We start from the raw sequence: 72,089 nt of genomic DNA on the forward strand, positions 1-72,089 counted from the left end.
TCAAATATTTTTAACTCTTGTGGTCCGTGTGTATAGTACACCGGACCCCGTACAAATAATGTCGCCATATCTTGAGGGAAAACACCACTGCCCTCAGTTCCAAATCATGGGTGGGATACCTCGCCTCATGAGGCTTCATCTGCCTTGATGCATATGTTATCACATGACCCCTCTGCAACAATACTACACCCAACCCAGATATAGATGCATCGTAGTACACCATGAAATCCCCCATCCCCTCAGGAAGGGCAAACACTCGGGCTTCGCACAATCTCTGGCGTAGAGTCTCGAACAAGGTCTGATGCTCTGGACCCCACACAATCGCCACGCCCTTCCGGGTCAGTCTGGTAAGAGGAACAACAATCTTGGAGAAATCCCAAATAAATCTCATATAGTAACCGGCCAACCCCAGAAAACTTCTGATCTCGGTGTGGGATCTCGGCACCTCCCAACTCATAACAGCCTCAATCTTGGCCGGATCAACCAATATCCCATTTTGGTTAACGAGGTGTCCTAAGAACTGGATATCTCGTAACTAGAAATCACACTTTGAGAATTTGGCATAAAGCCTCTCCGATATTAGTACTCCAAGAAGCTCTCTCAGATCCTCCTCGTGCTGCTCCCTGGACCTTGAATACACGAGAATATCGTCGATGAACATAATCACCAAACAATCCAACATCGGCCTGCACACCCTGTTCATAAGGTCCATGAACACCTCCGGTGCATTGGTGAGCCCGAAAGGCATCACCACGAACTCGTAATGACCATAACAAGTTCTAAAAGCTATCTTCTGGATATCCTCCTCTCGCACCCTCATCTGATGATATCCAGACCTCAAGTCGATCTTGGAAAACCACGACATGCCTTGCTACTAATCGAATAGATCATCGATCCTCGGTAGTGGATAAAGGTTATTGACCATCAACTTGTTCAACTCCCGGTAATCGATGCACATCCGGTGTGTACCATCCTTTTTCTTCACAAAAAGGATCGGGGCTCCCCATGGCGAGCTACTCGATCTGATAAATCCCTTCTCTAGCAGCTCCTGAAGCTGAGAGGATAACTCCTGCATCTGTGGCGGTTCAAGGCGATAGGGTGCCTTGGCTATCGGTGCCACACCCGATATTAGATCAATTCGAAACTCCACTCACCTCTCTAGAGGCACACCCTTCAATTCCTTAGGAAAAACATCTACGAACTCACACACTATCGGCACCTCTAAAATGGAACTTGGTCTATCACCATCAATCCGCATATCCATGACATACGCCAAGAAACCCATACAACCCTGCTGTAAACTTTGCCTCGCTCGAGCGGCAGAACAGAAAGTTGATCCGGTCCTAGTACCATGTCCGTACACAGTGAGCACTTCCCAACTAGGGTCTCGTATAGTCACCAACTAACACTCGCAATCTATAACAGCTCCAAATCGACTCAACCAATCCATGCCCACAATAACACAAACATCTCCCATCGCAATCGGTACTAGATCTATCGGGAACTCAACACCGAAGATCTTGAGTACACCTCCTCGAATCACATAAGTCGTATATACCGCTCGCTCATTGGCTATAGAAACTCGTAGAGGTCGACTCAACGCCTCTCGTCAGATACTGATGTGCTGACTAAACGCTAATGATACGAAAGATCGACTCGCACCCGAGTCAAATAACACCAGAGAAGGTATAGAATTCACAAGAAAAAGTACCTAAGCATACCACAATATAAGTACAAATTCTAAAACTCAGAAAAAATAAAAGAATACATACCAGCCACGACGTCGGGTGCTATGCGGACCTCCTTCGCTGTCAACTAGAAGGCTCTCCCACGCGCCTTTGGTGCCTCCGCCTTCGCTGGTCGAATCTCGGTAACTTGTACGGCAGCAGGGGCGGATCCCTACGGTGCTCCCTGCACCGACCCCCGCAGCTGTGGATACTCGGCCTTCTGATGGCCGGTCTGGTTGCAGTGGAAGCAAAATGCAAATCCCTTGGGGAAATCCTTAGCCATGTGCCCCTCCTTGCCACATTTGTAGCAAGACCCTGCTCGACAAATCCCCTCATGACTCTTGCCACACTTACCACACGTACGGCCCCTCTGGTTCCCTGGTCTCGAATCGGCGGGCTTTGCCCGCTTGGCTGCCGGGTGGGACTGAGTCGGTTGCCGCTCCCTCCCTTGAGACTCCGATCTCCCTCTTCCAAGCATTCTCCTGGAGCTCGTCGAATGTCCGGTATGTCGAGTTCGCCACAAACTCGCGAATATCCCTCCTCAGTATGCTCGGATATCGACTCATGCGTGCCTGCTCAGAAGACACATGCTCAAGGCAGAACATCTCCCTCTCGTGAAACATCCTGGTAATCATAGTAACAGATACATTACCCTACTTGAGGGTCAAGAACTCCTGGGCCGACCGTTCCCTTTCCACCGGGGGAACATACTCATCACGAAACATAGCGGTGAACCTCTCCCAAGTCACCACGGTAAGCTCTACAGTAGTGAAATCCGTCATCACTAACTTCCACCAGTCCTTCGCTCCCAAGCGAAGCTGGTTTAGCGCGAACCATACCCTTAGATGCTCCGGACCAAGGTTGTAAAAAAAAAGCTTGACGTTAGCTAGTCGGTGGGCTGGGGTTAAGCAATTAATCAGCTAGGCGGAGATTAATACCACTAATATCATAACAAAATAAGCTAATATGATTAATACAATGCTAATCATGCCTCAAATAGTACCAATTGAGAAAAAACTTCTTCAAAATGTTAAAATTTCATCGTTTTATATTGTTTCACTCATTATGTATGTAGGGATTAATCGCTAGGCGCCCTCTAATCGGTCAAGTGGCGCCTAGGGATTAATCGGAGATTAATCGGGACCTAGTCGGGATTTTTACAACAGTGTTCCGAACATGAACACGTGTAAAAGCATCCCTCAATGTCAGAGATCCATCTCATCGTAGATATCAGATCCTGAGTCCCATCAAACTCTGGTAGCTTCGTATTGCTGAACTCTCGGTATAGCAACGAGTCACCTCCCTGTAGCCTGGCAGCAGCGACGGTTGTGGTGGCCGTAGAAATAGTAGCATCAATACGAGCAGTGTACCGCTCATCAAAATTCTCGATCAACATGGTATTGAGAGACCCAAACATCTCCGGTATCTCAACTCGGATGGTCGCAGCCACCTCCTCATGAATCATCATGCGGATCATCTCATCGCTGACACCACTGCTCTCTGGAGTGTGGCACGTACTCACCATGATGTCTCTAAAACACAACACAAAAAAAATCAGAGACTTGCTCGAGTATACTCACACTCGATACTCCACCCTACTTGTTGTTGGGATTTGAGTATTCTAACATTCCTAAGTGTACATGCAACCCTAACTACCTTGGATCTATGTTTTCTCTATTATACATGCAAATATTAATATTCCAAGGTATTACCCTAACTAGCATACAATCTTATGTACTAGAATAACAAAAACTAGATAGAATACATACCTTGTTGTTGTAACTTGTCTTCATGAAGCTTGAGTGCCTAGTGCCCTAAGTGTGACACCTCAAATGGTTCACACAACACCATGAACACTTGGAATAACCTTGAGAATAAGGATACTTGGTTCTCTCTAGTGAAATCGACTAGCCCTCTTAGTGTACTCACACTTGTGTCAATTTCACCAATCAAGGACATCTTTATATAGTGTGAAGATTAGGGTTAAACCCTAATACCCATGACCTTTCATTTCTTATGATCCATGGGTTAAACACTCCATGGATTATCCATGAAAGCTTAGCCCAACCTAAATGAACTTGGCCCATCACACATATATATCTAAGAGTCCATATTTAATTATTTCCTTTTGATCACTTAATTAATTCCAAATTAATTCTAGATCAATACTAACTAAATAATATGATTATATATTAATATATTAGAACTTATAATATATTAATATAAATCACTAGTATCCTTTTTCCACATCTTGTCTATCCAATTGTCCCGATGCCATGCAACACAAATGGACCATGCCCGGTCGGGTCAAGTCTTACCAATTATAGTTATCGACTTAGACATTAATCCAACAGTCTCCCATTTGGATAAGTCTAAAACTATTGTTACAAGTATGACTTCATAACCCGACTATCAATCGTAGCTCTCAAAAGCTTATGTCGAACTCTAACCTTGCCAATGATCTCTAACCTTTGTCAATGATTTGTCCATTAGGTAAGGGATCATATATTCCTCCATTCTAGATATCATATGGACTGAGACATGGATTATAAATAATTCTCTCTGTCCATTTGTTGTTTCCTGATTTCCGATTTATGATGACTGACTGATTAAACAGATCAAATCAGTCCTTGCTTGGCCAAGCACTCACATGTATCATCATTAAATCATCAAAGGGCCCAAAAATATCGCTTTTATCCCGAAGGTAAAAGGAATGGATAAACTTCGACTCATATGGCTTGTTCTACTACTTGTTGAATCATACACAAGGGCACATTTTATGACATCGAGTTACCAATGCGGTTTCGTGCAATCAATGTATAACCAACTCATAGTAACAACTTATATCTCTAGGTTTGAAGAATATAAAATATTATCGTCTCATGATCACTCGTGATAAAATCCATGAAGTGATTCTAATGAGCGCGGGTTGAATCCAATACTCAGAACTTATGAGCACTCATGAGTGTTGTAGCACCATTTTGTCCAACATCTTAGACCTCTACAAGCCAACCCAAAACAGTCTTGATTCATATCTACTTCCAACATATGACAGACTGTTGATGGTTTGAATAACTTAGTCATTTGGATGAATGACCTAGTTTATTCTGAAAGTCAAAACATGCAAAATGAAACACAAGAATAATTGAATCTGATATGGTATCAAAACCTATGAACATAAATAAAACACTTTTTATTTATCACCATACTGATTACACATTATTCATTGTTTCAGTTTTATCAACTTTATACTTGAATTAAAAACACTAGTTGTACCATGCTCCACGCATGTACACTATGTTTTTCTAAACAATAGCTTTGCCATACACCAAGTATGCACTCTATGTTTGTCTATGATCCTTACTTTGTGAAATAAACCAATTGATCATAATTTCAATGATTCTAATTTCACACTCCCAAATCCTTATCGAAAATGTAAGAATTCCAAATTCCTATCATTTATCGAAATCTGTTAGATTTTAAACTTATATGAACAGATCCTCTTGTAATGAGTACGTACAAAGTCACAAAGACGTGTCAAAAGACATTACATAGTATTCCAATGCAGATTAATTCCATGCGAAACATCATTCTTGCGTTAAGTTTTTCTAATCTTACATAGATTTAATAACTTCCACCTATGAAACATTCCCATTTTGACTATCATTTCTGAACAAGAGTTGCCTTTTTTCAGAATATGTCAATATGGTCCTTCCAAAAATTAACATTATACTTCCAACTATCCCTGAGCAACCAATCTTTGGTAAACCTTAGATTGTCCTCGACAATTGCTTAATCATTTTAGTCATATCTTATTCTAGACCTTTTCCCTCTTAATGCCCCAAGCATTTGGAAAATTTAGAAAGGATGAATATTATAGCACATGCAATCGATCCAATATCCGAAGCATATGGGACACAATTCATGATGTCTCACATAAAGACATGATACTAGACCAGTCGTTTTGCTACAATATTTCTATTTGCCAAGTTCTCATAATTCAGATTATGAAAAGGGATGGCATAATCATAATCGAATTTTAGAAGGCAAATAATAGACCCATATATAGAATTTCCTTATGTTGAGCCATTCCAACACAAAATTCATATATATCCTTGACTAAAGATGATTAAAACCTCAATCTAAGCTTTTAGACTTGAAATGAAGTATAATTTCCTCTCCCTTAATTATAGGAAAACAACTTTTTCAACTGCTGCAACCTCATGAATTGAAACTTTTGTTTTCTATAATTAACATTGCTAACTTGCAAAATACTTATCATAATTATCATGCTCCCACTAACATGATGATTATTAGCATAACACTTATGCTCCCGCTAGCTTTGACATGTACTCGGAAATCAGTTGGACTTCTAGAAGTCAATACTTTACTAACTTTATTACCAAAGTTCAGATTTCTGAGACGAGATTGCCTTGATAACACTTTATCAAAATCATACACCTTATCTTAGACAGCTCACAAGTGTGTCTAAACAATTTTAGAACTATGAAAAGGCATGTCATAATCATAGTCTCAATTGTTTAGATCTTTGCTATCTGCTTCAAATCTACTTGGTGGAAGTGTTTCCTCACCATCATTTTCATGAATCGGAGAGAAACCTTATGACCCTTAGATTTTATGGTGTATGTGTTCTTATCCATGTTAATTTGTCAAAACTATAATCGCAAGACACGGTTAATGACAAATCCAAACTCATATGGACTGAACTCAATCTTAATTTCTTGCCACTTGGCAGATCAAGGGCCTGCCATTGCTTCCAAGTTGTTATACAACCAATTGAGAACTCTAAGAACTCATATGCAAAGCCAACTTTAACTGGAATGGGCACAGAAATAGAAATATGTCAACACGATAGGTTATAAACCTCACTTCGTGTGCTAGTGTTAAACTACATGTTTTTATTCTTGATCAGATCTTGGAATTTTTTTCAGGATATTTAGGACTCCTACTGTCCTCTTGACATATAAGACTATCTTGCCAAATATTCAAGAGATAGTTTGGATTCTTCAGCAAGACAAACACTTCACACAATTGGTCTTAGTTGGTCTTTGTTTTATCGAAAACATCACAACTTACCGATTACAAATGTACAAGAGTAGGATACTTTTACTCTTACATTTGACTACTGTTAATAAACCTTTCTGTAAGATATGTCACTCAAGTTACAATCTTGGAGTATGACTCTAAGAATTGTTTTCTGGAACGAGGTATGAATCATCTTCTTGATTTGACCACCTCAAGAATTCATAGCTCCTCTTCTTAGCTATCAGAATGCACTTAGAGAATGAATTGTGATAAGGTCTCTTAATCATTAAGATGATCATATAACATGATACTAAAGTACTCTCCCATCTTTTCAGATTTGAGAAACTTTTATCCTTCTGCCTAATTTGATTCTTCTCATTCGTTCTGCCATACAACGAAAATTTTCCAGTGTATCAGAATTACACTAAACTTGTAAGTGTAACCATATTTACTAAACTTTAGTAAATCATGACGAATAGTATTATCAATCTTTTGTGGTGGACTTGATCAGTGCACACGAATGTGTACTCGATCCCTTAGTCCTTCACTTGACTCACATATAAACGTGAACAAGGAACTAGTCTTAATTTTCCAAAGCTGAAGGTTCTCATTCATCATACTGTACAACTTGTATGATTCCAAGTTTCTATCCAACTAAAAACTTGAATGACGAGAAGCTTTCCTTATTAGGTAAATTTAGACACTACCACAAATGATAGAATCAAATTCATATTTTCATTATTGCTAGAAACATACAAACATCAAGTTTTCATAAATTCCATTGCAAGGAGTTATAAAATAAAGTAAAACAAACTTTTATTTATTTATAAAATGAGGAAAAAAAACTTTTCCTTACAATGCAACTTTAAATGAAAACTATGCTATTACAAATGATAGAATCAAATTCATATTTTCAATATTGCTAGAAACATACAAACATCAAGTTTTCATAAATTCCATTGCAAGGAGTTATAAAATAAAGTAAAACAAACTTTTATTTATTTATAAAATGAGGAAAAAAACTTTTCCTTACAATGCAACTTTAAATGAAAACTATGCTATTACATGTTTCCTAGCAATCTATCATAATTCCTAAGAGTAGCTCAAGAATCCTATCTTCAATCAAGCAATAGAAATCCATCTTCGCAATCAGATTCAGCATACTCTTTCTTTAAGTTTTCTTCACTTTTTCCTTTGATTCTTAAAACATCAACATGTGACCCAGTCACATCATGTAATAAGAATCTCAAAATAGAAACTTAATCGAGTTAGATAGTGGACTTTACCTGAAGTAGAGTCAAACTTATTGACTTTACCAGCCTTATGATCTTTCAGGTAAATTTGGTAGCTCCGCAACCAATGCCCTTTCCTTTTGGCAATAGAACAATAAGGACCCTTTGGGAATGGTACATGGGACAATCTCAGTCTTAGCCTTTCTCTTTACCATTTGGTCAACCAAGTTGACTATGGCCAATCTATTTCCATTGGGAAGAGAAGGCTTTTACTGGGTATCCAATGCAACCATTGTCAATGTCCATTGAAGGTTTGGAAAGTTAATCTACTAATCAAATTTGTTTTACCAAAGCTCTAAATCATTGCTGATTCAGCAGTACCAAGCAAATAGATAAGTTCATTAAGGGTCATGTGATATTCTATTTCATAGTATTCCCAAAGGTAACTCTCTATGTGACTTAGAAAGTGATTGAGCATCCAACTTTCTTAAGACTTTGACACCCAACTCTCACGGTTTGTCAATATGCGACTTCATCTCCAAGATACTATCACACATAGAGCTTGCTTGCCAATAGGGCTTGAGTGACCTTGAACTTGTGGGTTAGGGAGAATAATTGGATGAGATGGAGGAAGTGAAGTTCCAAGAGATTTGGGAAGATCATAGATGTCTGAATTAGACATCTTTTGGGAGATATTCAAGATACTTGATTTAAAGTCCTTAATATAACACTCAATATGAAATATTAAGGCTATAACCCAACACAATATTTTTATAACTTGGAAGAGGGATGCAGTAATCCGAGCTATAGAATATTTGAAGGTAGGTGAATGACGATTCACTAATTTCCACCACGAAAACGAAATAATTTATTAGGTTTTTTAATTGGATTTGAAACTCCTAGATCTTAAAGATTCATTGAATTGTTCAATGGCATGTTTCAATATCGAGTGTGCCCTTCAGGTTTTGTGACTGGGATGCCGAGGATCACAAAACAAGGTGTGAAATAACCATGCAAATTACTTGGTACCCTTAAGTGTTTACCCCTCAATCGACGTGTCGGTTAACTACACACGCTCTACCGATACTATGATAAACATTAAGTTACCCTTTGCCTACCTTGTTAAATACGAGTTAGTGTGCCGGTTAACCACACACACTCCACTAACCGGCTTAAACAAAGTGCAAAGTGTAATTTCATGGATTAGCACCAAATTCACATTTTCCTAAGTAACTAAGATTGGGTATTACTAAGAGTTTAGTTACTTAGTATTTATCAGTAATACTTTTGATGAAGGGAGAATTATAGTCTTTGTCCTACCCATTCGGCTAACGACCCTCCACCAATCAAGGAAGCGGTGGGTGAGAGTGGACACCCATTAAACTGCCATTTTATAGGCAGTAACCTTATACCCCCCCCCCCCCCTTATAGACCGGCTTCGTGAATGAGGCCTACTAATGGTAAGAGTGACTTTACTCTTATACATATAAATGAATATTATTAACTTATAATATTATAAAGTATAAGGGTTGAATTTTAACATTTAAAATTGTAAGGGCTTAACTTGGAACTAAAGTATTCATGGGAAAAATTTTACAAATTCCAAAACTTGAGGGAAAGTTTTGAAACTATTCAAAACTCTTGTATTTTCATAACTTATGAATTTAATTAAAGTTTTAAAAACTTTAATGAAGAGACTCTTGAACATCCATAACTTGAGGACAAGTTATGGAGTCATAAAACAATTTAATGAGGAAAAAGACTCTTCATTTTGTAACCTATGGCAACTTTTATGAGTTTTAAGATTCATAAATGTGACTTTTAAGTTACAAAAACACATTTTATGAACTTCTTTTATATCAATTTGGATTAAAACCAACTATCACATAATTTTTTTCATTAATCTAAATTCACTCATAAAACAAGGTAACACAAAAAAAAACTTTTTGTGATCCATAACTTATGGAGTTAAATGCTTGTTTTATGATGAAACTTTTCATGTTCCATAACTTAAGAATAAGTTATGGAATTCTTTAAAACATTAACACCAAATTTTGTAACTCCATAAAAAAAACTTTGAATTAATTTTTTTTAAAACCTTTTCATATCCATAACTTATGGAGGTTAAAAAAACACTCTTTAGATCAAACGGTTAAAACTAATAAAATAATCATATCATTTTATCTTTTACTAAATTTGACATAATTCAAATCATATAGAAAATCATTCAAATTTTAAAAATAATTACTTTTTCACAAAAACAAGTAATTATCTTAAAATTTGACAAACGTCATGTTTTTTCCCTTTTTTTCAACTTTGAAAATAAAACATTTGCATCAATATAACAGAAAACAACCTGGCTCTGATACCACTGTTGGGTTTTGAGCATTCTAACACTCCTAAGTGTAAATGCAACCCTAAATACCTTGGATCTATGTTTTCTCTATTATACATGCAAATATGAATATTCCAAGATATTACCCTAACTAGCATACAATCTTATGTACTAGGATAACAAAAACTAGATAGAATACATACCTTGTTGTTGTAACTTGTCTTCATGAAGCTTGAGTTCCAAGTGCCCCAAGTGTGACACCTCAAATGGTTCACACAACACCATGAATACTTGGAATAACCTTGAGAATAAGGATACTTGGTTCTCACAAGTGAAATCGACTAGCCCTCTTAGTGTACCCACACTTGTGTCAATTTCACCAACCAAGGACATCTTTATATAGTGTGGAGATTAAGGTTAAACCCTAATACCCATGACCTTTCATTTCTTATGATCCATAGGTTAAACACTCCATGGACTATCCATGAAAGCTTAGCCCAACCTAAATGAACTTGGCCCATCACACATATATATCTAAGAGTCCATATTTAATTAGTTCCTTTTGATCACTTAATTAATTCCAAATTAATTCTTGATCAATACTAATTAAATAATATGATTATATATTAATATATTAGAACTTATAATATATTAATATAAATCACTAGTATCCTTTTTCCACATCTTGTCTATCCAATTGTCCCGATGCCATGCAACCCAAATGGACCATGTCAGGTCGGGTCAAGTCTTACCAATTATAGTTATGGACTTGTACATTAATCCAACACTTGTTCCTTAGTATCCTAAGGATTTTTACTTGGACTAATCACCGATCCAGTGTTTCCAGTAGTACGGGCCCTATACTACCTTCCACAACGCATTGATATTCACCCCAAGTCCTCCTATGATCCTAAATCACAAGTACTCTATTCACAAGAGTAAGACCATAATTTGTTCCATGAATTGACTTGATGATATTGAGAGGGAACAATTGTTGTGATCTTTGATTCTATTGAGTTGCATTAGGGAGTGGCTAAAGTCTTATTTCTATTGTTATATAATTTGTGACGATGAGAATTTCCAAAACAATTTTTCATTTTTCAAATAACATAAAACTCATTCAAAATTATCAAATCTCATGTTTAAAAAAATGTCATCATGATAAAGACATATCCCAAGATCATAAAAATATTTCCTCTACCAGTGTGTACGGATCATGACGGCGCCTTCCCGCGATCCTCGTTAGTACCTGAAACACATAACACATAACACTGTAAGCATAAATGCTTTGTGAGTTCCCCAAAGTACCACATACAACACATATTAGCCACTCGAGGCTATAACTCTGTGTAACCCTTAGGTCAAGGTGTCTCTCTGGGACCCTCCGGCCCATAACTCTGTGGGCCCTATGGCCCTAACTCTGTGGACCCTCTAACCTTAACTCTGTGGACCTCCCGGCCCTAACTATGTAAGCTCTGAATCATACATGGCATATATCACATAGAATAATACAGTGTATCACATCATAGAAATAGCATATAAATTACTCTATCACACAACTCTAATTACCACTCTAGGTAAGTATAGTGAAAAGACTCACCTCAGGAAATCTCAAACAGTCTCGAACTCAGAATACTGATCTAGCCTCCGCCTAATCACATAAATAAATTACTCTAAATCAATAACGACTCTCAAAGGCTAAATAAAGTCTCTTACTATAACCTCTAAAAGGGTAAAAGACCATTCCACCCCTCTACTGGTCCAAAGGTCCACTGGTTGACTAAACCTTAAAAGTCAACTGAAGTCAACATTCCATACTGACCAGACTCGTCGAGTTAATGCGACTACTCGGCGAGTCCATGCGCATACTTATATTCCTCCTAAGGTCTCACTCGACTCACTGAGTCAACCCTCAAACTCATCAGGTCACCACTGGTGTCGATTCGCGGGGCAACCCGACCCGACTCGCCGAGTCTTCTCATGGACTCGGCGAGTTTCCTCCATGGTTATGCTCATTCGACCTTCTGAGGTCAGGTCTACTTCTCTAACTAATATATCTAACATTCTAGCACTCAAAATTCACGTAAAGGTTCAAACTTTACGTTCATGCAACACACATAAAGCCATAAATGGAGAAATAACCCTCAAAATGGTAACATACTCTCAAAACTCTCATGAAACAGCATAAAGCTGGGAGGTTAGGACTCTTTGGACCTTTCATGGTCCAGATCTAACATCTACACCACCTTGGGACATCACATGCTTCATAATCCAACCCAAAATGATGCAAAGAAACCCTAGATTCAAGCAATCTATCAAATACACGGAATAGGAAAGGATTTGTACCTCCAGAAGCTAATCTTAGTATGAATAACATAGATCCAAGCTCCATAATCGATCTAGCTTGGACTTTCCCACTCCTTCTTTCAAGAACACACCAAAAGGATCATGAATTAGCCTTTCCTTTGCTCTCTAATCTCTCTTCACTCTCTAGGGTTTCTCAGGGGTGTAAGTGGCCGCAAATGAAGGCCATAAGGACCTTTAAATAGGTCCTAAACTCGAGACATTAGGGTTTTCCCCGTCAGCACCGACTCGTCGAGTTAGATACCCGACTCGTCGAGTCCAATCGCTAAAACGCGTCAAAAATCACGAACCTACTCGATGAGTTGAGGTACCAACTCGTCAAGTCCCTCCAAAAATTAAATGACTAAATAATTAACATAACATACCCACAAATTTCGGATGTTACATAATTTGAGACTAAAGCCACGACAGGTACATTCTCAACTATGGTACAAAAACAGGGTTGATTTGGTTGGATTCTTTTTCATGTTTTTTTTTATTTCTTTCATTAAGTTTCGAAAAGTTTTGACTTTGATTTTATTTTCTTCTCCTTTATTTTATTTTATCGTGTTTATATTTTTCTTGTTCTTTCTTGAGGACAAGAAAGGTTCAAGATTGGGGAGATTTGTAAGGTGCATTTCATGCATCCATTTTTGTAGTCTTACTCCATAAAAGTGCATTGCATTTAGGTTTAAACTCATGCATGCTGCATATTTTTCAAGATTTTTCATGATGCAATTCCATTCAAACACTTTTCTGATATTTCAGGGACTTTGGAGGTACGATCTTAGTTGAGGTGATGAATAAGAGATATGGATGAAGTTTTAGGACTTGTGGAGCGTCGAGGAGGAAGATATCAAGAAAATGAAGATTTTAGCTTTACAAAGATTTACACTGCCGTGTAAATGCAAGCCTTGTGTTTACACGGGCTGTGTAAACGCATTCTATCAAGCATCGAACTTTGAAGGCCTGGCCAAATTGAGCATTCTACTTTTTGTACTTACACGGCCGTGTAAATGGTAGGGTTAGTTTACACGGGCTGTGTAAACGAGGTTGTCAGTTTAAAATAGTTTAATTCCTTTCTAAAAAGAAGCAACCGGTTCCAGAAGAAAGGGGTGGTCGATTTTGTGAGTTCTGGAGGCGATTTGGAGGAGTATTTTGAAGGTAATTGCTGCTTGAAAACACTTGGATTTCATTTGGATTTTAATTTGTAAGACTTTAATTTCAACTTCTAGGTTTGTTCTTTGTTATAGTCATGAGAGGCTAGAAACTTAACTCTCCAACTTCATGTATTGACAATTATGTGTTTGAATTCAATCATTTGACTTGGTGTTTGTTTTAAATGATATGTAGTGAATTTGATTTTGTTTTAATTGAAGCTTTGATTTCAATTCTAGTTCTTTTTGGCCAATTGAGTTAGGGTTGATATATTCAAGTTATCTAATATGCAAAAATATGTAATTGTTTTGTCATATAGAACAAGTAAAGAATACTAGGTTGAACTTTCTTAAAATTATTCTGGTGTAAATCAAATTCATACATTCTTACACTTTCAAGCTTATGAGAAGTATTGAATGTTGTTGGTAAATTTCACACTTTCATAATGCAATCTTTCCACCTATTCTAAGAACTTGTTTAGATTAGGTTAGTTAGATTAGAATTAATTAAAGGACTTATTTTAATTAATTAAAATGGTGAATGTGAATTGCTAGAGCTTATTAGCATTTCTAATACCAACTTAGATAGAATTAAACAAATATGATTTCATATTTTGAATCACATTGTTAATTAGTCTTGCATAGATTTGGAGTACTTACAAATCTTGAGTTTATTTTACTTAATCAATTGCTTACTTATTACTTCAGTTCTTTATTTAAATCATTGCATCTACCCCCCCCCCCCCCCCCCTCGTTTTTGTGATCTCATTTGTAACTTGTGCAAAAGGGTATAAGCATTTATCTCATGTCTCTGTGGATCGATCCTACTTACCTTGTATTACATTTTTAGTACAAAGTAGTAGTGTTTAAGGAGTTATTTTACCCCTTTATTTGTTAGTTTTGACACGCTTAACATTCAACTTTTGATCATGTGAGTTTTCTCACTATATTGTAGGACATTGGGTGTCATGTTATGTTTGTTTCCTTTGTAACTATTGCTTTTATGCCGTTATATGTTTGTTGGGTTGGGGCCACTTATATGTCTATTGGGATTGGCCCATTATTGATGATGTTTGAACTTATGGTTATTTTACTCTATTAAGAATAAAATTAGTATGTTTTGTTATATATAAAATGAAATTTTTACTCTATAAATTTGGGATGTTACACTTGGACACATTTATTATTGATGTTAAAAAAAAAAAAGTATAACTCTATACTACTAATTACATTAAATTCAAAGAAATATACAAGAAAATGGAATTATACTAGTTTCTATCAAACCATGTCTAGTTGCTTATGTGGCACAACCTCGTATGACTTGGATGCTTATGTGGCATAACAACATTATACTACCTTCCTGACATAAGTTGAACCAAACCTTGATTTTCATAGAAAGAACCAACGTCCCAATCCTCGGTTGAAGATGACAATGTCATTAGTGCAACCACAATCGACCGCATGCTCGGCCTCAATTGAGGGTTTTCGTGTGTACATGCTTTAGCAAGCTGGGCTATCTACAAATTTGATTTTAGCGAGTTAAACTTATAGCTTTCTAGTTCCAGCTTGTAAAAATCACAAGTAACAATGTACCTAACTCTCACTTCCAATATGGGCGATGCACTTTATTTTTTAGCAATAATTAGAATGTATTTATATTTTTTTTCTCATAATATCATTGTACCAACATTTTTTACAAATAATAATAGCTTACATACATTTTTCACCAATAATACCAACAATAACATTGTACTTATGTTTTACTACCAATATGGGTAATGTATTTTATTTGTTACATATTGTTATCATCCGTACGCAAAATGTTATTATTTATCAATATAGAGATGTAAGCAGGTTACTAGTATGAGTTATATATTCCTATAATTAGTAATAAAAAAAATCTTTGAATGGATAAAATAAATTTAAATACATTATTATTGTCCTTCAAAAAATTATACATTTCCTACGTTGATAGAGATAAATAAATATGTCACAATGTCATACAATTTATCCCTTTCATATTCCACACATATTTCTTATTTATTTATCTTGAAGTTATTCAATTCCACCACTTATTACTACCAAATGTATCGAAATAAATACAACATTTTCTTGTTGTATAAAATAAAATATGAATTTTCTTTTTGTACACGTGACATCATTACCTAAAATTAATACATAAGATTCTTCAATTTTGTTTGTATTTGAAATCTTTTTGAAATTTAAAATCACGATAACCAAAAGTAACGATTTTGTGAATAGGTAAACAGAATTGCGATTATTTTGTTTACTTACCTTGCAGATAGAGTCGATAGGGTAATCAGCTCCAAGCCTCGGATCTATTAGTTTGCATAGAGCTTCATTTGGATTAGACAAACTTAAGACCTCCTCAAACTACACAAACAAAGTTATAAAAATAATGTCACTGAAAAATGTTAATATTGAATTAATGTCAAGAATAAACAAAGTATGTGGAAAAAAAATTAAGAACTAACCAAACCGACAAGTCCTTTAGACTCACTAGACAATTCATTTGCCTTGACAATGGCTTCTTTAGCTGATATTAGTTCAAATAAAACAACCCCAAAAGCATATACATCAACCTTTGGAGAAACCTCACCATATTGAGCATATCTGCACCAAAAGTTTTCCATTTAATCAGACCACAGTCCACATAGGGTCAATAAGTATGTTTTCTTGAGCAATAAAAAAAATGTATAATGATTTAATTAGTACAAGTTGCTAATTAAACTAATAAAATGGTGAAAATACGTTGTGCTTTATGTATTTTCGCATTATATCTTTAGGGAAAAATTAGTGTACAAATTTACTCAAAACTTACTCTGGAGGCATGTATCCAAATGTTCCGACTAAACGGGTTTGTAAGGAACCGCTCCCAACTTCTGTAAGTTTTGCTAGCCCAAAATCAGCAACCTACGTGTTTTTAGTATTAAAAAACTAATAATATGTGACATTCTCACTTGAATTTTGTAAAATGGTAAATGCAAGAAATTGTAACATACTTTCATTTATTTGTTTATCATAACATCATAGTTTCATGTATATCTATTACAACATTATACTGTTTCACTTTTTATTTATTTATTTTGAAAAATATACCCAATAATAGCATTAGTTTTGTATTTGGATGGCATTTGTAATAGGAGGAAATTAAAATAGAATACTATAATAGTTGATAAACAAATAAATGTGAACAACATTGCTATTTCTTGCATTTTTGGTGACTTGAAGCCAATAATATCTTGGTCAAGGAGTTGTTTCAAGGTTTCAAAGTATAATGTTGTAATAGGAATGTAAACCTTTGCACGATAGTTTTGATCGATTAAAATGTTAGGAGACTTGATATCACGATGAATATACACAGGAACTGTGTGCTCATGTATGTATTCAAGCCCTCTAGCCGAATCAAGGGCAATTTGTACCCTTGTAGCCCATGGAATTGGCTGCCTCCCTACAAAGGTTACAATTTTGTGGTTAAAAACATGATAAGTACAAGTATATATGTATATGTATATGTATATGTATATGTATATGTATATGTATAGTTGTATTGTACGTGTACTTTTTAAAAACATGGAACTATATAAGTTTTTTTTTTTTTTTCGTAACTCCCTTACCTAATGAACCACGCAAATGTTGACTCAAATTGCCATTTTCAATAAACTCATACACCAAAAACAACGATCCTTCTACACAATATCCTATCAAACGTACCTGCAAAGTTCAAAATGGTCGTAAATACATATTTCAAATTGCACATGACAAAATAGGACAAATTTATACGGCATTTATATGTTTTACAAAAAAAATACCTCCGAATTTAAGACAAATTTCCATTCATTGACTTTGAAATTCAAGATTGAAATTGAAAGGCATAATGATCATTTAAACATTTTTAGCATAATTTTGGCAGGATTTGGTGTAAATCACACAGATTACAAAGTTGGATGACCTTTTCTGCACTTTTTATGGATATGGATATGGGTAGGGTCGTTTTAGTTGCTTTATGTATTTTACACTAAACAACCCTACCCATGCCCTAAACCAAGGAGTGACAATATTCATGGTCAACAATGCAAGAACATCGTTAAAGCATTCGACAATCGGTTTTGAAACCATTACGTTTCTATATAATTTCTCAACAGGCACAAAAAGAATAATAAAATGTGCACAAGTTTTGAGATATTACCAGGTTCAAGTGATGAACATGTGTTAAGACCTTCAACTCAGCAAGAAATTCTTTTGATGCTTGCATATCCATCTTCTTTATTGCTGCTTTCTGTACTTGTCCAACACCAAAACAATATCAACTTCCCAAAGCAAAAATATAAACATGTTGTTTTTCTTTTGGCTGATGGATTTAATAAGGATATGACTTATATGGGTGTGTCCTTTCACTTTATATAGAAAAATGACTTAATACATAAAGTCATGGAAATGGTACATTAATTCCTAAATTTTTACAAAGTTGGCCAATTTGTTTTTTCATCTCATTACCTTGTCATTTTCTCAAATGCTTTTTAAACAAGGTTTTCCATCTTTGTATTATGTCACTTTTTCGATATGGTACAAATGTTCACTTGATGCTTTTGTGGTCCGATAAATCCTTTTAATCCCTAAAATTTAGGAGAAATGATACCGACTATTAACTTGGACAACTCAAGGAGGAAAAGGGTTTAAAAAAATTGATTTAGGGACCCAAAAAGAAAAAAATAAAACTTTTATACCATATCCTAAAAAAACAACACAACAAAAGGATAGAAACTTGTAATTTACACTTTATCCAAATGGTAAAATATAAAAACATGGGAGAATTTCATAGATGCCCCTCTTAAACTTCAAAATATCATATTTCTCCAGCTTAATTTCTCAATATCATATTTACCCTTCATAAACTTTCAAACTATCATATTTACCCAAATCATTTTTTATAATATTTATAATATTTTATAATCATTTTTATACCTTAGAGTTATTATAATAATTAAGAAATTTAACCATATTATCCTTACGTCTATGATAATGAAATGTGAACTTCTAAATTGTTGGAATGCCAGCCTCTTGACAGACAAAACGATTCATCTTCAACCCTTTCTATGGAATGCATATTTTGTTTGTTTAGTTTTTGTTGTTGTTGATTATTATTATATTGTAGATGGATGTTTTATTAGATATTACCATTGATATTTTGATATTTAAAAAGTTCATATACAATATTTTAATATTTAAAAAGGACATTTATGATATTTTGATGTTTAAAAATAACATATATGATATTTTGAAATTTTATGAAGGGTAAATATGATATTTAGAAATTTTATAAAGGGTAAATATGATATTTAGAAATTAAATTGGGTAAATATGATATTTTGATGTTTAAGAAGGGCATATATGAAATTCTCCCTAAAAAGAAAATAATAATAATAAACACAAACCTCGCCACGAAGCTCTCCATAATAAACAGCTCCAAAACCACCTTGGCCAATCTTATTAGCCATGCTAAACTCATCAGTAGCCTTGGATAGCTCCTCGTATGTGAACTCCACCGACTTATCCACGGTTATACCGGTGACACCTGGTGGTGCACCACCAATAAGATGACCTGACTCCACCCTTCTTCCCAAATTACTATCCGAAGCTAAATCCATAAAAACAAAAAAACGAAACTTACATTTTTTGTATTATTCATTATTCTTTCAATTAGAGTAAAATATAAAGAAGTTTAATTTTTTTTTTTTCTTTTAATTTAATCCCTTTTTTGTCTGTGACTTTAATGTTGTTTAGAATTTAAAAATGAGCATTAAGTCCATGCGACACTTCACTAATGTTATCCTACCCTTTTTATGTTGATATGGAAACGAGTCAAGGGTTTGACTCGTTGGTAGGTGAAATGTGACTGAAATGCTAAGATGACCAAATAAAATATTGGTAATTCTAAATGTATCCCTAAAATTTTGTTGTGTATCCCTTTGTGAATATGTACCTTATAATTTGATAATTTTTGTGAGTGAAAGGATATATATATATATATATAATAGCATCCATAAAATATTTCTGCTATATGTATCCTCTTTACTAATTGAACTACTCAAAATCCTTAATTACCCTCTAATTACTTTAATATTGATCAAATCAAAAAGGATTTTGGCCATTTTTTTATCCTTTTGTTGTTTTCTTTAGAATATATATATATATATATATATATATATATATATATATATATATATATATATATATATATATATATATATATATATATGGAAAAGTGAGTATACTCTTAAGGGTATATAAGCTTAGGTACCCAAACACACCATAATACATCGTTTTGTATGATATATTCATTATAATGTTCTTAAACTTCAACCCCTAAGTTGATTTAATTTCAAGATTTTTGAAATTTCACTATTATATTTCTCTTATGTCACATCTTTTTGTCGAATACATATTAGGTTATATTTATTGTAGTTGAAAATGAAAATTAAGTAAGATGAAGATAAATGTGTAATTTATAAAAATCATGGAAGTAAATCAATTTAAAAGTTAAATTATAAGAATATTGGAGAATTATAATGTATTATATGATACAAAACGACGTAGTATTGTGAGTTTGGGTACCTAAGCTTATATACCCTTAAGGGTATATTCACTTTTCCCATATATATATATATATATATATATATATATATATATATATATATATATATATATATATATATATATATATATATATATATATATATATATATATATATATATATATATATATATATATATATATATATATATAGATTAAAGATATTCAAAATAAGGAATAGTAAATTTGAATGGTTTTGGCCATCATTCTTTAACCATTTTGATATTTTTGGTCTTTACAATCAAAATTTTTACACTTTTTAGGAACCTATTAATATTTAAAGTTTGGCCACAAAACTTTAACGGTTTGACAACTTTGATCCCTTTTCTAAAAACTTGTTAATTTCTACATCTTTAATTCTTTATTCATTTTGACACTTTAGGTCATTACAATCAAAACTTTTACATTTTTTCATTTAAAAAACAAACGTTCTAGGGCAAGGCCCGGGTTTTTCACTTTTGCACTTTCTACGCCTACCATTTTCTTCTTTTGCTATAATTTTTCTATATGGTTCATCATATTTAATTTTTTTGGTTTTTCCTACCCTCACCAAAGTCAACTAAAACAGACAACAACAACATCTATTAATTTACAAACAAAAACGACATTCAAATCAGGCGCACACGGCTCATGCGGAGTTTGGCCACAAAGCTTTAACGATTTAACAACTTTGATCCATTTTCTAAAAACTTGTTAATTCCTACCCCTTTAATTCTTTAGCCATTTTGACATTTTTCGTCTTTGAAGTCAAAACTTTTATATTTTTTCATTAAACCAAAAAAAAAAAAAAAAAGAACTGTACAAGGAAAAACCTAGGTTTTTCACTCTCTACGTCAGTCATTTGCTTCTTTTGCTATAATTTTTCTATATTGGTCATCATATTTAATTTTTTTGAATTTTCCTACCTTCACCAAAGTCAACAACAACGTCTATTAATCTATAAACAAAAACGACATTCAAATCAGACGCACACGGCCTATGCAGAGCATGGACAATATATATATAGTTATTAATATTATTATTATTATTATTATTATTATTATTATTATTATCCTATCTTTATTTGTGTTGTACAAAGAGTGGTTCAAATTTATATATATACATAAAATCGTTTGAATAATTGACAGGCGTTCGAATAATTGACTATCATTGTGTTATTTTTTTTTTGTTTGGACCATTTGTGTGTTATTTTTTTCGATCGAATTATCCATATGTTGTTTTTTTGTATGGACTATTTATGTGTTATTTTTCTGTTCGGACTATCTCTGTGTTAATTTTTTTTATTTGAGCTATCAATGTGTTATTTTTCCTTTCGGACATAATAACATTGGGATAATCCGACCAAAAAAAATAGCACGGTCATAGTTCAAAAGGAAAAAATAATTCAAGGATAGTTCGACCGAAAAATAACATACGAATGGTCCAAAAGAAAAAAAAATAACATAGCAGTAATTGGAAAAATAACATATGAATAGTCTGAACTGTAGGGAAACCTTGTATAGTGTTCGAAGCTTATGTTACGCATAATACCTATAATGCACCACACAATTATAATAATCAATTTATCAATACATCCGATGATAAATAAAAACAAGCTTTGTTTCATTATTAATAATAATAATAATAATAATAATAAATCAAATAAATTAGATAATCTTAATAAAAAAAGACAATAAAAAACTAAATAAACTAAAAAAAATGAACAACAAAAAAACAAAATATTTTTAGAGTGGTACAATTAGTAAAAAGGATGCATATAGATTTACACAATATTTCTCTTTTCATTTATGTTCCTAGAAACAACTAACAAGATGAAATATTCACTTTGACACATAGTTGTACTATGTTGTCACAAATAATATTTAAGTATGAGTAAGATTTTTGAATATTGGTAAAATTTTGTTTTGAAAAATTGATTATTCAGGTAAATTTGAAATCACATAGTGTCATGCTTTTGAGTTTTGATTAACTAGTTATTTGAATGTGGTTATGAATATGCTTAGTCAAGTACCAACAATCCCTTAAACTAGCTCTTGTGGTGCCACATGTGGAGAATTTTTCCCTGGAAATCCCTATGGGGGCTGGGTTTGCCTGTAAAGGAGCTCGAACCCGGGGTGCTCGTTGAAATATTGTGAGTAGGCTCCACTTAATTCGTTTGCCGTTTCCAAAAAAAGTACCAACAATCAATTTTATTTAATGTAAAGCTTTATTTATTTTAATAAATTACATCGTTAAAAATCTAGTATTACCTTCAAAATAATTTAAATACTTTACTTTTTTTGTATCTTTCATCATATCAAATATTTTTTTGACTTTGTTTTTAAATGAAAATTTATGTCCCTAAACGCTTAAATCCGAAATGAGGTCTGAAGATACTTTTAGATCAATATGAAATTTAATAGAAGCACCGAAAAATAGAACAAAAAAAAGACTTAATAGAATTAGTAGAATACCAAGATGAAGTTCGTTTGCATTTTCTTCGAGAAATGATCCTTCCGCAACCCTCTTCCTTCTGTAAAATCCAAAGTAGATGCAAATCCCCAACAAAAGAACCCCGACAACTGCTCCAACAGATGCTCCGACAGTGGCACTTCCCGATAAACCTGCTCCAACCATCACTACCACATGATTAACTTAAATATACCATCTACAATTGGTTCATTTGACTTAGAAGTTGAACTTAATTAAAGATATATATATATATATATATATATATATATATATATATATATATATATATATATATATATATATATATATATTTCATTGAGTGAATAGGCAAAGAAGACAACCCTTTGTGCTGCAAAAACAAAACACCAAAATCAGATATAAAAATAGAGGAAACGCCCCTAAATAGAACAAAGTCAAGGTTTATAGTTTACCTTGTCTTCAAAGGCGGAAAAGTTCCATTTTGATCTGTAATTACATAAAAACGGGAGAAAGTTAAGTGCTAGTTATAAACATGTAAATTACGCAACTAATCTTCCGGGGTAACATTGTTGTGAAATGCACTTTAAATTATTTGTATAATGTAACACTATATTTATACTTTTTTGTTATTAAACATTGTATTTTCAATATTAAACATTTTAATTTAAAAAAACAACTTAATTATAGCATTTGTATTTTAGTTTTTTATCTTGTAAGAACATTATATTTATCAATTATTATCTAATTTTTGCAATCTAAATTGTTTTGTATTTGGATTTTGATAACATTGTTGTAAGCTGATACAATCTATGTTATGGTGAAATGAAAATAAGATGCTATAGTTAAAAAAAATATATGAAAATTTGATTAATTTTTGCATTTATACTAAGATGTTGTTTGTTTTTTCTAAAAAACCACTTCTGACCACTTATTATTGCGTCACGTAGCTCACGCGCAACACTTGACCATTCGTAGCTATTTGTTTTTCAGAAAACTTCTAACTTAAAAACTGATGTGTGTATGTTGCGTGACGCAGCACTAGATCATCTGCTTCAAACTTCTTCACACATTACTTTAACTTATTGCAGCACTCTGCAGACGTTAAAAAACAAACAAACTTTTTATTACATGTTGCAGTCATTTGATCCACCTCTTCTGTTACAGAGTGTTGCAGAGGTGGTCTGCGGACTTCAAACACTTTCGTTTCGAAAAAACAAACACCACCTAAGATTAATCATCTGTTCTTAGGCTATGCAGAGCAGGGCTTGACATTGCAACGATAGAAAGACAGGGTGTTGTTAAACACACCCAAAAATTGGGTCAAAAAACCATCGTACATAAAACCCAAATTGAGATGATGTTTTAGCCAAGAAGTGATATTTACACTTAACATTATCTCACGACATTCTTTATATATTTTATTTTATAATATATTATCAAAGATTAAAAGTTATTTAACACTTTTACATGTTTACTCCTTACAATTAAAATATATTTTCAGTTTATACCTTTCTCTATTTAAAAAAAATTAATTTCATTCCTTATTAATATATTATTAATATATTGATATTTCAACTTTTTCATGCACAAATATACACACGAGTAGTCGTGGTTTGGGGTAATTTACGAGTTTGGTCCCTAACTTTTTTTCCTTAACTCGGACGGTCTCTATTACATCTTTTTGATGTGCGGTTAGTCCGACCTAAACAGACTGTTATGCTATTATTAATTATTTTAATTAATTTTTATTTACAAATTATTCATAAAATTAAAAAATAATAACACTCTATACCCCTTCCACTTATCCTCATCACTGTGAAATTGACCTAACCATTTCATTGCAAAAGTAATAACTATATTTATATTTATGATCCCTTAAATTACCCTACATTTACAATAAATATCATATCTTTATTTTAGTGAATTTAAATTAATATCACTACGATCAAATCAAAATAATATAACTATATTTAAATTTAAGTCTTTTAACTTATCATGCATTTATAATAGACAGTAGATATCTATCTTTATTTTAGTGTGGTGTAAATGAATACAACTACAATCAAATCAAAATAATATAACTATATTTATATTTATGGTCATTTAACTTACTTTATATTTACAAAAAATACTCTATCTTTATTTTGATGCGGTGTAAATGAATACTAGTATAATGGTAAATGAAAATGATAATTTTATTTATTATAATTTTGAAAAATATCATATTATGTTTTTTTCTTGTTCGCTTAATTGTTCGTGATCGTTATTTATCGTTTAAGGTTAGATGAACTAATATGAATAAATCTATATTCATGTTCGTTAGGTTTGTTGCCCGGTTGATATTGATGATATTAAAACTTAAAGAAAATTTTAAAGTTATAAATATTATATTAAAATCCATATAATAAAATTGAGATATTATACAAAATAAATTGACTATGTAATGATAAAAAATAAATTGAATTACGTAAGTATACAAAATAAAATTGGTATATTATATGACAATTTTAATATTCAATAATTGAAGGTGTAAATTAAAAGTTAAATATATGTTAAAAGGGGTTTTTTATTATGAGACTATGACTATTATACAAGTTTTTTTTTTAAATTACTTTTGATGAAAGTGTTTACACGAGTTAGAGGTATATACTTTTATTTTATTTTTTGAAAAACTTTTGTGGTAAAATGTTTTTTTGATATATATATATATATATATATATATATATATATATATATATATATATATATATATATATATATATATATATATATATCTGAAGAAATCATTCAAATTAATATATTGATTTTAAGTTAATAATTATAAACCTAAAGTGAAGTGTATTAGTTGAAACTTTTATAAGTTTAAGGGTGTAACTAAAAAAGTTTGTTATGTTTAAAGAATTTATAAATGGTTTTTAAATAATATAAAGTTGGAAAATATTAATAATACAATCCTTGTGAATATAATAAATAATATGCAAAAGTAACAAGTGTCATTAATAAAACGGTCAATCATTTTTTTTTATTCGTAAAATTAAAATTAAATTCGTACATTATACGAATACCAGAACCTAAAGGGGGTTGAAGTGTAAATACGATATAATTCTAATTGTTAAAATGATTCGAATCGGTTGCTATAGTCAACACTGCCCCGTCAAATTGGGTTAATCAAAGTAAAAACCATTTTGACGTTTAAAATGGTATTTAATCTGGTGCATATAAAATCCCCCACTAAGACTCCATGCCCTCAGCTCGACATGATGAGCTCGGTGTTGTAACTCGACAATCTCTTAAAGATGAAAGAGAAAGTCACTCTTCTCCCACAAACCACTCTCTCTTTCTTCTTCCACTCTTCTCCATCTCTTCTTCTCTACTTCCTAACCACAGAAAAAGTTTTTGTTCATTCTTGGTGAGCTTAGGTGAGCTCAACACCATTTCCCCATCCTTAGGGGGTGTCTAGTTTAGTTTTTAAAGGCTAAAAGTCATTTTCCTAAAAGATTAAAGGTAAAAAATGTTTGGTAAAAAACTTTTAAAAGCTATTTTTGAATTTTGGATAGAAGAATAATCAATTTTTTTGGAAAAATCAGACTTTTTAAACTTTTTCCAAAAATGACTTTTGACTTTTAAAAATTTAAGCCAAACACCCCGTTAGTTTAAGTCTACGCTTTTATATGTGATAAAGAAGCAACAGTAATCTTGATTCAACTGTGGTAATTACAAAAATTAAAACAAGACTATGTATCATTTGTTTTTCAAATATTATGTGCTGGTAAGAAAACTTGATATACGAAGGATAATTTTTTTTTTCTTCTGGAAAGTATCAACACTTGGATTCTTTTTTTGGAAAATCGAAGTATTTTATCAGTCTATAATTTAGAATCTATATATGAAGTATTTTATTAGTTTACTAGTTTTTTTAATATTTTTTTATATTATTATATAACTATTATGATTAATATGATTTTTTTTGTTTTTTACTAATATTTACCACTTTCGTTGTAAATTTTTAGAAGAACTAATACTAATCTGTGATTTAACAATATTATATTCTGTTATTAAATTATATAATAAATTAATAATGCTTTATGTAAAAACGTGTGTTAATAAATTATTAAACTATCATAAAATAATAATGTTTTCAGTTATTAAACCAGACTCCATAAAAACCGGCACCGAGACATTCCTTCATTGGGTCAGGTGCAGGTGCAATCCGGCCCGGTAAGCATGAACTTACGGGGTGTTTGGCTTAGCTTTTGTGAGGTAAAAGTTCTTTTTGTAGAAGAACTTTTTACAAAAGTTATTTTTTAAAATGTGTTTGGATTTACTTTTGAACGGAAAAAGTTAAAAATTAAAATGCTTAGTTTAACTTTTACATGTAAAATAACAAAAAAAAAAGACGCGTTTAAGGTAGATGAGGGGTATATTGGTAATTTAATATTTTTAGCTGGTGAAAAGTTGGGAAAAATGAGGTAATTGTGACTTTTCAAAAAAAACTCAAATTACTCTATGGGAAAAATCCTTTACAAAAGTTCTTTTTTCTTTACCAAACATTTTTTGAGATTTTTTCTAAAAGATAAAGTCAGAAGTTATTTAAAAAGCTAAACCAATCACCCTCTTAAAAAACAAAAATAATAATAAAAAAAAAAAAAAGAGACAAAATCAAGGATTTTTTTTTTGTTTTACCTCTTCCAGGAATAAACACCAAATCCCCGCTACTAAAACTCGATCTCGGATTATAATCCCTCAAAAGATTCTCGTTAATCCCACTTTCATTAGCAATTGAGGACAAACTCTCACCACTTTGAATCGGATACGTGATGAACAATCCATAATCCTTCGAAACACTTTTATCCCCACAAGAACAGTTCACTACAACATTTACTTCACTACCTAAAGGAATGTTAAACTCATTATACGTATTGTAATTCCTCAACATACTTACAGTTGTCAGATTCGAAAAGCCAGTCCCTGCGATCCACGAGTAGGTGTTCTCGGGACTAACATTATACACGAATCGATGACTCAGAAAACCTCGATCTTCACAGGAACACGAAAAAGGTACGTTTACTCTTGAACCCTCAGCAACTGTGTCTGGATTTGTGATTTGGGGGTTGTAACTTTGAATTTGGGGGATTTTGGTGGAGAAGATTTGCGATACGAATGTGATGTTTGATCTTACCCACATCCGGTATGAAGCCAAAGCAAGGCATTCGTTTTTACATCTTGATTCGATTCGATTAACAATCAGAAACAACACCAAAAACTGTACTGGAAATTTGATTTTTCTCATGGTAAGAAATGGAACGAATTCAGGGAAATTAACAACAGTAGGAGCTTGAATGCGGAAAAACTAACAAGACGTAAGATGGGAAATTGTGTTGATTTGGCATTAGTTTAAGGTAATCATCTACTAATCTAGAGAAATTAACTTGATGCCCAGATGGAAAATTTGATGAATTAGCTACAGAAATGAACAAGAAAGTATGGTTTATATCATCTTCAACACATACAGTTGAGGCGACTTGGTCTCCAAGTAGAGAAATTGTTTCAGGTAAAAGTCTTTTTGGAGTCAACTGGTGGACGCATGAGTCTCTGGTTTGACGTCTTTTTGGAGTTTATTTATGTTTGAATGTTTCTTTCCTCTCTGAAGCATTAAATGGGATCATAATATTAATTGCTAAGAAGTGTCTTTTATTTTTATTTTTGTTTATTTATATAAAATAATGATATGTATAATGTATAATCCTTTTGATTTTAACATTTGATTTAATTTAGCAAGTAAGAAGAAAATTAAAAACAAAAGACTAATGCTCGTCATAAAATGATAAAATTATCCTAATAATTTAACTTTTATATCAAATTTCTTATTTTAAATTTAAATGTACGTTTTTATTTATTAAACTTATAGATTATTTCTTTATCTTTTACATTTAAAATGATCTTTGTATATTTTGACATGTTTGTCACATATTATTAGGGCACTTTTAATTTTTATTTCACGGGTCAATTTGCATCATTAAACGACATAGAAAGAAATAATGATCAAATTGTTTGTCCGTTTATACCCATTTCCTGTGTTATTTTAATTATTTATTTTGCATATCGGTTTCATTTTTTTATTTAATAGACTTAATGAATAAAACACTTAATCTTGACAATTATATATGGATTTTTTTGACTTAATCTTGACAATATGACTTAATGACTTAATGAATTAAGTAAGAAAAACTTGGTTTAATATATTAAGACACTAACAATTTTCATGTTTGTCTTCTTTCTTTTCCTCCCAATTTCTATCAGATTAAAATGATAAATAAAGTTAAAATCTATAAATACGATAACATTTATTTTTTGAAATGTAAATATATAACGGTCATTAATCTCGTTCAAAAATCAAAATCTATAAAACATACGTTATTATTTAGACATAGATTATTGCCCATTAACCTCTTTACTTATTGCAGAAATAGCCTCTAGTGTTTTTTTTTTTTTTTTTTTTTTTTTTTTACTTTACATTAACTTATATGTTATGCCTTTTTCCAAAAAAAAAAAAAAAAAAAAAAAAAAAAAAAAAAAAAAACCTTATATTATGCACAAAAAATCTCAAATATTCAAAGCAACATTCTATAGTAAAGTTCCATCTGAAACCAACAAAATTATAAAGGACATATATATAACTTTATTATGTATAAATCCCATTAATTAATATGGAGAAATTAAAAATCATCCTGCATTTTATTCCTACTATGCTCATATCCACATTAAATGGTGACAAGTGGATTAAAATAAATTCAATTTTATTAAATATGTTATTAAATGTGTCACATGTCAACATTTAATATGGTAAAAAGCTAAATAGGAATAAAATGTAGGAGAATATTTAATTTCTATGTTATTCATAATCCACTTAATAAGTGAGTTTAAAAGTTAACTAACCTTTGGCCGGCACAAACACTAGTCCCAACCCGGCACTAAAATTGGATCTTGGGTTGAACCGCTCCAACAACGTCGTCGGGACACTTGATTCTATACTTATAGACTCCAAATCTTCATCGGGTCGAAGCGGGTATGTTGCAAACAACCCGTAATCCTTTGACACGTGTTTGTTGCCACATGTACAATTCACTGTAACATTAATATCAACAAAGTCCGGTATCTTTTCGGCTTCAAACCAATTCACTCGTTGGACCCAATACTCATCCGTAAGATTAGCAAAAACTTCACTAGCAATTTTACCATAAGTATCACCAACTTGAGTTTCGTATTTGAAAGTATGGCCTAAAAAATCATCATTTAAGCATAGACACGAAAACGGGACGTTAATTCGGGCCCCAGTTTCTATGCTATCGCCTCCCGGGATTTGTGGATTGTATCTAAGGATTTCGGGGATTGTTTGAGAGAAAATTTTGCTTATGTAAGTGAGATTTGATCCTTGTGCAACATAATATGATGCCAAGGCAAGATCACAACCATTGCTACACTTGGATTCAATTTTGACGATGAAGAAAACAACCCAAAATCCCAATTCTAATATACGTTTCTTTCTCTTTGATATATTGTTCATGAGAAAAAGAAGAAAGAGAGAAATGAAGAGATATGGGTGCATGTAGAGAGAGAAAGATATGTATTATAGTTCAAATAGTAGACAGATTTACTATATTTTAAATTAGAGAGATGAGATTGATTACATGTTGGTTTTGTTTGATAGCATAAAGAATTGTAAAGGAATCGTCAACAAGTATAAACTCCATCATGTTTCTTGTCTTCTATTATTTGTTTTATGATTCTTGAAATTAACCTACAATTTTCAAGAATCATCAACCAAAATGAATCACTTCTATTACATAATTTATTTTGAGATCATCTTCATCGAAATGGATAATAACTTCCAAAATATATTTCTATCGATATTCCATTAATTTCGAATACCTTTTTGTTCATTTTTTTTCTTGTTAAGATTATTTATTTATAGCTGTCAACGTTATTTAGATTTATGAGAAAAAACGCATAGTCCCAACCGTTTATTGTATTGGGGTTATTTGTTTTCTTAAGCAATAAACATTTGAATTTTGTTCACAGTTTTAATTGAGAATATGGAGCTTGATAGATTATATGACTTTGACCCGAGTCAAAGTAACCAATAAACAATTCAATGAAGTTTTGAGGAAACATATGCAACATGATATATCTTTTCCAAAATTCATTACGAGAAACAGCAACACATTTTACCAAACATGTATATATACCGAAACGCTAATCTAGAAAGGAGAGGTTCATTGCATTCTTATCTAGTAACCAAACACAATAATTTCATGTGAAAATTCATTGCATTCTTTAAAAATCAACAAAAGCATGTAGCATCATATAAGAAAAAAAAAGAAGAAAAAAAAAAAAAAACATTCATTTGTGATCCATGTCACTTTCTATTTTCATTATAGGACCATCCTCATAAAATAACGGCACTAGAACAGGATCGGATCCAAGGGGATCCCGGGGTAGCCCGGGATGACCTCAATTTTTTTTTCGGTAGTGTAATTATTTTTGGAAAATTTCATTTTAATTATGCAGGTATTCACATATTAAACAAACTGCAAAAGACTAAAATCGGAATAATTATAGATTAAGTGGTAAGGTCCGCATGTCTTCCAAGCCCTTTATCCCAAGTTCGACTCTTACTAGGGCTTTTTTCTTTTTTTCATAATTATAACTTATAAGCATTGTATCTTGGAAAGAATCCAGGTATCCCATTTCAAATGATGATTTACAACTTTTTTCTCTAAACTTTTCAGATTGTTTAATATTCTACTATGGTTTCCATTTTATGTTTTATATAAGAAAATTATTTAAATAAATACCTTACACAACATATATTGATATAGATTTCTAATTCATTAAAGTGTGGTTCAAGTTTATCATTGACATCTGGTTTTCAAAATTTGATTTAAACTTGTTGGAATTAGTTTATATATATATATATATATATATATATATATATATATATATATATATATATATACATTTTTTTCACGGTCCTGTTTATATAATAAGACTTGAGGTTAGCTAAGGATTTGATAAATATTTGGGTTTAAAGTCGAACCCAGGAAACCTAAGCACCCCGTAAAAAAATTAAGCTACCCTAAAAACATTAGGATACCACTTTACTTTGATCCTAGTTGTGTCACTACACTAGAACATACATTATGTTAGGGATTAGTATATTATGTTAGGGATTAATGGACTTCAACAGATAGAAACACAATAATAAAGATGCTAAAGATTAATAATGAACACAAGGATCAAAGATTTAACGTGGCTCACTTGACCAAAGTAATCAAGCTACATCTACACACATAACTAAAGAGTTGTTTTTATTGATAATCAACGTGATACACTTTATGTATTTTCTATTTTTACAAAGTCATGATCTCTCTTTTAGGGTTACAAGAATTGTGATTCATTTATAGTAGTCGTTGACCTAATTTCTCCTGGGTTAGGCTAATGGGCTTTTGACATAGGATGACCCATGATGGTTGACTTACTCTCCAAGTTGTCAGCTCAAAACAAAGCTTATAGTCAGGGACTGCATCTCGATCACTGAACGGATGAAGCATGATATCACCGAAGGTGAATCTTAAGTAATAACTTTTGCTTCTCCGTAGTTGCACTTTGGTGCTTGGCTTTGGTGTCACTGTCACTATGCTTCTTGGCTTCACTTCAAAGCTCTTCATTTCCTTCTAACTTAGTCTATACCTTCACTCTCAAAGCTTTGCCTACTTAGCCGCTTCACAAACTGTTTTGCTTTCATTTAAGCTTCACCTCACAACTTCTCCCTTGGTCGAAGTCAAGACTTCGCTTCTTATCGAAGCTTTTCTCTACCAACTTTTCCCTTGAGATTAGGCTCTACTAATCAACAATCTCTCACCTGGAGGTTGATCAACCAATTTGTTATCATCCAAGCTATATAAGCCCTTCTTTCTCTCTCTCTCTCTCTCTCTCTCTCTCTTTCTCTCTCTCTTTCTCCCTCTCTCTCTCTATCTCTCTCTCTTCCCCCCCCCCCCCTATTGTCTACACATTCGCTTTAAATATTTAGAAGGCTCTTTGAAGCCATACACAACTTCAACTTCTCCATCTTTACTGCCTTGGTAAAAATGTTGGATGGATTCTTCATACCAATGATCTTTTCAAATGAAGAGTACATTCACATATCAATCTATAATAAAATAGTACATCATCGTCACATGTTTCAGAAAAGATGGATTCTTTGTTAGGTGAACTGATATCCGTTTATCACAATGTTGGACACAATCTTCTTGATTCATTCCCAATTTTGATAGGAACTTATTCAACTAAATGAGCTCTTTGCCAGCTTGTTATAACATACTATGTTTGTTGGTTGAAAGAGAAACAATGTTCTATAATATGGACATCTAACTGATGGTTGTTCACCTAATTATGAGCACACAACATGTTGTGTTTTTCCCTGGATCTACACAACCCCCCAGGTCAGCATCAACGAAGCCTTGTAGGACGATCTTCTTCCTTTTGAAACATAAGGTTGCGTCTAAAGTTCCTTTCATGTAGCGAAATAGCCATTTGGCCCCTTTCAAGTGCTCATAGTTCTACCGACAACACCCACTACACGAGAAAATTTTGGTCGAGTGCAAACCATTACATACATCAAGCAATATTTGTTTAGGTGCATATTATTTCATAGATAAAGCTACCAACTACTAAGTTATCGGTAACCTTCGTCATTTATTCTTTGTTTTCTTCCATCTTTGAGGATTGTTTCTGCAAAGTTTCAAATGTCTCCTAAGAAGTGTGTTAAAAATATTCTCTTAATATTTCAAACTGACATTAATTCTTATATAGGGTGTGTTATGTAAATTTATATATTCTATATGGATATCAGTTGTAATTTATTCAGGTGTTGGGTTAGTTCGCGGGTCATCTAGTGCTTCATGGAGCTCTATTTAATTCGGGTTTACCCAGTTGTATATAAAGATATTAAATAGATATTTTTTAGCTAATTCGTTGTCATTCAGTTCTTATCTCATTTTCTCTCTGAGATCTGTAACCAGGGTTCTGAATTAGGGTTTGTAGATTGTACATTTGTTCTTATGATTCATTCTTTGTATATTAGAGAGTGAGTGAGTATTTGTAGCGAGGTTTTCAGTTGTATTCTGTACGTGTAAACCACCTGTTTCACAGTGAATGAAATGATGATGTTAGGAAGATCTTGAGTTGTTTACATCTTTAAGATGGTATCAGAGGTTTCAGGCTCCGATTCTTCTCTTTCGACGCTCGTTGGTGATTTCTTCAGTCGATCGTCAATTTAAGAAGGGTATTATCTGAATCCTCTCTTCCTTTCTATTCTTTTGGTTAGATCGTCACAGTTGTTGTTCGATATAGGGTTTCTCTTCTGAATCCTTAGGTTTGTTACATAAATTGTGATTTCTTCGGTTATTCTTTTGGATTTAGGGTTCCGTTGTTACTCCTTCAAATTGAAACGAATATGTGTGCTGCTTATTTTTCTATTCATCGTGGTACTGCGAGCTTCTTTGTAATCTTGCAGAATATTGTTGACTTGTTGTGGTGGCTCTTTTGGAGTCTCATCGGCTGGATCACAGTCGATCAATCTCTTAGTTTGAAATAACTCTTTAGGGGTCAGATTTTGTCACTGATAAACCCTATTAGGGAACTGACAATGAGAGTCGACTCTTCATTGCTATTTCTCGACAGCTCTGTGAGGATCTTCTTGTTCCTTTCTGTAACATCCCGAGTTCAGGGGTGCAAAGTTCAGGGTTTAAAGTGAAAATGTGAATGATCAACTCGGCGAGTCCATGGGTAGACTCGGCGAGTAGGTTTTTTCGTGGATTCTTTTTCTTTGGTTGATGGAATGGCTTCAAGGGCAATTTTGGCATGTAGTTGATTAAGAGATTTTGGGATGGATATAGGTTTTTGTGTGGTGGAAATAGATATGGGTTTTTGAGGTGCAAAAGGATTGTTTTTGAACATTCAACATTATCTCTTATTACTGCTTTGTATGCTTCGTTGTATGCAACTTCTGCTTCATTTTTTGTTTTGTAGCTTTTATGAATGAAATTTTTTCCAAGAATATACGAATTGGCGATTCCCCAATCATCGTAGATTCCTTTGTTTTCTCCGTTGAATATCACATACCATTTCTTTATGTTTTTATGATTTGCTTGAAGTGGTGGATACTCCTCTGGATTGGATGTAAGGGGTTGTTTTTCTAATTTAGGTATTATATGTGGTGGACTATCGTCGGATGATATTTCTTGAATTTCTTCATTTGGTTGCTTTGTTGTTGAGTTGCTAGCTGCTTCTTCTTTGGGTGCTGAATAGGCTGATAAAATTTGTAATGTTTGTTTTAGCTGTTCTTCTTCACGATTGACTACTTCAAGTTCTCGATTGACTACTTCAAGTTGTTTTATTAGTGACGCTTTTTGCTCCTGCTTTTGTTTGAGCTATTGTTGTATTTGCTTTATGACTGCTTCCATACTGATATGTCTAATGTTTGAATGTTTATGCCTCTTGAGTACCTAAATGATTGCTTATATTTGTTTGCTTTTAATATTTCAAATGATGATATGGGTTAGATATGAGGTTTCCCTCACGTTCTAATCCCAATAATGCTTTCTCCATAGGATTATTTATCTGCATCTGAATCTGAATCAGTTGTATATGCATAATGTAACACCCAAAGTTTCGAAGACCAAGAAAGGAAAGAAAACCCTAAGTTTAGGGGTCGACTCGGCGAGTCTAAGGGGGACTCGGCGAGTCCGAGCGGGATCCGGGTCGGGGAGTAAGTGACCGACTCGGCGAGTCGACCAGGAGGACTCGACGAGTCTGGTCTGTGCGTGGAAAATCCTAAATTCGGGACTTGGGGCCTATATAAATGTCTTAATCTTCTTCCCAGGGTTCCTTACTGCCTCTTTAGCCCTGGATATCAAACCCTAGCCGTCATATCTCCTAGTTGAGCCTTGGAAGGTGCTTTAAAGCTTGGAAAAGGAAGAAGGAACTTGGAGGAGCAAGAAGGAGCTATAGATCTGGGATTGTGAGTTCATTTTGAGCACTTGGAGGTAATAAACTAGTTCCTGGACCCCTTTTTGCACCTAGATCTATGTGTGGTTGTTGGGGCTCTTTTGCCATAATGTTATTATTTTGGGTTAGAAGTCGGATCTGGAGTTGCTACTTCAGATTCAAGTGTTTTAGGGCCTGGAGAAGCATAAAGTATCAGTCATTGTGTTGATTTTGAAGTCCCTTGGCCTTACACCCTAGTTAATGGCGTATCTTGCCTAGATCTCCTTCTTTACACGTAAAGTTTGCAACTTTACGTAAGGAATAGACCTTAAAAGAGTGGATCTACAGTTTAGAGTCCATGCATGACTCAAAGGTCCTCTGCATGTATGTAGAACCGACTGGACTCGGCGAGTCCTTCGAGTGGACTCGGCGAGTAGCTTGAAGATGAGGAGGAACTCGACGAGTAGGATGAACAACTCGTCGAGTCGGATGAAGTTAGGCATGGACTCGACGAGTTGGATGAGCAACTCGGCGAGTTGGTTGAAGATTGTCTAGGACTCGGCGAGTCATGGACTGACTCGGCGAGTCGGGTCACGAATAAGAAAGACCCTGAGTTTATGAACTCGGCGAGTCTTTAGGAAGACTCGGCGAGTAGGGTTGACCTGGAAGGTTGACTTTGACCAGAGTTGACTTAGTTGACTGTCAGACTAAGTGTTATATGTATATTGATAGCTCGGAGAGCTGGAGGAGCAGTGGATCAGGGGATTGTCGAGTAGCAGCCAGAGATTTATCAGTAGGGTTCAGCAGTCTCAGGTGAGTTTCCTTCCAGTAGGGACGGGTCTAAGGCCACAATGCCGAGCCGTCCAGTTAGTAGTAGTTTCCGATGCAGTAGTTAGCATGTTTGATGCCTTCGTGGCTCAGACAGGATTTATGTGCTATGTTTTATGTGTTATGTGTTATGTGTTCCGGGCTACGGCCCGATGTAGTATGCAGTATATGTGTTCATGCTAGTTGATATGTTATGTTATGCTATGTTCAGCCAGTTAGCCCGGACTTCGGTCCGATGCAGGGGACAAGGTCCCAGTCAGTCTCCGGACTTCTGTCTGATGCAGGGGGCAAGGCCCCAGTTAGCCCGGACTTCGGTCCGATGCAGGGGACAAGGTCCTAGACAGTCTCCGGACTTCGGTCCGATGCAGGGGGCAAGGCCCTAGTTAGTCCGGACTTCGGTCCGATGCAAGGGACAAGGTCCCAGTCAGTTTCCGGACTTCGGTCCGATGTAGGGGGCAAGGCCCCAGTTAGTCCGGACATTGGTCCGATGCAGTGGGCAAGGCCCAGTATGTGCTTTATATGTTTTTGCATGGTATGTGTTAGATTGGGGGAGCTCACTAAGCTTCGTGCTTACGGTTTTCAGTTTTGATTTCAGGTACCCAGTTTTCAAAAGAGGAGCTCGGGGAGATTGCAGTGCACACACCGTAGTCAGTTAGCCTGGGAATGTTCGACTCTGATAATGATATTATGCTTTGAATTAATACTCGAGAATTTATGTTATGACTTATGATATAGTTTTTATAAATATGATTCTAGTAATGCTTTTAAAGAAATTTTTGGTCGTGATTTTTGGGTCGTTACAAGTTGGTATCAGAGCCTTGGTTTGAGGGATTCAGATATGCATTCGAGTGTATTTGAACTCAAACTAAGGACACGATAAGGGATTTTCAAAAGAAAAACATTTTTGAATAAGGGTTTTGGAAAAAGAACATAGAAAGAAAAGATTTTTTTTGAAAACGAGAAAAGGGTGTGGTGCATGCAATCAGCCGAGCTCAAGTAAGTACTCCCAATTTACCCATACAAGTTATGTTATTATTTTCGATATCAGTTTCAGTATCAGTTTCAGTTCAGTTTCAGTTTCCAGCTTCAGTAGAACAGCATGCTAGAATAGGACTGAGGATCTAGGATGATGCCTTATGTGCCTGCTTTATGTGTTTCAGCTTGATGAGAATTGCATGCTAGTAATGAGTAGACAGTAGTAGGATAGCCTGTGTAGGTTATGCCTGAAAGTATGAGCTTAGCATTATATGCTGGTGCAGTTTCTTGTTATGAGAATTGTTTTTCCTGAGTATGTTTCCCTTATCCGAATGTTGCTTGCTTTGTGCTTTGTGGGACTCTGAGTGATGAGAGTTAGCCATTAGGTGAATACGTTTCATCACATGTGATCAGGGTTAAATAATCTCAGAGTGCTGGATTTGGCCCTACTGCGCAGCTCTCGTTTGAGTCCAACCGTTGTAGGGACGAGTCCTTTACTTGAAGGATTATCTGAGCCTCGTCACATGTGATGGTATTCAGGTGGTGACTAATTGGCATTACAAGGAGGCCTTCAGCAGCTGAGGACTGTTTGGGTAGAGTTAGAGGTTCCCTAGGGCAATCCTAGGATGAGAGTAGCAGAGATCAGTAGAAGAGCAAAGGGGACTTGGTGGAGTTGAGGTAACTCTTGAGGAAAGAACGGATAGATGTGGAAGGTAGTAGGGGCCCATACTACTGAAAGCAGAGGATCCGTACTCGATTCAAGAGGGGCCGAGGCGAAACCAAGGAACTAGTAGAGTATGTGAGAGATCCCTCAGCAGTAGTATGTAATTGATCAGGGAATTGTTATATTTTTCAGCATGGTGACGTTGCGCGAGATATCAGTTGGCAGTTCAGGTGCAGGGGAGGGGTCTGGCTCGGGCTTTAGAGCCGGGCAGCTTGATGATCAGATGAGGGATTTCATTTCCGCAGAGATTATGCGCAACATCATCGATCAGACTCCAGTGATTTTCGGTTCAGTTAGAGAGGCTATTGTGGAGCTCATGGACAGTCATCTTGAGGCCTTTAGGGCCGGATTAGTTTCAGGACAGATTGGGGCTCGTCTAGGTCCCGAATCCTATGGAGTTCAGGGATCCATCAGGGAGGGAGATCCCATTTCTAGTTTCTGCTATCAGGGGGCAGGGGTGTGTGGGGCATTCTGTCTCCAAGAGAAACCATTGCATGATTGGATAGTTGAGGAAGTTTCGCGAGCCATTCGCGAGGGTCTGCCAGACATGGTCGTGAGGATCACTGATAGATTGATAGCGAGGCTTCAGGATCAGACATCTGTTGTTCAGTCAGCAGACGTTACCATTGGGGTAACACAGGAGCGAGAGTCGGGCAGGGAGTCGGAAGGGAAGAGGAAAATGGATGAGACTCAGGCTGCCACAGGTTCGAGTAAGAGGCCCAAGAGTTCAGATTTGAGGACGAGGAACTATCAGAGCCGCAGTCGATGCGGGAAGTGCGGGAGGACGCACATGGGTGTGTGTAGGCGTAGAAGTGGTGGCGATGCTGGGTGTTTCAAGTGCGGCCAGATTGGTCATTTTAGCAGAGACTGTGTTGTTACCATCGCCCAGGGACTTGATCCGTTGTGTTTCCATTGCAGTCTGAGGGGCCACAAGAAGGCCCACTGTCCGAGTTTGTATTCAGCAGGGCAGGCACCAGCTCCTGCCCTTGGAACTTCAAGTACCGTCAGTGGTTGTCAAGGCCGGGCAAGGGTGCCTACGGCTCGGAGCCGAGTTTCTCCGGTAGATTTCAGCAGGGATTCGAGCAGCACTGAGTAATGGAGGTATGTAACTTTGTGTTTGTCAGCTTATGTTATGATTATATTGTTATGGTTTTTGCATCAATTGTGGTATAAGTGTTGTGTTATGGAGTGGCTTGCTTGTGATTACGTCATATGCCATTTTCATACCTCGGATAATTGGTTGGTAGTTAGGGGATGTGCTCATATGGAGAAGTTTCGGAGGATGCAGTAACTGTAGCATGGTAGGGAGAGATCTGGATCATTTCGCTAGTTCGGAGTGGATAGTGGGTTGGATGGAATGGTCAAATTCCTACCTGGCGGGCTTGGGTTCCCCAGTAGAAGTTTTGGAATGGTAGTAAAGGATCGGGATCTCTTTTGAGTGTGAAGCCGCAAGGGTTAAGCAGGATCGAAGAGGGGGAGAACCCTCCGGGTATATTTGGATAAGAGTCTCGTAGACTCAGAATGAGTGCGCGGCCACTAAGAAGAAATGGTAGTAGCTCAGTGATGGATGGATTGAGAAGTTCAGAATTAGGAGTTCGAGAACTTTTCCCAGCAGTTAGTTCATGTAATCGAGATGGTTAGAAGCTGGTTGGGAATCCAAGATTGAGGGCCACCTGTCGGACGCATGAGAGTCGGAATGAAGACCCTGAGAACGGGTAGCAGGAGATGTTTTAGCATTGGTAGCCAGTGTCTGAGGCAGCATGCAGATTGCGTAGATTCAGGAGTTGGGAGGTTGGAAACTTCCCAACAATAGCTTCTTGTATTCAGATTAGTAGACGGTTGGTTTGGGAACCAAGCCGGAGAATTCCTCGACGAAGCACTAAGTATATCAAGGATATAAGATGTCGAGGATGATGCAGAATTCAAAGACTGAGGGCTGGTGTGAGAAATCGGGATGAAGAATCACTAGTGGGACTAGGGACAGTCAGGATGTCCTCGGGATGGTAGTAGTAGAGTGTTGTAAGTCTGCGGGGGTAGCCGTAGCATTCACTAGTAGTCAGATAGTAGTAGAGTGTTGTAAGTCTGCGGGGGTAGCCGTAGCATTCACTAGTAGTCAGATAGTAGTAGAGTGTTGTAAGCCTGCGGGGGTAGCCGCAGCGTTCATTAGCAGCCAGATAGTATTTGAGACTTGTGAATCCGCGGGTGTAGCCGTAGCTTTTATCAGATTGGTAGCAGCATGAGCGCGTGGCTGAACGCGGGAATGTAGTAATTCCCACCCGTTCGGGTGCAGCGGTGGGAATATGGGAATCCACGGATTAGATTCGGATTTCCCAAATGGTTCAGTTATGGCTAAGTCAGCGAATCTTGGCTATAGATCGTCACATCAGTTATGAGATCAGAGTAGCGGTGGACCGTTGAGGTTCGGGTATGTTAAGGGCTACCGTCAGTCTGGGAGCCATCATGTTGTTAGTCATAGAATGGATGATGTCAGGATGTGAAGTATGGACCCGATCGGTTGGATCGGGAGGTTGTTAGAGCCACAGTGACAGGATAACTAGTGGAAACTAGTCCTTGAGGAAGATTCCATTCAGAAGTCGTGGAAGCGACTAAGGGAGGAGTCCCTTGACTCCATAATTGGACTTGAGTTTAGTGTTTCAGGCAGCTCAGTGATTCAGCCAGATCAGCGTTTCAGGCAGTTTAATGTTTCAGGCAGGTTCGGTATTGCAGACAATTCAGTGTTTGAAAGGTTTCGGAGTTTTGGGTAAGTATTGTATTTGAGTTGGAATACTAGTGTTGACGGTATAGTTGGTTGATATGGAAATGACAAGTCTCTCTCAGCAGGATCAGTTGAGCCTTCGGCCGAGTATAAGTGACATGTAAAGATAGCTAGGCAAGTAGCTTTTCTTCGGGATGAAAGACTCGAGTTAGTAGGAGTTGAATAATCAGATGGGATATAAGCAAGCTATTCCCAGCAGCATCGTTTCAGTATGAGCGGAAGAATGGATAGAAGAGTTATAGATAGTCAAAGTATTTTCAGGAGTCGCTGGAAGCGACTAGGAGATTGCGAAGGGGTGTAGTAACCGGTAGGGTTCGGTAACCCAAATATGGAGACGTCAGTAAGGACCGGGGGTGCTCGGCACCAAGTTATGTCAGATAGGGGCGTTGGTGGTTGTTGGCGGTATTGACCCGTACTGGAATTGGCGGGGGTGATGGAGTTGGTGAAGTATAGGACCTTCACAGTTACAGAGAAATAGTTGGTTATAGAACCTTGCCTTGGGAAGGCAAGGGATTTGCGCAAGGACAGGAAGGGGTGAACCCCTATAGGTTCAGTTCAGTACTCGGTGAGTACCAGAAGGATTGCCAGTTGAGTAAGTTGGGTCTCCAGGATGTTCAGGGTCAGGGTTGACCCGAGGTGTTATCTGCAGGGATTAAGGTTAGTCGGAAGGATCGAGCAAAAGCTAGCAAGGGTAGGCAGCTGGTGTTGGAATAGTTGGTTGGGTTTAGAGGCAGCTCGCAGGCAGTGGGCCATAGCAGACTTCGAGGACGAAGTTTAGTTTAAGTGGGGGAGAGTTGTAACACCCAAAGTTTCGAAGACCAAGAAAGGAAAGAAAACCCTAAGTTTAGGGGTCGACTCGGCGAGTCTAAGGGGGACTCGGCGAGTCCGAGCGGGATCCGGGTCGGGGAGTAAGTGACCGACTCGGCGAGTCGACCAGGGGGACTCAGCGAGTCTGGTCTGTGCGTGGAAAACCCTAAATTCGGGACTTGGGGCCTATATAAATGTCTTAATCTTCTTCCCAGGGTTCCTTACTGCCTCTTTAGCCCTGGATATCAAACCCTAGCCGTCATATCTCCTAGTTGAGCCTTGGAAGGTGCTTTAAAGCTTGGAAAAGGAAGAAGGAACTTGGAGGAGCAAGAAGGAGCTATAGATCTGGGATTGTGAGTTCATTTTGAGCACTTGGAGGTAATAAACTAGTTCCTGGACCCCTTTTTGCACCTAGATCTATGTGTGGTTGTTGGGGCTCTTTTGCCATAATGTTATTATTTTGGGTTAGAAGTCGGATCTGGAGTTGCTACTTCAGATTCAAGTGTTTTAGGGCCTGGAGAAGCATAAAGTATCAGTCATTGTGTTGATTTTGAAGTCCCTTGGCCTTACACCCTAGTTAATGGCGTATCTTGCCTAGATCTCCTTCTCTACACGTAAAGTTTGCAACTTTACGTAAGGAATAGACCTTAAAAGAGTGGATCTACAGTTTAGAGTCCATGCATGACTCAAAGGTCCTCTGCATGTATGTAGAACCGACTGGACTCGGCGAGTCCTTCGAGTGGACTCGGCGAGTAGCTTGAAGATGAGGAGGAACTCGACGAGTAGGATGAACAACTCGTCGAGTCGGATGAAGTTAGGCATGGACTCGACGAGTTGGATGAGCAACTCGGCGAGTTGGTTGAAGATTGTCTAGGACTCGGCGAGTCATGGACTGACTCGGCGAGTCGGGTCACGAATAAGAAAGACCCTGAGTTTATGAACTCGGCGAGTCTTTAGGAAGACTCGGCGAGTAGGGTTGACCTGGAAGGTTGACTTTGACCAGAGTTGACTTAGTTGACTGTCAGACTAAGTGTTATATGTATATTGATAGCTCGGAGAGCTGGAGGAGCAGTGGATCAGGGGATTGTCGAGTAGCAGCCAGAGATTTATCAGTAGGGTTCAGCAGTCTCAGGTGAGTTTCCTTCCAGTAGGGACGGGTCTAAGGCCACAATGCCGGGCCGTCCAGTTAGTAGTAGTTTCCGATGCAGTAGTTAGCATGTTTGATGCCTTCGTGGCTCAGACAGGATTTATGTGCTATGTTTTATGTGTTATGTGTTATGTGTTCCGGGCTACGGCCCGATGTAGTATGCAGTATATGTGTTCATGCTAGTTGATATGTTATGTTATGCTATGTTCAGCCAGTTAGCCCGGACTTCGGTCCGATGCAGGGGACAAGGTCCCAGTCAGTCTCCGGACTTCTGTCTGATGCAGGGGGCAAGGCCCCAGTTAGCCCGGACTTCGGTCCGATGCAGGGGACAAGGTCCCAGACAGTCTCCGGACTTCGGTCCGATTCAAGGGGCAAGGCCCTAGTTAGTCCGGACTTCGGTCCGATGCAGGGGACAAGGTCCCAGTCAGTTTCCGGACTTCGGTCCGATGTAGGGGGCAAGGCCCCAGTTAGTTCGGACATTGGTCCGATGCAGTGGGCAAGGCCCAGTATGTGCTTTATATGTTTTTGCATGGTATGTGTTAGATTGGGGGAGCTCACTAAGCTTCGTGCTTACGGTTTACAATTTTGATTTCAGGTACCCAGTTTTCAAAAGAGGAGCTCGGGGAGATTGCAGTGCACACACCGTAGTCAGTTAGCCTGGGAATGTTCGACTCTGATAATGATATTATGCTTTGAATTAATACTCGAGAATTTATGTTATGACTTATGATACAGTTTTTATAAATATGATTCTAGTAATGCTTTTAAAGAAATTTTTGGTCGTGATTTTTGGGTCGTTACACATAAATATCTATGTCTGAATCTATATCTGAATCTTCTATAGGTTCATATCCTAGATCATATGCAAATTTTAATAAATTTGTTTCTTTTTCCCTTTTTGTCTTTTTTAGACATTCATAAGCTTTATGTCCGTCCTCTTGACATATCCAACATTTACAATCCTTTTTATTTGATGGGCAATAATTTGTTTTAGATTGATTTTTTTGTTTATATTGCTTTCTATTTCGAAAATATTTTCTTTCTCCTTGTTTATAATATTGTTTATATTTAGGTTTATAAGTTTGTTTTTTCCAAGTTTTCTTTTTATATTGTTGTTTTTTATTATCTTTACAACCATATTGATTAACTTTATTAGAAAGGGTGTCAAAACATAAATCAATTTTTGCATCTTGTGTTGTTTTTTGTTCTAGATATTTTTTCTGCATTCATGCTTTTAATATACTTATTCGTGCTCCTAAAGTATTTGCAATTTTATTTTGTTGTAATGCTTCTTGGAAATCTTTTATTACACTTTGGCTTACTAATGATGATAATTTTTGGTAAAACATGTCTAATGCTATCTTTTTCTAGTGAAATCTATATTATAATAATGTTCAGAATATTCACATATAAATGGGTCTAAATAACACATGCTACAAATTCGTAAGTTTGTTAAATGCCATAATGATTCTAATTGAAAAGCTTCCTGAGATGTTTTATCTTCTATTTGTTTTCCTATAAATTCTTGAATAAGCCGATTTAATACATTTTTAAATGTTTCCATAGCATCAGTAGTAGCTATCATCATTGTTTTAGTTTCGTCAAGAGATGAGAGAAAACAATATGCATTACCTTGTGTTTTATGAATGATATAATTAAGAAAATGTGTTGGGTGTAAATTTCTTAATTCTTCAGTTAACTGAATTTTTTTGTACTCCCATTTTATTACTCCATTCTTGAATTTTTGGTTTGGAATTTTGATCACAATCAATAAAAAGAATATCTGAATTTGTTAGGGAAGTAAATAATTTGGGTATGTATTGTGGGGGTATTTTTTCCCATTTGTTTTGTTTATTTTTAACCATTCCTTGTCTATATAAAAAAAAATCTTCTGATGAAGGTGGTCCATAAATATATTGACTTTGATAATCATCTTCAACATATGATTGTTTTCGTTTTAATCCAAAATTGTTTTGTGAATTTCTATATGGATTTGAATAAGGATTTTCGTCATCTGAAGAAATATCATATCTTACTTCTACGTCATTATTATCTGAATTATTTTCTGTTTTTGTATTATTTTCTTGAATTTCGGATGAAATTTCTAAAGCTGCAAATAATTTAGTTAATGTTTCTACTTTTTCTTGCAAAGTTTCCATATTAATAAGTTGTGCGAATTTTTAGAAATGAAATATTTAGTTTCTTTTTACTAACGAATTAGTTATTATTAGTGATTTTTCTATTTCGTGCGACATGTTTAACAGATTAGTTGTGTTATTTTATCTTCAAAAAATTTTATTTGTTTTTGTTTTCAATTTATACTATTATTTACCATATGTATTGCTTCAATGTTAGATATATAATTGATTATCGATATATCAGAATCTAGCTTTAAGTTTAATAAAAAACAAATTTGATTGTTTTAATGTTTCACGAAAAAATTTAATTCTTGTTTATTAATATTTAAACTTGAAAAACTCATGATTAGAACAAAATGATAGTTTAGTTTTTCTTTTAAAGTTACAATTAAAAGTTATAAATTTTAATTAGAGGGTTATGGTGGGGTTTAGTTATTACTCTTATATTTATAATGATGGTGATGAAACCAAACTTTTCATACGGAGAATTAAAAAGTTTTTGACAAATGTTTCTGACTTGTTGGTACATAATAGTAATTGTTTCTTTTAAGACCTTTTAATGAAATAGCTTAAATTGTAGGTAGATTGGTTTTAATATTGAATTTATGATGATACATGAATATTAATGAAGACTTGTGACGATAAATATTCATAGTAATATTTACGATAATACATGATGAACAAATGTTTATAAATGATATCAAAATTTTTATACGAAAAGTTAAAAACTTTTTGAAATATGAAATGTGAATTTAACTTCTTGGTACATAGTCATAATTGTTTTAAAACCTTCTTACGACAATTGTTTCAATTGTTGGTGGATTGAGTAATAATGATGACTTTTGCATACGAGTTTTTATTAACATATATTTAAAAGATGAATATTCATTATCATGTTTATGATGCTGCATATGCATATATTTATATGAACGAAAGATTGAATATGCAAAATAATAATAAGAACGTTACTTGACTCTGATACCAAAATTAAAGACATGACGGAATTGATAAAGATTAAGAGAAGATTATACCTGAATGACGCGTTGAATTATATAGATGATGGATTATGTTGAATAATTGGATGATTATGTAGATAGTTTGGATAGGGCTCTGCTATTCAGAAATAGACAAACTATTTCAACAGAGGAAGAACTTTGAGATTCAACTAAGTCTTAAACACTCAAATAACTCTTGTTTATTTCTTATGGACAAAGGCCCTATATATAGGTTCGAAAGAGCCGGTTACAAATACTGTTGCAATCGTATGATCGCAATGCGACAAAAATATATTTACATTTTAGACCCCTAGACTATGGAGGGTCTTACACTTTATGTTACATCCTACCGACACTACATTATTTCATATACAGACAATAATTATACAACGACAAATAACAAATAATTACAATCCCTTCCACACTGAAAAGACAAGTGTCTTCAATAATGGCTTTTTACGTCATTGCTACGTCATTCTGGTGGAGATGAGAGAGAGAGAGAGAGAGAGAGAGAGAGAGAGAGAGAGAGAATTTGCATATTATTTTCTTTTTTAAAAAAATAAGACAAAACATCATAAATGGTCCCCAGGATAGTGAAATGACGAAAATGCTCTTTAGTTAACAGACAAAACTTAACGTAGTTAGCAATAAGGACCAATCGTTAAAAGTTTTGAAAACATAGGGATCATCTATGACGTTTTTAAACCACGGGGACTAAACTTCAGATGTTGGAAAACCACAGGGATCATTTATGATTTTTTTTTTCAGAAAAATGCCATCATATCAATGATACTGTTGAACCAAAAATAAAAGATCACAGTGGTTGCATCAATTTTTTCTTTCAAAATCGGATGGCTTTAATGGAAGAAAAAAAATATATACATGTTTAAAGTGTAAAAATATCAACATATGGTGTGGTTAATGTATTTTGTCGTATTAAATTTTATATTCATGTGTTACTTACTAATCGCACAAAACAATTCAATGAATTTAACATAAATTTTCCATTATCAGACGTGATTTAATGGGTCTGTTTCAAGGAAATAATGAGACACCGAAGATATTTGTGCGAAAAGTGGGACAAAACAAAGATATTTTTGTAGGAAACTTTTTATATCCAATGAATGTTGATAAAACCGAGCACCCATTCAAATCTTTGAAACCATTGACCATTCTTGTTTCTGTTGTTGACCATGGAGTCCTCAACCATTCTGCCACTATCCCACTTCTCCTTTCTCTCTCAAAAACCCCATGGAACAAGCATTGGGAGTTTTCCTTTGAATCAATGGAGCCCAACATCTCAAAAGACTCGATTAAATTGTCAGAAGATGTACGTTCCAGGTAGGTCCTCTCTCTAATGCTTCCTTCAACTGTTGCACAGCTTTGTGGGACTATTTTCAATAGCAAAGGATGAAGATGGTAGAATTGAAAATAGTTCCATCTTTTTGGATGGACAAAATTTTATGTTATGACATTACTAAATCAGTGAGTTATGTAAAATGATTGACTGTTGGTTTTGAGTTTTGATAGGATTTGGAGAAGCATCACCAGAAGCCAAAGCAGCAAAGAACCTCCACAATCTTTTTACATATGTTGCCGTGAGGGTTGTCAATGCGCAGCTTGAGGTGTTTGTTACTCCTTTAAAAACTTCATGCATGTTTGTTTGACTTTTATATGGTCAAACAAGTAATCTTTAGGAAGCAAATTTTGTTATTGATTTGTTTGGTTTTAGAGCTAACTATGAAAGCTTATCAAATTACATACCAGTTGATTCTTTCCAAAGTTATGTATGTGTTTTCCAAAGTAAATAAAAAGTTTGGTTTAGTTTGACTGAGATTGACATATAGTTTGACAGAACAGAGCTACAACACCGAAGCCCATAAAGAGTTAATGGAATTTATGGAAAGACACTCTTTAAACGATGGCGATAAGTTCTGTGCAGCTTTAATGCGTGAATCATCAAGACATAAAACCCTAGGTATGCTATTCATTCCATATCTTCCCTATTTTTCACAACATAGAAGAGAAAGGAAAAAAAAAAAAAAACATTATTTCATTGTTCCTAAGATTAACTAGATAACTAACATTATGGAAAAGGTTAATAACATCCCCAAAGTGACCACTATATTATATCGGAACCATGGGAGTATTTATTGTTCCAACTCTCCTATTTTTTGTACAGCTAGCTATGTTGCTCTATTTACTGTAACACGTGTAGTCAAAAGAGTAGCATATTTGACTTCCAAAAATCAAGCCATGCTATTTCAAGTGTTGCCGTTTCTCTTATAATGGGGGAAAAATTAAAAATAAAAATAGATGATGCCAAATTTGTAAAAAGTAATGGGAAAAAGCCTCATTTCTCTAGCATACATTAAGTCAATTGAAAACACTCTTATTAGTCTTATATAACTCTCCAGATTAAATTATGTCCCCATCCCATTGTATTAGAGATCTAACTATTTCCATTGATTCTCTTGGATTCACATTACGCCAACTCCCATGGTAGCCATGAGAATATTGGAGGTACGTATAGTTCCTGTCCTTTGTTAAGTTAATGTCATAAAATAAAATGTTAAAAATGTTTATTAATATAACAAAAAATATATATATATTTCTTATTTAGGTTCGATCCGCATACTGCAAGAGAGATTTTGAGTGGGACAATTTAGAACGATTGGCTAAAAAGGTAAAATTTTGTTATATGTTGTGGGTTTTTTAATAGTTACTTGTTATTATCTATCTTATGCTTCACTAATTTTGGTGTTGTTAATATTATATAGATGGCAGATGAATCTAACACAAGACTTATGAGGGATTACGTGTTGGAAACAAGTCATGTAGAAACTGAAAAATGAAGTTGCCCAATTTCATGGATAATAATATCATGTTTAGTTATATTTCTTCCATGTAATGCAAAACCATTTCACACTTTATTAACATATTAAATAAGAATTAAATTTACACAAGTTGAGTTGTTTACTTACTAAAATACATGCATCATGAGACAAACATGTCCTTCCTTCATCAACTTATCGAGTCTTCATTCTTCTCCATTGACTGAAAAAGAAAAGTTTAATGCCTTGAGCGTGTAAAAAAATAGCAATGTAATTTCATATATTTGTTTATTATAGCATCCTATTTTCATCTTGCAAATTGTAATTTCACCAAAATACAGAATTTTTTTTTTTTCAAAGCACAATGTCTTGATATGATTTTTTTTTTTTTTTTTCTTAAGGAATGAAAATACTATGCTAAAACTGGGTAGATTCTTAAAAGTACAATGCCTTAACAAGAAAAAAGAACGAAAGTACATTGCTATTTCTTGCATATAGCCGATTCATAATTACCTCGATATAATGAAGCACATCATGGGAAACCTGGATATGGCCTGTGCTGAAATACGCCTGAGCGTAATCTTCAATATGTTCCAAACTGCAAATATGTTTTCACAATCGATTTATGTTGCTCCATTTGTTTTTAGATAGATATTTGTTTTAATTATATTACCTGTAGATGTAATTTACCATAATTCCTCCACTTTGAGTAAGGCCCTTTTCGGATCGATCAGCCATCCAATTCAGTCTTCCAATCATCTGTAAATGAATAATATTATCAATATTCAATACTTTATGATTTATGATTTATGATTTATGCTTTATGCTTTATGCTTTACAATATCAAAGAAAAAGAAAGTGAAATAACAAGTAAGATGGTTGGTTTGACATACAGCTCCATTTTGCAAGTGGAAATTGGCAACTGAATCTAGAGCTTTCCCTCTCTTCTTCTCATGTAAAAGGTACCTGTTGCATGAAACCAAGGACAATAAAGTAATTTATCAGGGTCAAAAAGTCTAAAGTGAGAGTAGGAATGGAATTACAAAGGAATAGTATTTTTCTAGTTAATTTTAGAAACTAAAACTGTAATCTAATTAAAATTTTGAATTTATATAAAAAAGATTACATGAACAAAACCGGGTTAGGTTTTGCAATTACACATTCCATTCCACAATGGAACAAAAAAAATAAAGTAGTGTTTTGTATGATGGAATCACAGAAGGAATTGAATTGTTCATTTCATGCGAATGAAAAAAAAGAAGTTGTTTGTTTTGTAGAACGTGCTGGTTTGATTAAATTATAAATTTTAATAAAGTAATTTTCCATCAGAAAAATAAAAGGTGAAGATAAAAATAAAAATAAAAGATACCTGGCACAGAGTCTTAGTAGAATTGGTTGTAATCCATCAGATTGAGTCCACTCATGGTTAGTTGAGGTCAACAGGTGCAACAATACTTCCATGCCATTTCTCCCTTCAGTGGAATCCCTAAAAAAAATATCTCAAAATGTCAATCAATCATCATATTTGTAACTAGAGATCAAAGCCTGGTTCGGTCAAAGCATGGTCAAAGTTGTGAAAATAAAAATTCAGCTTACGCATATGCATCCAAGAGTACTCTTTCCTCATGAGGTTGGAGGATGTTCTCACTGAAAATGGGAACAGATCTCTCAGATGATGCCAACTTAGACATTAGCCACTGCATGAACCCTGGGATAGGGCTTAGGGTTGCAAAATTCTTGAGAGAGAAAAAAAAACATATGAATGGAGTCAGAAAAAGAGGTAAGAATCTCATGAATAATTGATAGTTAGGATCCTTAGTTTTGCAATGAAGGCTAAAAATCAAGTTAGAAAGGCTTACAGATATATTTGGCATGTCTTTCTTCACCAGATGAATCACTCGTTTTATCAAAAACTTCCCTAAGTTGATTCCTGCTAAGCCAGGCTGTCAATATCAAAAAGTTATTCGTATTTTTCACACCAATCATTCTACTTGAACGAAACCTTTATATCTATATCTATATTATAGTTATACAGTGGAAAAACAAAAATGTGAAATAACAATTGAGTGCACCTGAGTTGATGAAATAGAGTAAAATAATGCAGTACTTGCTTCGGCTTCAGGTGTAGGAGGATCATGCCACAGGACTTCCTGTAATGCCAGCAATTTCTGGTTATTTATCACCAAAAAAAAAAAAAAAAAAAAAAAGTTAAATTAAATGGTCACATGATGAAGGATATGTTGAGTTACTTGTATGGTAGAAGCTATATTCTTCATAAGTGCAACTTCAATAAATATAAGCGGTTCACCTGAGGAAACATGTTTTATTTTAACTCACTGACCATAATAGAAAAAGGATCACTCATTAACTTGTTCACCAGGTTTGCTGATGTGGCATGTATTTGACACGTCATCTGGAGATGATGTGTCAGATGCATGCCACATAGACGTCATGTCAACAAAACTTACCCATTGAATCGGTCAACAAGTTTAAGAGTGACTAGAAACAAACAAAGGTATTCTAGAAAGGGGGCTCTATTATCAACCTCACCATAACTAACATGGAAATGCCTCTGTTTTCAATCAAAGGGTTAAATGCAAGAAACAGGAATGCAGTTTCATTGATTTGTTTATTATAGCATCCTAGTTATGTTTTCTTCCTGTAACATGTTCTTTGAATATGAATGAGAGTATGAATGATGCTACAATTAAGTAGATTTTTCAAAGTACAACACTTTGAATTACTCATTCATCCATATTTTCTCATAGTGAAACTTAAACACACAGGAAGACTGACCAGGTATAGCTGGATGAATGTATCCAAAACAGCGTCGACCTATTCCAAGTCTCCTCTTTAAATCTATAAGATTACTGATGGGATGCACAGCCTGTGAATATTAATATCTTTATAAACTCATAATGGTAAAGTATATAATATGATTAAATATATTGGAAGTTGTTAAAAGATGCAATGAAAACTTACCTCATAAGCTACAATCTTCTCTAGCAATGAAGCAGGATCATCCCATGTAATTTGGTGAAGCTCAAGGTTGGCTGGACTTAGCCATGTAATAAGCTTTTCTTTCAAATACGAATCTAAAGCTCGTATTGATGCAATATTTTCATCCCTAATTGTTTAACAAACCAACTCAGTTTCTTTTTCTCTCGTTAACTATTCTATGGATATATGCTCTTTACACTTTAAATAGATACTTGAGAATATACTTGGGGAAATGGAAGGAAAACATAAAATTAAGGAAAACATACTTTCATTTATTTGTGTATTATAGCGTTTTACTTTCAAACTTTTTCCTATAAAGACATTGTACTTTCAATTTGTTTTCTTATTGTACTTTGAAAAACTACACATGTAAAACATTCTACTTTCAATTTGTTTTCTTATTGTACTGTGAAATATCTACCCAATTATAGCAATGAATATTGCTTTGTGTATGGATGACATAGCTATAATTGGGTTAATTTTTCAAAATTCAATGCTACGATAAACCCAAACAAGTAAAATAATCACAGTTTTAAAAATTTTAACATGTCAAAATAATCACTAGTTGTACATGTGTAACACTACCATGATAGGCACATATTTTAATTATGTTTACATTCAATACTCTGTTTTTACAATCACAGGTGGATATTGATGCATCTTTTGATGATATTATATATAGACAATACAAAAGTTTTAGAAAACTGTTATTTTCCAGATATGGGTGTTAACAAGTGCACAAGTTTTTATAAGTTTATAGTCAAACAACAGTAGTTTTTGGGCATCATAACCTTACGCGATAATAGACAGTATATCAGCTCGAACAGTGGACAAAAACTTCAAACCACCAGGATGTGTGTTAAGCCTTTCAAACAGAACTGAGTACATTGGGTTAAGAGCATGTCTTAAATTTCTTTCAATTCTATAAAAACCAGAAAGATGTCCTTCCACTTCATGTCCATGTTCATCAATTCCATCACCTGATAGTTAATCATTGGTTTAAATGCAACACATAGCAACATACTTCCATTTATTTGCTTATTAAAGAATCTTACTTTCATTTATTCCTACTACACCATTGTACTTTCAAAATCCTATCCAATTATAGCAATGTGCAATGCCTTATTAAGAAAAAATTATAAGTGCAATGTTGTAATAGAAAGAAATGGAAGTATGATGCTGTAAGAAACAAATATATGGAAGTGGGTTTATATTTTCTGAATTTTAGCCCTATATTGTTTTAAAGTCAAACCACATAAAACCAGATATATTTTCAAAAAAAAAAAAATAGAACCAGAATCCATAGTTTTAAGAAAAGAAAGGTCACCTTTAGGGATCTCAAAACCAACATACTGCTTCATCAACTCCCGAACTTGATTCCTATTGAGGTCATACTCTTGAGCGAGAATGAGTAGTAACTTGTGACGGTTTTCTTGAGAAAGACTAAAATACCCCTATATCACCATATACATATTATCATAACTGAATTCAACGTAAAAGAAAAGGACTAAATGCGATAAATAAGAAATTTACTTTCATTTTTTTTTCCAAAATAGGACATTTTACTTTAAAAACTCTACCCAATTCTAATGGTCAAATTGCTTTGTATTTTGACAATATTACTACAAATGGTAGAACTTTCAAAGTAGAACACTGTAATAGGAAGAAATGAAAGTAGGATGCTATTAAACATCAATCAATGATAGCATGTTGCTATTTCTTACGTTTAATTATAAAAGAGTTAAGCAAAAAAAAAAAACAGCATTTATTTTCTACCTCTGAGAATTCACTTAGTGCAGTATCCAGTATCTCTTTTCTGTTCATTGATATGACTGAATGCATTGATTCACGTACTTGCCCAAAATCTCTGAAAGTATTTATATAAGATTAACTTTGCCTAATTAAAGATTAAAAAGCATTTCTATTTTGTTGGTGGAATTAATAAATCATAAAAAACCTTGGGGTCTTGCTGGAGGCATTTTGAGTAGCTACTTTGTTCACATCTAAGGGAGCAAGTTGCACATGGTTAACTTTCTTCTACCCAGAAAAAAAAAAAATAGATTCATATCAGAAATCAGGAGGACAAAGACATATTGCAGTCTATATATATAATAAAAGTGAACCTGAATGAAACTAAAAGGGCACTTTACTTTGAAAAATCTACCCAATTATAGTGTTGTAGAAACCAGGTAGGAAATATGTTTATCACTTCATAACTTCCAAGTCAATCTTGGATGAAATGAGTGATTAGATACAGTATACATGAAACAAAATATATGTATATACATAAACCTATAATAGTGAAGACACTCATTTACAAAATTGAAATACAAAATTACAAGTATAACAGTCCAAAATACTTGGCATTTTCAAAACATAAAATTCAAAACAAATGTGAATTTTTTCAATTCAGTACATACAATACAAACATAGCTATTGTATACTCCCAAAATTATAACTACTAATTAGAGTGCTTATATCAACTCAAGATAGTATTCAATCCCAAAAATAATAATTCATGCCATGAAATTGCAACAATTGAACTTCCAACTGTCCCATGGCAATTAAAATGGTTAGCTCAAAGTACCTAATTGCTTTTGATCCACCATAATCATTATTTTTGAACAATGAAGCTAAAAACCTCAAACATGCAATTTTCAGGTAACATGTAACACTGAAGGAGTAGCAGATGTGATCAACAAACTTAAAGTAAAGTTTGAAATTTCGTTCGAATATAATATGCATGTAGAATGAAGGTATTCATAAAAAAATTAACCATCCATTCCATAACTAGATACACACCTAGCAATAAAAATTCATATGCAACTTTAGAAAATTGAGAAATATTATACTACAATATACAAAAATTGAGGTTGATAACTTTAATTTCCATCGATAATCAAGTCCAGAGCAAATAATCGAAGAAATTGAGTCAAAAAGATGATAACTACTTACAGAAGCAGGAGAGAGAGGCCTCATTTTAGAACGCAATAAAATCGCTAGACCTTTCTTGTTCATAATCACTGAATATTTCGAAGACTATCGATTTTAATTTTTACGATTACAACGGAAATTCTCGACCAACGTCATGCTACCAACGAATCGAAATCATGCTGAAATTCGTTTCATCGGTCTGTCGAAGGAGTAAGAGTAAAGACTAAGGAGTAAGGACAACGGTTGCTTAGTGTTGAAGCCCAAAGAATTAGCCAGTTATCATCTTAGTGATGTGTATTGGGCCTTGGACCTGAATTCTTCGTATTATACATAGGTTGTTTATCGGGTCCAACCCGGATTAGATCCCTAACCAATCAACCATATCAAAATCTAATAATAATAATAATAATAATAATAATAATAATAATAAAGACAAAAATATGTTATCTAGTTAGGATTAATTTCATATAAGGCTGGGGAGGCGTGTTGCTCCTGTCGAGTTCCACCTAAGCCATAACAAGGAAAGGAAGAAAGGGGGAAGAAGCAAGGAAGAAGAAGAAAGGGTTTGGTCTCTCGAGTGGAGGAGACGAAAGAGGGGAGAAAGTAGGAAGAGAAAAAGAGCTTGGTCTGCTACTGCTAAGCTCATTTCCGAGCTTGGCATGTCGAGCTCAAGGCACAATGTTTGTTGAGTACAGATCAAATGTGTCGAGCTCTTATCAAGCCCATTCCGTCTAGCCTAAGAGTTAATGATATAACACTTAGCCCATATGTTATATCCATATTTCCTTTTCACTATTTTATGTAACTTCAATATCATATCATTATATTTTTTATCTTTCAAAATAAACCAAGTTTACTCTTTTTTTCATCTTTAAAGAGACATGGATAATTCCTAATGTTGTATATACAAGGAAAAGAGGTTGTACAACTCCTAATGTTATATGTAAAAGGAAAAGAAGCATTAGATGATGGTAGGGAAGTGGCCAGCGACGCCTTCACTGTTGCAGGGACACATGCCAACTACACCACCCTAGGCGACGATATGTTCCTTATGACACTATAACTTCACCTCAACACCTCGTTTCTTGGTTAATAGCTACATACAAAATATAAGGGTGTTCAAAACCGAATATCCGAAAATTCTGAAGTCCAGAATTTTCTAGAGTTGATTTTAATATCCGAAAATTCCGAAATCTTAACTTTTGGTAACTATCAAATATTAATCAAATCAAACAATTCGTGTTAACCATCTAGTAATTTAGTATGAAGAAAAAATCATGATGAAGCATTAATCATTTACTGTACATGATACAAACTATTAACCATTTACAATTCGTGATAAAACTCATATCAATGAGATTAAAATCCTTTTAAGTATCAATTCGTTAAGCATTCACGTTAAAAATCATTTATAATAATCAAAATCCACTTTTTAGTAAACTTAAACAATTTAGAAATTAAAACACTAAACATAAGAAAACAATAGCAAAAGACAGGCAATCAACACCTGAATCACGTCGTGAGATCAGTCTGAAGCAAAAAGTCTATCTTTTGAGTCCTTAATCCATTAAGCCTTGCACTCCAACTTTCCAAAAGGCCTTATAATTTCTTAATACACTATAAAGTCGATGCTTTTAAGACATATATGTCTAATACGTGTCTAGATCTCATTTAGGTTAAAAGTTGAAGAAAAATGCATCCGATTTTCATGCAAGATTCCAAAACTCAATCATTCTCTAGATCTGAACTCCAAGACACTCCTGAGGCCCTCATAACCCATAAAGTTGCCAACTTTATGGTTTCCATTCATTCAACATGCTTAAACAAGGAGAAAAGTGGTACAATTGTAACAACCCAAATTTCAAGGCCAAAATTTTCATTTTTAATTAAGAGATTCATAACATATTTTACCAAACATTGCCAATGTCATATCAATTTATAAAAACCATAACAACGTGTCAGAAAACCATATCATCAAAAGTAATGAAAATCAGAGTACAATCCCATAAAATTCCATGCGGAAACCATATGTGTGTGTGATGCGCTGCTACACCGTTGACTCTTTCCCTTTAAACGAAGAGGTACCTGAAACCAAAAATGAAACTGTAAGCACAAAGCTTAGTGAGTTCCCCCATCATAGCACATACCATACAATCGCATAACATGCATACTGTCGGGCAATTCTAGGGTGCCCGACCTACCCATGTCAAGCCATTCTAGGGTGCTGACCTACCCATGTCAACCCATTCTAGGGTGCTGACCTACCCATGTCAAGCCATTCTGGGGTGATGACCTACCCATATTGGGCCGTTCTGGGGTGCCGACTACCCTACGATCTATCTCAACCGACAACGGGGACTATTCAACCCCTACCTCTATCATACAAAACAAATATAATCATACGGTCAGGCATATCTGGGATACTGACCTACCCTTCAGTCCTAACGACCGATTCAAGGAAAAACTACTCCCTGCTACTACCACTAACTCATATAGCACATCAAATAAGCATGTCTCATAAGTATATCACATAAGCATATATCATAAGCATATCACATAAGCATACCAAGATAATTATCACAAAGACAATTATCTATCAATTACTCTTGTTGGTGGGTCGGCATTGTGGCCTTAGACCCACCCCTACTGGAAGGTAACTCACCTCGATGCCGTGTAGTGTCTGTACTGTCCTCGGTGTGAAATTCAGCTCTCCTTGACTCCTCAATCCTTACATGCCAACCCTTCTAAGTTATCAATTTGTACCCACAACCCCTACAAGGGTCAACTTGAATCCAAGTCAAAGTCAAAGTCAAACCCTGGCCAAGTCAACTCTTTGGTTAACCAGACTCACCGAGTTGGTCCGCCAACTCGCCGAGTACCTTCGTCCGCATAATACTACAAACTCGTCCCCACTCGTCGAGTCTAGCAAGAGCTCAACGAGTTCACCTTCAACAGCACTTCAGTCAATCTTCAACCGACTCGGCGAGTTCTTCCTTGAACTCGTCGAGTTCATCTTCAGCATATAAATGCATCCAGTCTATGACTCACCGAGTTGTATGAACAACTCGTCGAGTTCATCTTCAAAGATTAGAAGATTGCCTTGGACTCGCCGAGTTTTCTCGAACACTCATCGAGTCCCATGATTCCTAGGTCCCTTATGAGCCTAAACAACCGAGGGACCTTCCACACTATCATATGATCCATCGAAAGAAAGGATTTGGTGGTTATTATGATGGGTTTAATACAAACAATCCTATGTGTGCATGCAACCCTAGAGTTGGATCTATGTTTCACTATTAGTTATATAACTTTATGAACACAAAGAAACCTAGCATGCTAGTACTATTTTCGAAATCCACAAAGAAGAATAGAATACATAAATTTTGTTGTTATATAGTAATAACAACTAGTTCCTTGAATCTCCTTAGCTTTGAAAGCAAGTACCATAAGTGTAGTACCTCTAATGGCTCACAAACACACTAGGTGAAAGGATGAATATTGGAGAGAGGAGAGAAGGGTATCTTGCCCTAGAATTCATCACTTTTAGGGTTTCCCAAAGCTTGGACGAAATCTTAGTGACTTAGGGTGCTATTTATACTTAAGGCTAACTAGGGTTTCAAGGTGTAAACCCTAATCCCTTAGCTTTGGGCCTAAGCAAGTCCATGGACTCCTTTCCTTAAGCCCTTGGACGAAAACTCCTAGATCCTTATAGGATTTTCGTTCAAGCCTTAATAAAGGCGATCCAATGGCCCAAAGCCTCAACTATTGAATAATTACAAAATAGCCCCTACACTTTCAATCAGTTCCTTTAATCCCAAAATTAATTCTAAATTAATTTCTGATTAAATACTAATTAATAATATGATTCAAATTAATATATTATTCATATAATATATTAAAAAATCATATTTATACCCTAATTTATTATTCTTAACAATAAACCAGCCTCTCTCCTCAACAATCATCCTGTCTAGTCACCAGTGTGAAGGCAACCTAAAAGGACCATTCACAATCGGGTCAAGTATATACTAAAATAGTTATGCACTTACACACTAATCCAACAGTCTCCCACCTGGATAAGTCTAATAACTATTATGCGTATGACTTCAGAACCTGATCAGCAATCGTAGCTTTCAAAAGCTGTTGTCAGCTCTGATCGTATCATAAGCGTGACTTTTAGATAAGGGATCATATATTCCTCCATTCTAGATATCATATAGACATGATACATAGATTGAAATCATTCTCTCAGTCTATGTGTTGTTTCCCGATTTCCGATTTATGACGCTGACAACAGACTACAATTGAACACATCAAATTAGTCCCGGCTTGGCCAAGCGCTTAGGGTGTCATCACTAAATCATCGAGGGGCCCACATATATCACTTTTATCCCACTTTGGAAAAACAACGGATAAACTTCGACTCAATGCTTGCTTGTACTCACTCATCGAATCACACACAACAATAAGTTTTATAACACCAAGTTACTGGTGCGTTTACTTATCATCAATGTGCCACTGACCAGCAAATAACAACTCACACGTCTCGGTTTCAAGAATATACAATATTATCGACTCACAATCACTCGTGATAAAATCCATGAAGTGATTCTTATGAGCGTGAGTTTAATCCAATGCTCAAAATCATATTCATAAGCACTCATGAACGTTGCAACAAACTTTTGCTATGTCTAATACACTTTAGACAATCTATAAACCAATTCATGACAGTCTTCATTCATACCTACATCCAACATATGAACGAATGTGTACCATTCGAATAATTTGATTATTCTGAAATAATTAATTGTTCAGGAAGTCAAAACATGCAAAGTGAAACACAAGAATAATACTAATCCTATATAGTCCCAAACCTTGAGTATAAATAAAACACCTTTTATTCATCACCATATTGATTACTCATTATTTGTTGTTTTTGTTAATTAACTTATTACTTGAATTATTACTACAATTGTCCCATGCTCTTAGCATGCACACAATGTTTACTTATGGTCCTTACATAGTGAAATAGATCAAATGAACACATTTCCAATCATACTCATTTCACAACTCCCAATCCTTATCATAAGTATAAGAATATCAAATTCTTTCCACTTATAGAATATGTTATATTCTAACGTTTCATTCAACGATCATTTCGTAATGTCACTGCACTAAAGTCACAATGACTATTGCCAATGAAATTACAAAGTCCTCTCTTGGAGATTGTTACAAGACAATTCCATAGACGTGATGTCTCTCACTCAAAGTACATTCCTTTGAACATCCTTTTGCATAAAATTTTCTAATCTAGACATAGACTCTCAATATCCAACTCCCAATATGGAAACATTTCCATATTTTCCATATGATAACTCATTCTTAATAGAATCTTATCTATTCATAATAATGTCGATATGGTCCATCCAATACCATACTTCCAACTACTCACAAGCGACCAATCCTCAACGAACTTTGGATCGTCCTTTGATAGTTGTTTAATTATCTTAGTCAAAACTGATTCTTGTCCTTTTTCCCTCTTAATACGCTAGAAATTTGGAAAATTTTAGAATGGTCAAATATTATAGCATTTGCAATCGATCCTATACCTAAAGCATATGGGACATGATGCATAATGTCTTACATAAAGATGTGATACTTTATCAATCTTCTGCCATAATAGTTTATGTGTCACGTTCTTACAATTCGAACTATGAAGAGAGATGCCGTAATCATAACCGAAATTTGAGAACACACTATGTATCCTTGACTAAATTTATTAACATTCCACAATCTAAGCCTTTAGATTTGAAATGAAGTACAATATTCTCTCCCTTAATTATAGCAAAACAACTTTTCAACCATTACGACTTTGCAAAACATAACTCTTGTTTCTATAATTAATATTATTAACTTGCAATACTTGCCTTAATAATCATACAAGCATAATATTTATGCTCCCACTATCATGATGATTATTATCATATAAGCATAACACTTATGCTCCCACTAGCTTTGACATGTATTCAGAAAACAGCTGAACTTCCAGAATACCTATTGAATTTTTTAAGTTCATATTTCTAATACCCAATTGCCAAATCTCACAATTTGAACTATGGAAAGGGATGCCGTACCAATAATCGAATTCGAGAATACAATTTTCACAATTGCTATCTTCTTAAAATCTCTCTTAGTGAAAGCATTTCCTCACAGTCATTTTCATTAAGGAGGGAATCTTACGACACTTAGATTTTATGGTGTATGTGTTCCTATCCATGTGAATTTGCTAAAAACAAGTTTGCAACAAATCCAAACTCATATGGACTGAACTTTCTCAATCTTGATTTCCTGCCTTATGGTAACACGAGTGCCCACCATGTCTTCCAAGTAGTTTAGCAACTTATCCTTACATATCAATGTACTTTCCATCAATCAAGGTGCTTTGTCTTTATGCATGCAAATGAGAACTTATAGAACTTACCTGCATAATTAACTCAATTGGAATGGCACAGAAACAAAATAATGTCAACACGATAGGTTATAAACCTCAAGTTGTGTGCTAGTGATGATTAATTAGGTTTATTCTTGATTTGTTCTCGAAACTTTTCAAGACCATCATTAAGACTCCCACTGACTCCTTGACATATAAGGTTCTCTTGTCAAGAAACTTTTTATTGATAAACAAATATTCAAGAGTTAGTGTAGCTTTTATCAAGACAAAACACTTCACCAAATTGGTCCTAGTTGGTCTTTGTCTTATCCAAGACATCACAAATTACCAATTTCAAATGTGCAAGAATAAGAAAACCCTTTTCCAAATTCCACATTTGATGAATGTTATAAACCTTCTTTAGACTTGTCACTCAATGTCACAATCTTAACTCTAAGACTTGTTTTTGGAACGAAGTATGATTGACTTCTTGATTTAACCATTTCTTCAATTCTCGATTCCTCTTCTTAGACATACAATTGCACTACGACTCACTTAGAGGATTAATTGAGATATGGATCTTAATCATTAAGACCTATCATAAAACATAATAAAAGGTACTCTCACTTCTTCTTAGAATAGAGAAACTTTTATCTTTCTGCCTACTTGACTCTACTTATTCGTTCTGCTATTGATTGAAACTCTTTTAATCAACTCAGAATTATACTGAAGCTTTTAAGTATAACCATATTCACTAAACTTTAGTAAATCATGAAGAATATCTTTGTCACTCTTGTGGTAGACTTGATCAATGTACGACCTAGTGTACTTGATCTCCTAGTCCTTTAATTGACACTTTGTCAAGGAATTAGTCTAAATTTCCCAAATGTGAAAGTTTTTCATTCATCATACAATACTCGTTGCATGATTCCAAGTTTCTGTCCAATTGAAACTTGGGCGATGAAAAATTCTCCTTATTTGGTAAATTCTTGACATTTCCACAAATAACATAATTAAGAATCAAATCCATTATTTGTAACACCTAAAGTCTGGAAGGCCAAGAAAGGAAAGGAAACCCTAATTTTAAAGGGTGACTCGGCGAGTCCAAGGAGGAACTCAGCGAGTCGGAGCGGGATCCGGGTCAAGGAGTAAGTGACCGACTCGGCGAGTCGGCCAAGGGACTCGACGAGTCTGGTCTGTGCGAGGTAAACCCTAAATTCAGGACTTGGAGCCTATTTAAACGTCTCATTCTCTCCCCTAGGGTTCCTTTACTGCCTCTTTCACCCAGAACATCGAACCCTAAGCCCCATTGTTGCTCATTCAAGCTTCCAAGCCATTTTTGGGTGAATTGAAGGGAGAAGAAGAAGGGGAATCATTGAAGCTTCAAGGATTGACATTAGATCTAAAGATTGGGGAAACTTTCTGAGTTATTGAAGGTATTAAGTCGTTTCTCTCCTTTAGATCTATTATGGTTGTGAGTTTTAGGGGTTTTCTAGCCATGATTAGCTACCCCTTTTGATTTAGAAGCCAGATCTGAAGTTGCTACTTTGGATCTAAGCATATTATGGTCTTGAGAAGCATAAAGTATCTGCCCTTGAGTTGATTATGGAGCATCTTTGCCTTAAACCCTAGTTTATGGTGTATTTTGCCTAGATCTCCTTCTCTACACGTAAAGTTTGCAACTTTACGTGAGGAATAGGCTTGGGAAGGGTAGATCTACAGTTTGGAGTCCATGCATGACTCAAAAGTCCTCTGCTTGTAAGGAGATCTAAATGGACTCGGCGAGTCCTTTGGGTGGACTCGGCGAGTAGCATGAAGATTAGTAGCAACTCGACGAGTGGGATGAACAGCTTGTCGAGTCAAATGAAGATTGCCTTATACTCGGCGAGTCAGGTCGCGAAACCCCAAACCCTTCGAGTTGAGACTCGAACCAGTGAGTCGAGTGGAGACTCGGTGAGTTGGATAGGTTAGGAGTCAGAAATCGGTAGACTCGGCGAGTCATGGACTAACTCGGCGAGTCGAGACGTGAAAGAAGGGACTCTGCATATATGAACTCGGCGAGTCAGTAAGTTGACTCGGCGAGTAGGGTTGACCTAGGAGGTTGACCTTGACCAGGACTTTGAATTTGACTAGCATTGACTTGGTTGTCTCTCGGGGGTCAGTTAGACTCCACCAAGTCACTTCTACTACTACTGATCTCTACTACTCTCATCCTAGGCTTGACCTAGGGAAATCTCTGACTCCACTCAAACCAGTCCTCAGCTGCTGAAGGCCTCCTTGTAATGCTAATTAGCCATCACCTAAATACCATCACATGTGATGAAGCTCATATAATACTTCGAGTAAAAGACTCGTACCTACAACGGTTAGACTCAAACAAGAGCTGCGCAATAGGGCCAAATCCAACACTCTGAGATTATTCAACTCTGATCACATGTGACGTGACATATTCACCTAATTGCTAACTCCCATCACCAAGAGTTCTACAAAACACAAAGTAAGCAGCATTCGGACACAGGAGACTACTCAAGCAAATCTATTCTCATGACGAGAAACTGTACTAGCATACAATGCTAAGCTCATACTATCAGACATAACCTAAACAGGCTATCCTACTGTTGTCTACTAAATACTAGCATGCAAATCTTGTAAAGCTGAAACACATATGGAAGGCACATAAGGCATCCTCCTAGATCCTTAGTCCTATTCTAGCATGCTGTTCTACTGAAACTAAAACTGAAAATCATAACATAACTTGTATGGGTAATTTGGGAGTACTTACTTGAGCTCGGCTGATCGCATGCACCACACCCTTATCTCGTTTAAAAATTCTTTTCTTTCTAAGTGCTTTTCAAAACCTCTTATGAATATATATATATATATATATATATATATATATATATATATATATATATATATATATATATTAAAATCTTTTTATCTTTCCCTTAGTTTGAGTTCAGATACACCCGGAAGTGTATCTGAATCCCTCAAACCAAGGCTCTGATACCAACTTGTAACATCCCAAAATACAACTCAATTTTTTTTATAATATAATAAAATCATATACTGGACGTCATATCATAAATCCATACGTCAAATATCTCAAACCATAATAAAATGTCGTGATACAACTGTATCAAATCAAACTAAGTGTCAAAACAATCTCCCAGGACAAAAACTGAAGTTGTGGTGTGTGCGATGCCATCATCCCGAGCTCTTCCCTTTACTTGCGGAAGTACCTGAAACCAAAACTGAAACTGTAAGCACGAAGCTTAGTGAACTCCCCCAAATTACCACATACCATACAAACATAAAACAACTACTGGGCCTTGCCCACTACATCGGACCGAAGTCCGGAACTAACCAGGGCCTTGCCCTCTGCATCGAACCAAAGTCCGGAACTACTGAGGCCTTGCCTCCTGCATCAGACCAAAATTCGGAACTAACTGCATCAGACCGAAGTCCAGAACTGACTGCATTGGACAGAAGTCCCGAACTACTGAACATAGCATAGCATAAACATATCAACTAACACAACAACACATACTGCATACTGCTTCGGGCCATAACCTGGAACACATAACACGCAAGCCTGTCTGAGCCACGAAGGCGTCAAACATACTAACTAATGAATCGGACCGAGGTCCGGAAACTACTGATAGCTAAACGGGCCGGCATTGTGGCCTTAGACCCGTTCCTACTGGAAGGAAACTCACCTCGTGAACTGGCTGCTGAGTGTATGGCTCTGGAAGCTATCTGCTGCTGCTCCGGTATCTCCCCGGCTACAATTCCACAAACACACTCAATCAAATACTAATAACTGCATTGGGGTAAAATGACTCTTTTACCCCTGGCTAAAGTTAACTCTCCCGGTCAAAGTCAACTTACAGTTGACCTGACTCGCCGAGTTGGGCCGCCAACTCGCCGAGTCCCTACTCTCACTTCTCAACCCTGTTCACTGCTACTCGTCGAGTATGGCATCAACTCGACGAGTTCCCTTTCGATTCTAGAACTCAGGCTATCTGCATCCGACTCGCCGAGTTGTATGAACAACTCGAAGAGTTGTTCTTGAATCTATGAAGATTGCCTTAGACTCACCGAGTTGTATGAACAACTCGTCGAGTCACTCCATTACTGAGTCTGACCCCCGGCTCACTGAGTCCATTCTACTACTCACTGGTCCCCACTCGGAATCACTCAAAAGGGGAAAAATCGGGGACTCGCGGCTCGACTCACCGAGTCCGAAGAACGACTCGCCGAGTCGCATGCATGCAATTACTAAAAACTTGATTCCGCTTGAATCCAGCGCATATAACTTGTAGATCTGGGCTTCTTATGCCCGATTAACACGTAAAGATTCTATCTTTACGTGCCCATAAGCGTCCATAAAGATTAAAAGGCTCAAAAGGCATAATAAAGGCTAGATCTAGGGTTCTCATGCAAGGCAACTTCGAAAAAGGAATAGATCAGGGCTCTAAAACTCCTAAATGAACAGATCTAGGGATATCTCGACCCAACAAGGCACCCATGCAACTATAAAGCTTGGAAAATACATTAAACTAGCCTAAGAGGTGTTCTAATGGAGGTTTTAAGCACAAAACAGAATAATTTCGAGACATACCTCAATGAACTCTGACTTTGGCCTTGGATCTTTGCTCTACACTTCCTCTTTTTGGTCCTTTCTTCTTCTTCTTCTTCAATCCTTCAAGAATCCATACAAAACACTTTAATCATACAAGGAATGGTTTAGGGTTTCTCACAAGCTCTCTTTGAGGGTGAAGGAGGCGAGTTGGGGCACATAACATTGCTTAAATAGTGAGCAAACCCGGGGATTTAGGTTTTCTTCCTGGCAGGCGGACTCGCCGAGTCCCGAATATGAACTCGTCAAGTTGCCGACTTACACGTGCTCGAAATCCCGTCTCTACTCGACGATTCAGGCTATAGACTCGCCGAGTCCCTCTTGAAAACTTCTAAATAAATAACATGGAAACAACATACCAGAGATGGGTCGTTACAAAATGTGTGTTTCAAGTCCCTAAGAATGAGTTCTAACTGGATATGAAGCATAGAGAAGAGCACTTACGATCTAGAAGCTTGAAATGGTTGATATTGGCCAAGAACACTAGTGTGTGTTCTTGGTATTCTTGGTGTAACTTGTAGATCTAAACAAACATGATTTCCATGGATGAAATCAATGTATGTAGTTAGTTAATAAGATGTATCAACTAATCAAGGGATATAATACTTACTCTTTTGAAGATCTAAGGTGAAAGTCTTTGATGATACTTGAGAGGATTTGGAGGAAAATCGGCCAAGGAAGGAAGAAATGACTAGAAATGACCCAAAGCCTTATATATACCCTTGAGTTTACGGCCACATGAGTTTATGGCCATAAACGCATGGTCTTGTGGCCGTGAACTCCTTTAGATGAGGTTTAGGTTCGATTTTTTACACTGTGGGTCTAGCAGGTACTTTCTATCACCCATTCCTTAAGTGTATTAGGCTCAAAACTCCTTAGAATGACCTTTAACCGGGCAGAACTCAGTAATAATGAGTTTGACACTCAGTTGAGTTGATTGACTGGTCTTTAAAAATAAAAAAAAAAATTATGGTTGTTACAACATCCTCAAATCACATCTGTGGCATACACCGCTCGCTCGTCGGTTATAGAAACTTGCAGAGGTCGACTCAACGCCTCTTGTCAGATACTGATGTTCTGACTAAATGCTAAAGATACGAAAGACCGAATCACACCCGAGTTAAACAACACCAAATCAGGTGCATAATTCACAAGAAAAATACCTAAGCATACCACAATATAAGAACAATATCTCAAACTCAGCATAAACAAATAAAAGAATACATACCAATCACGACATCGGGCGCTGAGCGGATCTCATCCGCTGTCAACTGGAAGGCTCTCCCTCGACCCTTCGGTGCCTCGGCCTTCGCTGGCAGGACCTCGGTAGCTCTAGCAGCAGGTGTAGATCCTTGTGCTGATCCCTGAAGTAATTGCGGGCACTCGGCCTTCCGATGGTCGGTCTGGTTGCATTGAAAGCAAACTACAAACCCCTTGGGGAAATCCCTCGCGAAATACCCCTCCTTGCCACACTTGTAGCATACCCCTGCTCTGCACACTCCCTCATGGCTCTTGTCTCACTTCCCACAAGTGCGGCCCTTCTGACCCCTAGATCTCGAATCAGCGGGCTTTGCCCGCTTGGCCACCGACTGAGACTGAACCGGTCGCCTATCCCTCCTCTGAGACTCGGCCTCCTCCCTGGCCTGAGTTTCCAGGTCGATCTCCCTCTTCCAGGCATTTTCCTGGAGCTCAGCAAATGTCCGGTATGTTGAGTTCAGCACGAACTCACAAATTTCCCTCCTCAGAATGCTCAGATATCGACTCATGCATGCCTGCTCAGTAGACACGTGTTCAGGGTAAAAAACGCCCTCTCATGAAACATCCATGTAATCACAGTCACGGACTCCGTCCCCTGTAACGCCCGTAGATCCGGGCTAGTCAATTTAGACACGATAGGCATCAAAAATGAATTTTTGATGAAAGATTATTTAGAATGAATAATCTTAACTAAGTTATAGTATATGTTACAAGGTTTTCGTGCATATAAAGAACGCCAAAATCCGAGTTATAACGAAGAAGTTATGACCTGTCGAAGTTTCGCGACAGAACCGGCACGACACAGCCGACGTAGATAGTGAATTTACGTTAGAGCGATATTTGTCCTTAGCGATCTAAATGAAAGTCATTGAATACATTAAACCGAGAGCGTGCATAAAAAGAACGTCTAAATCTGACTTCGTATGAGGAAGTTATGATTTTTCAAAGTTTCAGCACTATCAGTATGCAGCCCGAAACTCGAGATTGAGGTCGAGTGATATTTAGCCAAAACTTTCTCAATGAGAATTGAAGATCTCATCAATATTAGTCCAACGATAAAAAGACAGACGAAAACGGAGTTCAGATGAAGGAGTTATGAATTTCGAATGGAGTTTTCTTGTCCCGGCCTACTAAAAGTAATATATTTATAATATATTAAAAATAAAGTCAAAATTAGCCAATGGAGTCTAAACGAGAGTTGTAGATCATAATCTCACCTTCGCGGCGATATAAAGAACGTCGAAAACGGAGTTCGTATGCGAAAGTTATGAATTTCTGAAGTTCGGGGCACGAAACCCAGTACTGTGTCAGAGTTCACGACGTGAACACTGTGTTCACGACGTCAATTTTGAGATTTGACCTTCCGGAGCTGTCAGACACAAGTGGATGAGTGACGCATGCAGTGACGATCAATCCCCACGACGTGAGCCTTAAAAACTCACAACGTGAACCCTAAAATCTCACCCTATAAATAGAAATCAAGGGTCAATCGATTTTGGTTGCTCCTCCCTTGCTCTCTCACTCCCGATACCTTCTCTAAGCCCTATTTTACCCCCCGAAGCGCCGGTATCATCCCGAGACCCGAAGAAAGTCCCGAAGCCCGAAGATCCTGAGAAGAAAAAGAGTTTCCTAGTCGAAGCTCTGCCCGCGAGGAGTCTGGTTTTTGTAAAGATCTTCCAGATCTGCCGAAGAATACTACTTCTACAAGTCGTAGTGCTGCCCGATCATCTTCTAATCAAGTGAGAGTGTACTACCTTTCATAAACACAATAATAACACAAGTATGGTTTGAGTGTATTAAGTATAATGTTGTTTATATGTGTGAGTGTGTGGTTACTTTCTTCTAACGCATAATTATTAAGTATTTAGTATAAAATACGTGTTATGTGTATATTTTGTTGTTATATGCGTGAATGTATATTCACTTTCTTCTATCTTATAGATCTGATTTATTCTCTATGAAATACGTGTTATGTGGGTGTGCCTCATCTGTTATGTGGAATAGGTATTGAATGAGAATGTTATACAGGTTTTAAACTATGTATAAAAATATATATTTTTATCTACTAATATGTTGGGTAGAACATGGGTAGATAGTTGATGTGTGATAAACAGATGAGAGGTCCCGATGTTGTTGTTGTTTGATCTAGTTATTCGGCGAGTATGGATTAGACCAAGAGGTTAGTTTTAGATCCGGGAGTATGGATCAGGTAAAGAGATAAAACTTGTTATTAGTCCGGGAGTATGGATTAACACTAAGTTAATTGTCCCTAGTCCGGGAGTATGGATTGGGCACAGTTATTGATCCGGGAGTATGGATCAGATCAGGATTAGGGTATAGTTAATTGTCCTTATTCCGGGAGTATGGATTGGGTACAATTATTGATCACGGAGTATGGATCAGATCAGGAGGTTAGTTTTAGATCCGTGAGTATGGATCAGGTGAAAAAGGTTAATTTTAGATCCGTGAGTAGGGATCAGGTAAAGAGGAAAATTTTAGATACGAGAGTTTAGATCGTGTTGTTGTGAGGATCGATGGGGTGGGATAAGAGTCGACTTTATATGGTGAAATTGTACAAGTTTGAATGTTCTATATTTATAAATATATGATATAACATTGTGTGGATGAAAACCCTATATGCTCACCAGGCTCCCAAGCCTGACCCACTCAGTTTTCTTTGTATCACAGGTATTAATACGAAGACATATTTCACAGAGAGATTTAAAGAAGATATAAATCAATTGTGTAATTAAATGTAAGTTCTGTTTATGCTTATATGTCTGTATCGGAACATGACATCCCGAGGTTTTATTATTAAATGAAAATACATTCTCTTTGAGAAATGTTTTGATAAGTTATTATCTTATCTTGTTTTGGGAACAAATTCCGCAACCATTTTCTTTAAAAGATTACTCTAATTTTATAAAACAAAGCATAAACAAATCGGTCTTTTTTGGCCGAGAAATTGGGGATGTCACAATTGGTATCAGAGCATTAGTTTAAGCGAACTAGGAATTTGTAGGAAAATTCTAGACTTAAACTTAGAATGCTAAGTAATGATTGTGAGGAGTGTGTCTAAAATATGTTAGGTAGTACACCTAAATTGACACAAGCACTAGTTTATTTTAGGAATGATGCCTAAAATGCTTTTATGTGCTAATTGTTTTGTGTGATAGCTAAATTGATGCTATTATTTGTTCGGATCTATGGTCTGTTGCCGACCGGATCTAGAAACCTTATGTGTTTAGTATTCTAAGCGTACGACTACGAAATTAGAACTAGCATGTAAATGTTTCGGGGTGATAAGGAGATTTATACGTTTATCGTAATTAAAGCTTTCTTATCTTAAAATTCTCGCTTGGTACACCGAATGTCTGCTTGGATGTACAAGGGGTCATGGTGAAGGCTCGTAGAGAAATTGAGTAAATGGAGGAAATGAAGAAGGCTTATGATAGTGGATGACACCTATCAGAAGATATCGTAAGAGTGGTATCTTGCCTTTAGAGTATGTATTATGAAATAAAAGTACGTTTAGAGGAGTACGGTACGTCTAAAGTACACCTTCGATTGGCAGGATGATGGAACGATTGGTGAAATTCTTGAAGTTGTCTCATCGTCTGGTATTTCCATCACCAATCGAGTTGAAGTAGAGTTGATGATTGAAGATTGAGCAATGAAGAAGTCCTAGTAGAGTCTAGGGAAATTGTTTATGATTATTTGGACACATTTGTATGTGTTAAATGTTTTGTGATTTTCTTGTATGGTGACTTGGTCGACTGCGGGACAATACTTGGGACGAGTATGAATTGGTGTGAAAGATAGTAGATGCATATACTACCGGAAGCACAGGACTCACACTTGGATCAGGGAAAGTCACAAGGTTACCAAGAAGCTAGTAATTGATTCCATTTTATTCTGGTATGTCATTACCATTGTTTCGGTAATAACTAGTAAGATGGTTCTTGTTCCGACCCTAGTGGTCATGTTTAATTTTGAGTTCGACTACGAGGAGTATGTTACGTGGCCTAGAGGACCAAGTTAGATGTAACATCTGACTTAAGTCAGAAGGTTGAAGTTAATGCGATTGATAGTGTCGCGCTCGTTGTTAAAAGAAGTTTGCAGGTAGAAATGCTACATGCTGAAATGTGATTATATCACATTAGAATATGAAGAAAGGTATATTCCATCCTGGAATTTAACTTCATTAAAGACCGAGTCTAAGCATCACATCGTGCGATGAGAGGTCAATAGAGCACGGCCCATCGATTTGTTACAATAGATAAATGAAAGTAATTATCTTGAGAAGAAGAAGGAGTCCACAATAAGGACTTATCTAGTAACTTGAAGGTTACGATTGAAAGTACAACATAATACGATAAGTTGATGCAAGATTGGGCATCTTCTGCGATCAAGAAAGCCATAGAGTTAAATACTCTTTCGAGGAAACATAGAAGTTACGGTTATTACCTAGGATGAATAAATAACATGTGGAATCATTATGCAAGTCCTATTTCGTTGATGATTCTGGGACGTAATCATCCTAAGGGGGAGATAATTGTAACGCCCGTAGATCCGGGCTCGTCAATTTAGAGACGATAGGCATCAAAAATGAATTTTTGATGAAAGATTA

General features: G+C 35.5%; 3 protein-coding genes across 5 annotated transcripts; 1 reads left to right on the forward strand and 2 right to left on the reverse strand.

Annotated features, from left to right (window-relative positions):
- Positions 1 to 15,034: 15,034 nt before the first annotated feature.
- On the reverse strand, positions 15,035 to 30,536 carry LOC145046851 (chitin elicitor receptor kinase 1-like). Its single transcript, XM_078995113.1, has 12 exons — positions 29,862 to 30,536; positions 23,378 to 23,411; positions 23,288 to 23,295; positions 22,949 to 23,098; positions 19,297 to 19,499; positions 18,051 to 18,140; positions 17,479 to 17,575; positions 17,161 to 17,312; positions 16,683 to 16,774; positions 16,336 to 16,474; positions 16,136 to 16,234; positions 15,035 to 15,357 (listed from the first exon to the last, which is right to left on the reverse strand). Exons 1-12 carry the CDS (start codon positions 30,529 to 30,531, stop codon positions 15,193 to 15,195), a joined length of 1,899 nt encoding a protein of 632 aa, XP_078851239.1. The 5' UTR covers positions 30,532 to 30,536; the 3' UTR covers positions 15,035 to 15,192.
- A 16,741-nt stretch (positions 30,537 to 47,277) lies between these two features.
- Positions 47,278 to 55,383, reverse strand: LOC145046858 (malonyl-CoA decarboxylase family protein). 3 transcript variants are annotated; one of them, XM_078995122.1, is made up of 17 exons: positions 55,152 to 55,383; positions 54,154 to 54,233; positions 53,973 to 54,063; positions 53,524 to 53,650; positions 52,993 to 53,176; positions 52,179 to 52,323; positions 51,993 to 52,083; positions 51,446 to 51,504; positions 51,269 to 51,346; positions 51,056 to 51,139; positions 50,793 to 50,932; positions 50,566 to 50,682; positions 50,090 to 50,162; positions 49,870 to 49,955; positions 49,710 to 49,794; positions 49,347 to 49,419; positions 47,278 to 48,365 (listed from the first exon to the last, which is right to left on the reverse strand). In XM_078995122.1, the coding sequence occupies exons 1-16, from the start codon at positions 55,212 to 55,214 to the stop codon at positions 49,387 to 49,389; spliced, it is 1,536 nt and encodes a 511-aa protein (XP_078851248.1). In that variant the 5' UTR covers positions 55,215 to 55,383; the 3' UTR covers positions 47,278 to 48,365; positions 49,347 to 49,386. The 3 variants fall into 3 exon arrangements, with proteins under 3 accessions (XP_078851248.1, XP_078851253.1, XP_078851245.1); XM_078995127.1 differs by lacking the exon at positions 47,278 to 48,365 and having other exon boundaries at positions 49,201 to 49,419; positions 54,154 to 54,230; XM_078995119.1 differs by lacking the exon at positions 47,278 to 48,365 and having other exon boundaries at positions 49,201 to 49,419.
- RBCX1 (Chaperonin-like RbcX protein) lies at positions 47,556 to 49,328 on the forward strand. Its single transcript, XM_078995135.1, has 6 exons — positions 47,556 to 47,703; positions 47,893 to 47,987; positions 48,223 to 48,340; positions 48,869 to 48,885; positions 48,986 to 49,048; positions 49,143 to 49,328. Exons 1-6 carry the CDS (start codon positions 47,556 to 47,558, stop codon positions 49,215 to 49,217), a joined length of 516 nt encoding a protein of 171 aa, XP_078851261.1. The 3' UTR covers positions 49,218 to 49,328.
- Positions 55,384 to 72,089: the final 16,706 nt, after the last annotated feature.

Source organism: Lactuca saligna, chromosome 1 (assembly GCF_052625555.1).
Source record: "Lactuca saligna cultivar CGN05327 chromosome 1, ASM5262555v1, whole genome shotgun sequence".
Lineage (NCBI taxonomy): Eukaryota > Viridiplantae > Streptophyta > Magnoliopsida > Asterales > Asteraceae > Lactuca > Lactuca saligna.

What these genes read in the sequence shown, in the direction of transcription:
- LOC145046851 (XM_078995113.1), bottom strand. Translation starts at nt 30,531, where the DNA reads ATGCACCCATATCTCTTCATTTCTCTCTTTCTTCTTTTTCTCATGAAC. An exon ending in ATGTTCATCACTTGAACCTG is followed by an intron (nt 17,576 to 18,050) that starts GTAATATCTCAA and finishes TGAACTTTGCAG; the next exon opens with GTACGTTTGATAGGATATTG. An exon ending in CTAAAGGACTTGTCGGTTTG is followed by an intron (nt 16,235 to 16,335) that starts GTTAGTTCTTAA and finishes TTGTTTGTGTAG; the next exon opens with TTTGAGGAGGTCTTAAGTTT.
- RBCX1 (XM_078995135.1), top strand. Translation starts at nt 47,556, where the DNA reads ATGGAGTCCTCAACCATTCTGCCACTATCCCACTTCTCCTTTCTCTCT. An exon ending in TCAGAAGATGTACGTTCCAG is followed by an intron (nt 47,704 to 47,892) that starts GTAGGTCCTCTC and finishes GAGTTTTGATAG; the next exon opens with GATTTGGAGAAGCATCACCA. An exon ending in TAGAACGATTGGCTAAAAAG is followed by an intron (nt 49,049 to 49,142) that starts GTAAAATTTTGT and finishes AATATTATATAG; the next exon opens with ATGGCAGATGAATCTAACAC.
- LOC145046858 (XM_078995122.1), bottom strand. Translation starts at nt 55,214, where the DNA reads ATGAACAAGAAAGGTCTAGCGATTTTATTGCGTTCTAAAATGAGGCCT. An exon ending in CATTCATCCAGCTATACCTG is followed by an intron (nt 51,505 to 51,992) that starts GTCAGTCTTCCT and finishes ATGTTTCCTCAG; the next exon opens with GTGAACCGCTTATATTTATT. An exon ending in ATGGTAAATTACATCTACAG is followed by an intron (nt 49,795 to 49,869) that starts GTAATATAATTA and finishes ACATATTTGCAG; the next exon opens with TTTGGAACATATTGAAGATT.